At 48.4% G+C, this 70,726-nt stretch overlaps 3 protein-coding genes and 2 pseudogenes across 6 annotated transcripts; all 5 read left to right on the plus strand.

Moving 5' to 3' along the window:
* The first annotated feature begins 2,374 nt into the window (after nt 1-2,374).
* LOC136497633 (G-type lectin S-receptor-like serine/threonine-protein kinase At4g27290) lies at nt 2,375-9,640 on the plus strand. 3 transcript variants are annotated; one of them, XM_066493478.1, is made up of 8 exons: nt 2,375-3,647; nt 3,809-3,916; nt 7,816-7,994; nt 8,073-8,283; nt 8,381-8,618; nt 8,713-8,860; nt 8,943-9,251; nt 9,601-9,640. In XM_066493478.1, the coding sequence occupies exons 1-7, from the start codon at nt 2,375-2,377 to the stop codon at nt 9,243-9,245; spliced, it is 2,460 nt and encodes an 819-aa protein (XP_066349575.1). In that variant the 3' UTR covers nt 9,246-9,251; nt 9,601-9,640. The 3 variants fall into 3 exon arrangements, 2 of the variants coding, with proteins under 2 accessions (XP_066349575.1, XP_066349574.1); XR_010769370.1 differs by lacking the exon at nt 9,601-9,640 and having other exon boundaries at nt 8,757-8,860; nt 8,943-9,082; XM_066493477.1 differs by lacking the exon at nt 9,601-9,640 and having other exon boundaries at nt 8,943-9,531.
* Nucleotides 9,641-14,754: 5,114 nt separating this feature from the next.
* LOC136497634 (receptor-like serine/threonine-protein kinase SD1-8) lies at nt 14,755-17,979 on the plus strand. 2 transcript variants are annotated; one of them, XM_066493479.1, is made up of 7 exons: nt 14,755-16,139; nt 16,252-16,353; nt 16,467-16,648; nt 16,741-16,951; nt 17,066-17,306; nt 17,384-17,531; nt 17,622-17,979. In XM_066493479.1, the coding sequence occupies exons 1-7, from the start codon at nt 14,822-14,824 to the stop codon at nt 17,898-17,900; spliced, it is 2,481 nt and encodes an 826-aa protein (XP_066349576.1). In that variant the 5' UTR covers nt 14,755-14,821; the 3' UTR covers nt 17,901-17,979. The 2 variants fall into 2 exon arrangements, 1 of the variants encoding a protein (XP_066349576.1); XR_010769371.1 differs by having other exon boundaries at nt 14,756-16,139; nt 17,066-17,302; nt 17,622-17,759.
* Nucleotides 17,980-26,543: 8,564 nt separating this feature from the next.
* On the plus strand, nt 26,544-33,751 carry LOC136497637 (G-type lectin S-receptor-like serine/threonine-protein kinase At4g27290; annotated as a pseudogene).
* Nucleotides 33,752-44,859: 11,108 nt separating this feature from the next.
* Nucleotides 44,860-48,344, plus strand: LOC136497636 (G-type lectin S-receptor-like serine/threonine-protein kinase At4g27290; annotated as a pseudogene).
* Nucleotides 48,345-56,728: 8,384 nt separating this feature from the next.
* On the plus strand, nt 56,729-60,322 carry LOC136497635 (receptor-like serine/threonine-protein kinase SD1-8). The gene is made up of 7 exons (XM_066493480.1): nt 56,729-58,089; nt 58,202-58,303; nt 58,417-58,598; nt 58,691-58,901; nt 59,017-59,254; nt 59,336-59,483; nt 59,572-60,322. The coding sequence occupies exons 1-7, from the start codon at nt 56,784-56,786 to the stop codon at nt 59,848-59,850; spliced, it is 2,466 nt and encodes an 821-aa protein (XP_066349577.1). The 5' UTR covers nt 56,729-56,783; the 3' UTR covers nt 59,851-60,322.
* The last annotated feature ends 10,404 nt before the right edge of the window (nt 60,323-70,726 follow it).

Raw genomic sequence — 70,726 nt, forward strand, 5'->3', positions numbered from 1 at the left:
TTCGCCTTTAGTTGCACAAATTTTCAGAAGTAGTCGTGTAGTGTCTCTCCTTGCATTTGCTTGCACTAGAACAGATCTGTGGAAGTTAGCGACTATGCTGTTAGCCCCTTGAAGTTTGCCAATATCTTGTCCCGGAGGTTCTCCCAAGAATAGATTGTGCTTGGTTTGAGCATAGAATACCAAGTCAGCGCGTCGCCTTCGGCTGCAATGACAAATGACTTTGTCAAGACGGCGTCGTCTCCGCCGGCGGAGGCTACTGCTGCCTCATAACTCATAATGAACTGATGGGGGTCTGTCTTTCTGTTGAAATTTGGTAGTGTGATTGGCTTGTACGCTGTTGGTCATGGCGACTGTTGTATGCCTTCAGATAGTGGGGACTTGGGATCGATAGGCCTCCGCATCACCTGAGATGGCATCATCGGCTGGCTGTTCACTGGCATAGGGCCTTGTAGCATGGTTGCAGTTGGTGTTGCTACGGAGGCTGGGATTGCGGAGGTTGACGCTGGATACTGCATGCTGCATACTTAGCATCTCAGCATGTAGGACTGCCAACTGCTGCCTTATTTCTGCTGCTTGTGCTGACGCTTGAATAGCTTGCTGATTAGCTGCGAATGTTGTTGCCATTCTATCCCTCTCTTGTTGCGCTCTTTGCAACTGTGCTTGCAGCTGTTGCAGTTCTTGCTCGGGTGTTGTGGCTGAGTTTGATTGGGCCTCCGGATCTTAAATCTCTAGATCTTGGGGTTCCGGTGGTTGACCCTGGGCATCTGCTCTAGTGTCATCCTCCACTGGCGAGGTTGTGTAGGTGCTACGAATGTTGCGCCTAGGCCTTCCTCGCTGACCCGTGGTCACTGCTGCTCTGGTGGTGGTTTTTCTTTTTCCTGCCATCGTTGGTTTGCCTTGGCCAAACCACGGTGGGCGCCAATGTTGAAAGTGGCGGTCTCAGACAATGTGGAGGAGGTAGAGGCCTCCGCCCCTCAGACAGTATGAGGAGGTAGAGGCCTCCGCCTGCTATGCCGCACCCCCCGGCGGAGGCACGGGAAACAGGCGCGATGGATGGGCGAGTAAGGGAAAGGCACGTAAAGCTATGGTTTCATTAATTCATCCACCAACCAACCCTTTACTGTTACAAGTGTTCCCTATTTATAGGGCTCAACTACCACATTCACAGAGTTTACAGTAGTATCCCTCAACTGCTACAGTACATTCTTGGGATATTCCTCTACTCGCCTTCCGTCTCGGGGGTAATCTTGCCATGCCGCCATCTGGTACTGGGCCGGCATGATCAACCGGCCCATCGGGCCTCAAGACTCGACGATGGGCTTTAGGGCCTCCACCGTGGGTCTCCGCTCTGTCCGGCCTCAGGATCCGACGATGAGCCTTCGAGCCTCCGCCTTTGGGAGTGCCAAAGCCGTAGGCCTCCGGCATTCCAGGATCGCCGATCTCCTGCTTGGGTCTTCGCCCCGACGGGCGGAGACCATGCTGGAGCACCCGCGCAGTCCACGAGCACCCTCATCTGGTTCCCTGCACATACCCAAACAATGTTGGCATTTAATTAGTCTCCTGGCGGAGCGGCCTCCGCCCCATCGGCCAGAGACGCCTGCGAGCCGGCCGGGCGGAGACCGCGTCAGGGCCATCGCCCGCAACCTGCAAGCTCAATCTAACCAATCGTTCTCTTTCCCGGGTTCGGAGATGTGGGAGCACAACCTCCGTTTTGGTAACAGGTCGGAGGTGCCCTCGTAACCTGCTGACTGCGCAGGTCTCCGCCACTCGCGGTGGCCATGTTACAACAATAAATAATAAAATAAATAAATTATTACTAAAGTATCTCTAATGATAAAATTAGTTATAACAAAATAAATAATATTTATATAAAATTTTTGAATAAGACGAATGGTCAAACAAGAAGCCTAGAAGTAAAAAAACAGCATTTTTGATGGTACAGAGGGAGTAGTATTGAGCATCTTGACTATACATCCTCTAGCTTGACATGACCAATGAAAACTGCCTGGTTTTAGATGTTGGCCTCATAAAAGAAATCCATAACATAGTACACCATGAAATTTCTTGAGCTACCACAACAAACATCATCACTGCCTTGTTTAGATTGCAAGTTTTTTCACTCTCTCTTCATCACATCAAATCTTTGGACACATGCATGGAGTATTAAATGTAGATAAAAAATAACTAATTACACAATTTGATTATAAATTACGAGACGAATCTTTTGAGCCTAATTAGACCATGATTGGACAATAATTGTCAAATATAAACGAAAGTGCTACAGTGCCAAATACTGATTCCTAAGCTTAATCTAAACAAGACCCTAGTGGCAACAGCAATGACATGACTTCTGTACCTTCCAGCCCTGACCTCCATGCTCCTTTGCCTCACAACATCCGCCGCCGGCACTGCATCTGACACGCTCAACAACGGTGGCAACGTCACCGATGGTGCAACGCTGGTCTCATCCGGCGGCACCTTCACCCTGGGCTTTTTCTCCCCGGCCGGCGTGCCAGCCAAGAGATACCTTGGCATTTGGTTCACCGCGTCCCCGGATGGCGTCTGTTGGGTGGCCAACCGCGACACCCCCCTCAACAACACCTCGGGCGTACTGGTGGTCGGCAGCACCGGGAGCCTTCGCCTTCTCGATGGCTCTGGCCACGCCGCGTGGTCTTCCAACACGACGACGAGTAGTTCCGCTCCAGCCGTGGTGCAGTTGCTTGACTCCGGCAACCTTGTCGTGCGCGAGCAGAGCAGCGGTGACGTGCTCTGGCAGTCGTTCGATCACCCATCGAACACCTTGCTCGCCGGCATGAGAATCGGCAAGGACCTGAAGACTGGCGCGGAGTGGTCCCTCACGTCGTGGCGTGCATCGAACGACCCGACGACCGGGGAGTGCAGGCGTGTGATGGACACCATGGGGCTCCCGGACATCGTCTCGTGGCAAGGAAACGCCAAGAAGCACCGAACGGGCCCTTGGAACGGCCTATGGTTCAGCGGCGTCCCGGAGATGGCGAGGGTGTCGAACTCGGATCCGTACTCCAACCAGGTCGTCGTCCGCCCCCACGAGATCGCATACATCTTCAACACCTCGGCCTACGCGCCCTTCTCCCGCCTCGTGTTGAATGAGGTCGGCGTGCTGCAGCTACTGGCGTGGGATCCGACCAACCTGGTGTGGGACGTCTTCTCGCAGTCGCCGAAGGACATCTGTGACGACTACGCCAAGTGCGGCGCTTTCGGCCTGTGCAACGTGAACTCGGCGCCCACGCTGTTCTGCAGCTGCGTCGTGGGGTTCAGCCCCGTGAACCCCTCGCAGTGGTCCTTGAGGCAATACGGAGGCGGATGCCGGAGGAACGTGCCGCTGGAATGCCACGGCAACGGGACGACGGACGGGTTTATGGTGGTGCGGGCAGTGAAGCTCCCTGACACGGACAACGCGACGGTGGACATGGGCGCGACGGTTGAGCAGTGCAGGGCGAGGTGCCTCGCCAACTGCTTTTGCATCGCCTACGCCGCCGCCGACATCCGAGGAGACGGTGATGGCAGTGGCTGCGTCATGTGGACGAATTACATTGTTGACATCCGGTACGTAGACAAGGGGCAGGATCGTCTCTACCTGAGGTTGGCCAAGTCTGAATTTGATATAGGTAAGCACCAATTTCGTTTGTATTAAAGAGAAATCCTATATTTTTTTCTAGGTAAATATTCTTGCATAAGAAGAATCATCCAGCCTCCTAAAAGTTTCTGGCTGTGCTACTTCCTATCAGCTGTAAACCTGTTTCATCATCTGTTTGACAAATTTCTGCAGTTAAAAGGAAGAGGAGGGTTGTGGCAAAGATCGTGCTTCCAGTCACAGCATCTCTGCTAGCAGCCATGGCTGCAGGCATGTACCTTGTTTGGATATGCAAGCTTAGAGGTAAACACACTTTGCTACAAGAAAGTCTAGTCTTTAGTTTTTTGGGCGTTTTCTTTTTTCAACAGTTCTTAGAACATGGGTTTGCAAGTCTTAAGTTAGTCCCCCTGGTGGTCTCCGTTTTCAGTGCTTTCTTTCCTTTTTGTAGTTTTATATGCTTCTCCGGGGGACGGCGTGTCGCTTTGTAAATAACCTTGTCCTTTTTATTCTACTAATAAAATCTCGGCAAAGCTTTTGTTGACCCTTCCAAAAAAAAATTCATAGTGCATATATTAGATAATCTCCCTGAGATTAATTGACTAGTGGAGGTCTCTGTTAGAGTAAACTAGGTGAATTCCCCGCGCATTGATGCGGGGATTTGTTGGATAATTATAGAGATAAATTATATAAATTAGAATGATAATGAAAGATACATATAGCACTATTTAGAAACTCACACAGCGAGTTATTAATAGTTGATCACTGGCGGTGGCAGATAGTAGTTTAGTAGTAGTTTTTGACTCAACTGGATAATGATTCCATGAGAACCTTCAGATTCCATTGCAAAGGATGTGAAAGTGCATAGTTATTTTGAAAAATAGTTTAGCTCATCATCCGTATGAGAACAGTTAGCGGCTGACCATATATGGGCCTGTTTGACCGGGCTCCCACGGGCTCCGGCTCCTGCACTGTAGCGTCATGTCGGCCGCCCACGAGCTGGTAGGTGCCAACGGAAGCCAGAGCCGCGGGAGTCAGAAAAACGAGCTTCTCCTTCTCCGGTGGTGTAGGAAAGGAGGAGAGAGAAAAACAGCTTCGGTGAACAGTGTAGCGTCCTGTCGAACGCCCACGAGCCGATAGGTGAACAGTGCGGGAGCCGGAGCCGCCGGAGCCTAGCCAAACGGGGCCATAGATCATGACTTGAAGTTCGAAACCTGGAACAAATCAAAGATTCAATTAAACTCTGTTGGGGATAAAAAATTATAAGATATATTATCATGGAAGAAACCTAGAAAAAGTAATACTAAACAATTATTTGTTCTGATAGGCTTAAAAACAATGAGGATCTCGTTGTCCAATGAAAAGCGAAAGTGGACAATGAATTACGACCTCAACAACTGACGGCAGCAATGGTCGACGGAATAGCAGCCATGGGCCATGGCTGGTCAATCGTGCGGATTGATCTGCAGCGTCTTCTCGTCGCCTCTCTTTCTCAAGTTCTGACGACATGCTGAGCGTGCACTCTGCGTTCCCGTCCTGCCTCCAACTCGCGACGCGGCATGCTCGTCCGCCATGCTCGCACCTTGTGAACCCCAGTAGCCCCGGCGCCGCCCGCCCGCCCGCATTGCACGCTCGGTCTCTCGCGGGAGGTGGGAGAGACCCGTCTATCGCTATGCCTCGAGCCACTAAGCCTGGCCGACCGGTGCCGGGTGGGGCAGGGCACTGACTTGGCATCTCCCAACCCCGCTGCCCACCTGCCGTCTCCGCACAGCGCTGGTTCATGCATTGGATCGCTGGATGAGCACACGGAAGCAAACACCTTGCCGGCTTGCTTGTGTATTATATACCTTGGAAAAGCCAAAGTGACGGGACTTTTCAGATCCAGCAGTGGAGCCAGTTTTGCTGCTGGTCACCCCCTAGTTATAAACACCATTGAAACACTACGGTGAAGGAATAAGCAGCGGGCAGTCTCCAATCGGCAGCGTGTAGAAAGTACTAAATTGCTGATGCTTAGTGGATGAAAACTAAATGGCTGATGCTTAGTGGAAGAAAACACAAACCTTGCATGCATGCTTAGTGGCCAGGGTGGAGGATGATGGATGGCTAGTGGGGTGTGGATGACGTGGCTTAAGGAGATGCTAGAGAAATAAGTTAAGTGGGGTTTTGCTTTATAAGAGTTATATAGATAGGAATAGTACACATTATGTACCCACGTGAGGTGTTAGTCCTATGTACCCTATATAATCAGCACATAAGGCTCAATGCAATACATCCAATATTCCAGCAATTATATTCTCCTTCATGGTATCATTCGCCTAGGTTTCGATCCTAACCCTAGTCACCCCCGCTTCCGCACCGCGCGCCCCCTGGGGAGAGGTCGATCTCCACAGGGGGCAGCGCCCCCCGTTTAGGCGCCCGATCCTATTGATCTGGCTGCCATCGTCGTTGTCGCGCAACAGATCGGGATCTCCCCTACGTCATCGTCGAGCCACCGCCACCTTGTCCCCAGGCTCGTCGCTGGCTGTCGCCGTCACCACCTTCCTGATCTTCATCGCATGGAGGCAGATGGATCTCGCCCCGTCCCGTGCCGCCAAGGTGGTGGCCAGGCCCAGCCACACGCCCCGACCCTGCGCTGTCATGGAGGCAGCCAGATCTGGCGTGTCGCTGCTGTCGGGCGGATCTGCCCATCTCCACCACGTCAATCCGCGTCGGCGCCTTTAACCCCGTGCGTTCGCAACCCGTCGTGTGCCTTGCGCCGCCCGATCGGGTGGCACCGCCGCCGTCGTGTCGTCTCGCTGGGTACACCCGATCCCCTGCTGTTGTATCTTTTTGGTTTGCCCAATCACTGATCGGGATTGAGTCACCCACCGCCCGTCGACCTCACGTGTACTACTCCGGCATCGGCATCGACTGGGCCATCGGCTGCTCTAGCACGCCATCAGCTGCTCCAGCATGCCATTAGCTGGGCCTATCGGCTAGGCCATCGGTTGTGCATCAGCTGTCCTAGCACGGCTGCACGGCCTATTGGCTCGTCATCGACACCATCGCCGAGTACTACGCGCATCTTCTCCAAGCAACAGGGCTGCTGTTATGTCGCCACATCGGGCCGCAGCATCGCCGCCCGTGTGTCCGCTTTGCCGTTGCATCTACATCACCATCACCTGTGCATCGACGACTATGTTGCGCCATCTGTCTGTACAAGGTCTTCGTCCAGCTGATTGGGTCTTCGTTATCGAGCTGCCGCTACCCACGTCATCGCTGAGCCATGCTCGCCGGTTCCACCACTCGCGTCGTCGCTGAGCCCTGCTCGCCGACGCGTCACTACCGCACTGCTTCTTTTTCGTCCTAGCACAACCACGTCGTTAGCGTCACTGTGGTTGGGGCCCTCTCCCTTCTACGCCTGGTATTGGCAACACCGATGTGTGCTTTCGTCCCCGACGCGTTCACTGCTTCTTCGTCGTCCAGCACAACCACGTCGTTAGCGTCACTGTGGTTGGGGCCCTCTCCCTTGTACGTCCGGTATTGGCAACACCGACGCGTGCTTTCGTCCCCGACGCGTTGCTGGGTCTGGCAAACCCAGCTGCGCCTCGGCGCTCAGGCAGCTTGACTGCATCGACTTCGGCATCGACGGTCCGTTCCCACCCCGTCTGCCTCGATTGCGTCGTCGCCCTTCTTCTACGTCCACGACGGCCCTGACTGCGTCGACTTCGGCATCGCCTCCTCCCAATACGACTGCCTCAACGCGTCTCCGTCATCACCATGGCGCCCCTTGTGCGCCTACAACTCCATCGACACTGGCAACCCGACAACGGCTACTGCGCCCTCACGCTCGGCTACCTCGACATCGGCACAAAGGGCTACCGCCTTGCATGAGGAGTCATCGGCTTCTTCTTCAGCCGCAGCATACACGACGCATCCACTGTTATGACTGCGGGGGGATGTTAACTTTATCAGCTTCTTCTCCAGTCTCACCGTCTGCAGCGCTCCCGCTGTGACTGCGGGGGATGTTAGAGTAAATAGGAATAGTACCCCATTGTGTACCCACGTGAGGTGTTAGTCCTATGTACCCTATATAATCAGCCATGATGCCCAATGCAATACATCCAATATTCCACCAATTATATTCTCCTTCACTCTCCCCTAGTCCACTTTTTTTATTGGAGTGCATATGTTAACAGACCACGCTAATACGACTTTCTTGCAAGGCCCATGTGGAAACAATGGTAGTGGGGAGAAAGTAATGCTAGAGAGCACGTCAAATGAACTTGGCGACGAAGAAGATCTCGAGCTTCCATTTCTTAGCTTTAGAGATATTGTCTCTGCAACAAACAACTTTTCTGATGGTAACATGCTTGGACGAGGAGGCTTCGGGAATGTTTATAAGGTAACTATAATGAAATTCCTATACAACACAAGTGTTGTTCGAAATTTTTTATGTTTCCTGACTGATGAAATCATGCAGGGTATGTTGCCTGATAACAAAGTAGTTGCAATCAAAAGACTTGGTAAGGGCTCTAGACAAGGGGCAGAGGAATTCAGAAATGAAGTTGTTCTAATTGCCAAACTGCAACACAGAAACCTTGTCAGACTTCTTGGTTGCTGCATTCATGGAGACGAGAGGCTGCTGATTTACGAGTATTTACCAAACAAAAGCTTGGATTGCTTCATTTTTGGTAGTTAATCTCATATTTTCCAGAAATAAATAAATGTTTGCTATCATTACCATGTAAAATTTGTCTGCTTACTTATATAGTACTACTGTACATATAGATCCTGCAAGTAAAAGAGCCCTCGATTGGCCAACAAGATTCAAGATAATCAAAGGAATTTCTAGAGGACTTCTTTATCTCCAACAGGATTCAAGGTTGACTATAATTCACAGAGATATCAAAACAAGCAACATACTATTGGATGCAGATATGAGCCCAAAGATATCAGATTTCGGTATGGCAAGAATCTTCGGTGGAAACCAACAAGAAGCAAATACTAATCGAGTTGTTGGGACATAGTGAGTAATCCATGCATCATGCTTGACTATGTTTTTTATTTTGTTTTTTCCATTCTTTCAATTTGTTTATACTTAGTGCTAACTTTTTATGTAGTGGTTACATGTCTCCTGAATATGCAATGGATGGCGCCTTTTCAGTCAAGTCAGATACATATAGCTTCGGTGTCATACTCTTGGAGATTATAAGTGGTTTAAAGATCACTTCAACTCAGTTCACCAGCTTCCCTAGCTTATTAACTCAAGTAAGTGTTGTGCTATTCTTGAAATGTCCACAATTCAATAAAAACGTGCTGATATCCTATGAACTTGGTTGAATTGGTTCAGGCATGGAGCTTATGGAAAGATGGTAAAGCAATTGATCTCATAGACTCATCAATTGTTGGGACTTGCTCACCAGTTGAAGCTTTGCGATGTATCCACATAGGACTCTTGTGTGTGCAAGACAATCCAAATAGTAGGCCACTTATGTCATCGGTTGTGTTCATGTTGGAGAACGAAACCACATTACGTTCAGTCCCAAAGCAGCCCATGTACTTCTCCCAATGGTATTTAGAAGCCCAAGGAACAGGAGAAAATACAAATAGCTCCATGAACGACGCGAGTGTGTCAGTGTTGGAGGGACGGTGAATATTGGTGAGTGGTTAGGTTACATTTGTTTATTTATCAGTATATTGGGACAATAGTTTACAGTACAACTGATACGAATAGTATGTCATATTTTTAGAACAGTCATTACATGATTATTAGGACACCCTGCTCCATATTGCATGGAAATGGAACTGTACTTATTTCAACAAAGCTAAGGCTAGCTTTGGTGGCATAATATATTGCACAAGACGACGTACACCTTGTGAAACTATTATCTGTTCTGAGAATACGTTGAGCATGTACATGCTGCAATATGTTTTCGTCTGTTCTGCCACCGGGTCTTGTTTGCCGTGCGAACTTGCATTGTTCTGAATGTCCGGTGACTGATGTACAGGCTGCCATGGTGAACGCACGAGCGTTTTGTACCCGGCGCGGTGACACTGTCACACTGGTTTTGTTTGTCTGACCGTGAGGTTGATTGGTCGAGTGATCGAGTCGAAGGCTCGAAACCTTGAAACTTCATTGTCCAGTGACGCCTTGGCACCGTGCCGCCGTCGACGGAACGGGTTGGCTAGCTGTTGGCGCGATGGCCGCCGGGCGCGATCTGCTTCCGACGTTGTCGGCCTCTCTGTCTGGGCCTTCTCTGTCTCTCTCTTCTCTCTGTATATATGATTTCCTCTGGGCAGCTGGGCTAGGCCGAAAACACTCGGAGGTCCGAACACCGAAGCCCAGCTAAGTGGCAGTCTGGCAGAGTCGACCCGCAGTCTAGAAAGGAAGAGGTGCAAGCCCAACAAACACGATTTTTTTTCTTTCTCGAGCATGCAAAAAGCAACAAAAAAAATCACATCATCATTTTGTATTAAGGTACGAGTACAGTCTTACTAATAGCTACAGTAGAGTGCACCAATGCGCTTTGGCAGAGACCAAGCGCCTTAGGAAGTTTAGCTGGTCATCGTCCTTACAACACGATAACTTCCTAGGAAAAAGAACTCCCGGCTCAAGAAGGCTACTAATTACTCAGAAAACAAGCAGCCGAACTTGCTGCCGCCGCCGTGCCGCGTGCACCTTCTGCTCAGCTTAGTGCTTGACTGTGCGTGCAGAGGGTGAAGTGTCGCGAAAACATCTGGTGTTCCGGTCATTCCAAAATTCCAAAGCTCCCACGAAACCAGCACGAACAAGGTGTGGAAACCGCGTGCGTGGCTGCGTTCCAGTCCAGAGGTCCCGTGGGCCGCGGCCGCTAGCTGCATGCCACCAGTAGTCAAGGATTCACCTTACCTTCATCCCGTTGACGGGTGGCATTGTCTTCCCGTGGACCGACCGATCGCACGTTCCACCAGATCATCTGACATTCTGACTACAGCGAACGAGCATGCAGAATACGATGATGGCCTTCTTTGCTTAATTGTGTCGTCAGGGCCTCATGCACAGGGGAGGGGACAATGCCTCTGCTTGTGATGTGTCCACTGGCCATTGGATTGGCATGCATGCAATCAGAGCTCAAAGAGAAGAGGAGGACGACAACGGGGAGCTACACGTGCACGTTCGCTTCAGGCCTTTCTCCTAGCGTCATACAGATCGAAACGTACTCCCTCGGCAGACAGCACATTGAAGGTTGGAAGATGGAGCATTAACAACTTGGAAAGCGACGGGCCAAAACATGGACGACCTGGTCCAAAGCAATGGAGACCTGTTGGACTTGGACGGCGTCACAGGGTCAGAGGGAGATAACGATGTATCGCCAGCTATATCCGCCACCATCGCTGGATGGACGCCGTAATTTAATTACCTTGGACCACGGCGACAGGGAGTGTCGGGCAAGACCGCAAGAGTATATGCTGTGTTCACAAGCAAGCTCACAGCACCTACTACATATATACAGCTGATTGCTAGGCCTAGTCGGCACCAGACCAGACGACTTGCATGTCGGTCACGGCCGGGAGCCCGGCCGGCGGCGCTGGATGCATGGTAAGGTATGCCAAGAACTGAGGGAGCCAGCACTGCGGATCCGGCGGAGGAATGGAAAGGTGCGTGGCGTGCGTCAGCGCGTGCCTTGTTTGAGAGCTTCCGATCCGCTGAAACATGCAAGTCCTCCCGCCCGCGCCTCTGTTCGGCTAATACATAAGCCACCAACTGAAGCTGTGTAAGAGAAAAATACTGAGCTGATAAACATAACTTCAAGCGAACAGGACCGCGTTTCCGATCGAGACGGGATCACTGTAATGCGTCAACACGCGCGCGCGCACCGCGGTACACAAGGGACTAGACCGTCACGTCGTCACCCGGCCCATGTACCATCACATCATGCATGGCAACTTGCGATTAATAGCTAGCGGAGGCGCAGGGAGCGCACAGGTGAGATTCGATTAATGCTCGGCGTCGGCGGGGCCCAGTCAGCGTCAAGCCCTTGTTCAGCCATGGCGGCTGGGTGCTGGCTGGCCACGGCAACAGGTGATTGTCAACCTACGCTACGACGCGCTGCATGCCTGCGTATACAAGTACTACAATCCGGCCAGGTTTATCTTAACCGAGGCAGTCCTTCGTCTCCTCCTGCTTCTCTAGTAGTACAGCAAGTACGCAACGCAGGTTTGTTTGTATGGATCCCTCTGCTCTGCACCCAAGAACAATGTGTAACCTTTCTCTTCTCCACTACTGCATTGGCAAGATTTTATTTCAGCGCAGGATCGATGCTCTGTGGCTTTGTCTCCGAATATCGATCCAGGTGGAGGTGGCGTCGGTGCTATTAACAGAGACAGTAGCAGTGCATCAACTCAGTTGTAAACTCCAGTGTCGAGCTCATCGTTTTCCTATATACGATGCCTTCACAAGTTTCTTCATATTTACTTTTACATGGAAAATAGACCCTATAGGCCATTAAGTTGGATTTTGATGCTTGATAAACAGCGTGACTATTTGGATTAGTGTTGTTTGCTACTACCTCCATTCTCTTTTATAAGGCGCGGCTGGACATGACACAGTCTCTTAAACTATATTTTGACCATTTATTTATGATATGTTATATTATCTATATTTATAATTTATGATATTTGGATAGTACATTTAATCACCAATCTAACCATATCAAAGTTTATAGTATAATAATTAAAATTGTTAGCTGAATTATTAGTCAAAGATTTTGAAGTTTGACTCTTGATATTTGTGTGCGCCTTATAAAAGAGAATTGAGGTATATATAAGGTATAGTTCAAATGGATATAAAGTGAACTTAGACTGAGGCAACATGATGATCCGGATGATCAACACCTTAAACAATACATTAGAAGACTCATGGAAGGCCTACAAGTGATACTAAAAGCCCAAGAACGTCTGGTGGGACTGGGCTAGGCGTAGGGTGCACCGAAGTAGCAGGAAGGGCTTTGATTCGCTACTCATGCTAACCTGCTGAGTGCTTTGGAAGGAACGCAACGCACGGACATTCACGAATGAAGCCAAGGACGCTCGAGAGCTGTGTTTGGAGATCCGACAGGAGGCCGACTTGTGGTTGAGGGCCGGGTATTCGACCCTGTCATCGCTCACTTCGTTCATGTAATTGGTCACTTGTGTGCTCGCTGCCGGCTAACGCTGGTTTTTCTTTTGCTGCTCGGTTTTATGTTTGTGTTACTCGACGGGGCAACCTTTGGTTACCTTACGTCGACGTTGCAGTTGTTTGTTTGGATGTTCTCTACTTCCTCTTAATGAAATACGTGCTACCGTGCACGTTCGAGAAAAATAAAATAGAAGAAGTCAAATGAACGAATGAAGCCGGTTGCACACTTTCTATGTGCACCAGATTGAGCCAAAGGGGAGGCCGGACTATGCGCGTGCACTGTCCGAGGGGCTACGGCAACAGTAGCACCGGATTATGCAAGGAAAAGAGATGCACCAGATGTTAAGGTGCAGGCCAGTGAAGGAAATAGTGTCCGCCAACTCATCGGATTAGTCTACTGACCGCACCGGATTGCTCACCAAAGCATTCTACTAGAGAGGGTTGCAACGAGGTTGAAATGAAGATCAACGCACCGGATTAGTCCCGTGACCTACCGAATCAAGCACTGAATCATTCAACCTCCAACGGTCAGCAACCACTAGTTTGGCCAACGGCTAGTCAAAGTGGACGCGCTGGATTGCTCTGGTGTCACCACCGGACCTGTCCGGTGAGCGCAAAAGCAGGAATCTACCCTCTCCCAACTGCTAGTTTTGGATTAGGGGTCATATATATGGCAATGTATCAGGTGCAAGCCAACCAACTTATGTAAATTTGGAAAACTATCAATCAGGACCACTAGATGCTGATCCAATAGATGGGGTGAGGGGGCTTAAGCGCAAAAAAAAATGCCAGTGGGTGGGGGGGCTTAAGCGTAAACAAATTCCACCTCTCATCACATCCATTGGATCAGCATCTAGTGGTCCTGATCGGTAGTTTTCAAGTTTACATAGGTTGATTGGTTTACACCTGATACGTTGCCCATATATATTCCCCTTGGCTAGCCGTTTCGTGTGTGTAGAGCTCAAGGAAGTAAAGTGTGAGTTGAGACTCATCTGTAGTTGCACTAGCCACTACAAAGTGCTTAATAGAAAATTAGATTATTAGTATAGGTACTTTGCAAAGTGCTTAAGGTAGTTAGACATCGTATTTGTGCTTGCTCTAGGTTTAGGTCTAACGTTTAGTGATGTTTGCATACCTCTTACCATTAGATGCTTGCACGCACCATTATTGTACTCGGAGATGTTTGTAGTCTTGCGAGATCACACCAACTACGTTTGTGGTGTGACTGTCATCGATGTATTAGAGGGAACGAGGCCCGCAACATTTTATCCGGAAGCTTAATAGTGAAGACGACGGAGAGCCGTCTAGAAGAGGCTATCTTCGAGACACAAATCCATTTTAGCGGTCGTTCACCAGGACGCTCTTGAGCGAACGATGACGGCCCACCCTCATTTCTCCACTCCCTTTCCCTATTGCTGACATCACCTAAAAAAAGCAAAATATTTATTTCAAGTTGCTATAACTTTCGAACGGTGTATCTATTTTTAATTCCGTCTGCAGCACCTACAGACGGAATTAAAAATAGATGCACCATTCAGAAGTTATAGCATTTTAAAATAAATATATTCCCTTTTTTATGACATCAGCACTGACGTAACAGCTTGAGAGTGCGCGCAAGGAGTACCGCGCGCTGCTGCTATCCAAATGAACTAACAGGTGGGATTTTTTCTTTTCCAGAAAAAAGAAATTAATGATATCAGAAAATTATTCGCTCATCACGTTTCGGGTGAGCGTTCGCTCGTTAGTGCGACCGTCTCCGAGACCCACAGGCAACCGGCAGCAGGCAACATCCTAGATGTGGTATTACGTATATTAGATTAATCGTAGAATGTGTTTTTATAATAAATTAGAGTTACACATATTTATATTATTTTCTATAAAGTTAAACTTGAAAATGTTTAAATCATTACAAAGTGACGTGAATTTACTTTTGGATGAAGACGTGTGGAGGGAGTAGATATGTAGTATGCGTTAATTGCGCAAATGCGATGGTGTAACAGTTCCATTTTTCGTATAATATCTAGCAGCCTCCCCAAGCTGATTTCGTGTGCAAGGACAAAGATACATCGCACATGGCGGTTCTCAACCTCGTCGCCCTGATTTTTGCGACGCTACTACTGCTTCTCAGAAGAAGCTCCGGCGCCGGCATTTCGTCGGACACGCTGAACAGCGGGGGCAACATCACCGATGGAGAGACGCTGCTCTCCGCCGGTGGCTCATTCACCCTGGGTTTCTTCTCCCCGTCGACCACGGTGCCAACCAAGAGGTACCTCGGGATCTGGTTTACGGCGTCTGGTACGGACGCCGTCTTGTGGGTGGCCAACCGCGACACCCCGCTAAACAGCTCCTCCGGCGTCCTGGTGATGAGTAGCCGGGTGGGCCTTCGCCTTCTCGACGGCTCTGGCCAGACCGCCTGGTCCTCGAACACGACCGGCGCCTCTGCCTCTTCGGTGGCACAGCTGCTCGAGTCCGGCAACCTCGTCGTGCGCAAGCAGAGCAGCAGCGCCAGCGCCGCCTTCCAGTGGCAGTCGTTCGACCACCCGTCGAACACCTTGCTCGCCGGCATGAGGTTCGGCAAGAACCTGAAGACCGGCCTGGAGTGGTCCCTCACGTCGTGGCGGGCGAAGGACGACCCTGCGACGGGGGCCTACCGTCGGGTCATGGACACAAGGGGCCTGCCGGACATCGTCACATGGCAAGGCAGCGCCAAGAAGTACCGCGCCGGCCCGTGGAACGGTCGCTGGTTCAGCGGCGTGCCGGAGATGGATTCACAGTACAAGTTGTTTTACGTCCAGATGGTGGACGGCCCCGACGAGGTCACCTACGTCCTCAACACCACGGCCGGCACGCCCTTCACCCGCATCGTGCTGGACGAGGTTGGCAAGGTGCAGGTCCTGTTGTGGATCCAGTCCAGACGGGTGTGGAAGGAGTTCCCATGGTTGCCTCGCGACGCCTGCGATGACTACGCGTCGTGCGGCGCGTTCGGCCTGTGCAACGTCGACGCCGCGTCGGCGCCGTCCTGCAGCTGCGCCGTGGGGTTCAGCCCCTTGAACGCGTCGGAGTCGTTCAGGAAGGCAGCCTCCGGTGGGTGCCAGAGGGACGTGCCGCTGGAGTGCGACCGCAACGGGACGGTGACGACGGACCGGTTCACGCCTGTGCACGGCGTGAAGCTCCCTGACACGGACAACGCGACGGTGGACAAGGGCGCGACGCTGGAGCAGTGCAGGGCGAGGTGCCTCGCCAACTGCTCTTGCGTGGCCTACGCCGCCGCTGACATCCGAGGCGGAGGCGGTGGCCATGGCTGCGTCATGTGGAAGGATAACATCGTTGATGTCAGGTACATAGAAAATGGGCAGGATATCTATCTGAGGTTGGCCAAGTCTGAATCAGGTAAGGAAAAACTGAAGCAGTAACCTACTATCTCAGTCAAGATTCTGAGGCAAAATCCATCATCTTATCAGCTACGATTAATACTTCCTGTAATACATTTCTGCCGCTACAGGGAAGAGGGGGCATGTGGCAAAAATCTTGGTTCCGGTGATGGCGTCTGTGCTTGTACTCACGGCCGCTGGCCTGTACCTTGTTTGGATATGCAAGCTTAGAGGTACAATCAGACTATCAGAGAGAGCAACTTCACCACGAAGAGCAATTCAGGCACAATATTTCTGCACTAGTGTAAGGTTTATTAATAACAATTGGAATTGTTTTTCCTGTCAGCCAAACGTCGGAACAAGGATAATTTGAGGAAAGCGATCCTAGGATACTCGACTGCGCCATACGAACTCGGTGATGAAAATGTAGAGCTTCCATTTGTCAGCTTTGAAGACATTGCAGCTGCAACAAACAATTTTTCTGAGGACAATATGCTCGGGCAAGGTGGCTTTGGGAAGGTTTATAAGGTTAGGAAAAGAAATACATCTTTTAAATAAACTGTAGAAATGTGAGAATTATGGCACTGCTTGTTCAATTTAATAATGGTGAAACAATTCAGGGTACGCTGGGACAGAACATAGAAGTTGCAGTCAAAAGGCTCGGTCAAAGTTCAGGACAAGGTGTAGAGGAATTCAGAAATGAAGTTGTTCTGATTGCAAAATTGCAGCACAGGAACCTGGTTAGGCTTCTTGGATGCTGCATCGATGGAGATGAGAAGTTGCTGATTTATGAATACTTACCAAACAGAAGCTTGGATTCCATTATTTTTGGTATGTATGAACTTATATTTTCGAGTATTTTTTTAGAAAAAACATTCTTTTCGCAAAAAGAAAAAAGAAAAGAGAAACATGTGACATGGTTACCTTTGGAACTGCTTAATTTAGATGCTGCAAGTAAGTATCTCCTTGATTGGCCAACACGTTTCAAGATAATCAAAGGAGTATCTAGAGGGCTTCTTTATCTCCACCAGGATTCAAGGTTGACTATAATTCACAGAGATCTTAAAACAAGCAACATACTGTTGGACGCGGATATGAGCCCGAAGATATCAGATTTTGGTATGGCAAGAATCTTTGGTGGAAACCAGAATGAGGCAAATACTAATCGTGTTGTGGGACATAGTGAGTAATCATAGACTTGGCTTTCAAAGTGAATTCTTTTTCCCTATATACTTACTCAGATCGTTTATTTCTTTTGAGCAGTGGTTACATGTCTCCTGAATATGCAATGGATGGCGCGTTTTCTGTCAAGTCAGATACATATAGTTTCGGAGTCATAGCCTTGGAGATTTTAAGTGGCTTGAAGATCAGTTTAACTCACTGCAAGGGCTTCCCTAACCTACTGGCTTATGTAAGTGCGCGCTTATGCTTAATTTTTTTTGTCACAATTCAAACAAAAGCTTTCTAATTTCTTTAAGATTTGATCCCATTGGTTCATCAGGCATGGAGCTTATGGATAAACGACAGAGCGACAGATCTTGTGGACTCATCCCTGGCTAAGAGTTGTTCCTACAGTGAAGCTTTACGGTGTATCCAGATAGGGCTATTGTGTGTGCAAGACAATCCTGACAGTAGACCACTTATATCGTCGGTGGTGACCATGCTTGAGAATGAAACCACACCAGTTCCGGTACCAATACAGCCAATGTATTTCTCATACCGGGGAACAACCCAAGGGACAGACGAAAATACTAGCAGTTCTATGAATAACATGAGCTGATGAGCCTCACAATGGTGTTAGAGGGACGCTAGTTGTTTGTATGTCCGTTTCTGGAACAGAGATGTGCAATAGTGCATTAGTAGCTTATTTGTTTTAGAGAAGTTATATAGTGATATTACATGAAAGATGCAACAGTGCAAATTTAAAAATTAGTAGCAACTATGGTACTTCACTGGAGACTCGTTCGGTAAGGCTTGGATGGCAGAGTAGCTTGATGTTAGGGGCTAATTATTGGGCCTTATGGGCCATCGACTGATGTAGTTCAAGCGGATACATCAGAGTACAAAGGCTATACCAGAATGAATATAGCCCGTGTTACATATTCATCTAGTGCGAATCTCTAATTGCCAGTTTCTTATACAATAGACTGGTTGACCACTTTTTTTTTGTTCTGTTGTACACCAAGTTTTGGCAACTCCAACACTCTATGTTTTTTTAAGAGTTTCTCCGGCCGATGTTCTTTCAGTGGGTACTAGATCTTGTCATCGTCAGCGGTGAGTGGCTTTTGCGGTCTTCAAAACTTATTTGGCAAGGGTGTTTACAGGTGTTCCTTTTTCTTTGCTATTGTCGGGGACCAATACTAGTATACCCGAAGAGGAGGGACTAATGGTCGTCGATGATAGTTCATCCAAGCAGTAAAGGGCGTGACTACAGCTTCGACCGACCCCCAGGTGCGCAAGCTCCGCCTCGCCAGACCTCCGAGGGATGGCTCCGCCTCACCTGACCCTTGGATCTGCGCTCCGTCTCGCCCGACCTCTATGGGCGGGCTACTCCTCGCCCGACCTCTGGGGGCGAGCTCCGCCTCGCCCGACCTCTAGGCCGCGGGTTCCGCCTTGCCAAACCTCTGGGGGCGGGCTTCGCCTCGCCAGACCTTAGAGGGCTGGCTCCACCTCGCCCGCCCCCGAGGGCGCTAATTTCGCTTCGCCCGACCCTTGGGTCTGCGCTCCACCTCGTCCGACCCCAAGGTCAAGGGCTCCACCTCGCCCGACGGAGACCCATACCATCACCAACCACTCTAGGACCAAACGTATGGGCCTGGATCAAAGCTCTGACACCAGGGAAGTGACCGGCATGCCCCGATATGACCCGAGGCCATGACGGGTCATGCCTGGGGGTTCACGTCAGGAACAGCGTCGGGCGAACCAGTGTTGTTCTACCTAACCCCCGTACGAACACTGACCAACACATCGGTTCACCACGACGTCCGCCAGGACGGAGTGGAGCGCCATGACCGACAGACGACGCCTGCGCATGGCGCCAGTGATGGAGAAGACTGCGACGTGGCACCACCTCTGTTGACATCTACAGAGTCGGCGGAGCCCACATGAAGGAGAAGAAGGACCCAACGATCCTAAAGAACTTCCTCTTCGTCTCGTTCTCCTCTCTCCCTCCGTTGTAACCCTGCTTTCCCTTGGCCTATAAAAGGGAAAGCAGGGCGTCCCATAAGGGGCATCGAAACTCATCGCAACACACCAGATCAGACTCAAATCCTGAACCAATCAGAACACACAAGCACATAGTAGAGAGGCGACCAAGCTCTCTTGGCACCCATTCATCATTTCCACCAGAGACTTAGGACATGCCCCTCTCTCGCCTATTTGTAACCCCTACTGTAAATTTTTAGTGCTAGTAACACGAGCAGCAGCGACAAACTGGACATAGGGACATTCTGTCTGAACCAGTATAAACCTCATGTCCTCTAAGCACACCATCCGAGCTAGACGCGTAATATTAAAAATTTACTTGTTGGTGGCAACTCAAAACACCGACAGTTAGCCCGTTGACTCCCGTGGGAGGCCGACGGTATGGCCTGCCTCCGCTGGCTCCCCGGACATGCCCTCCCCTCCATGGAATGGGAAGGGTCCTGACTCCTGCAAGGATGAACTGATACCTGTCAGTACATCCTCGTTCTTCAGGTCATCCCACTCAATGTCGTCGGCTACCTCGTCATCGCCATCATCATCATTATCGTCGCTATCGGTGTCCTCCCCCCGTTCCCACGCCTGCAGCTTCCGCTACCTCTTCCTCTTCCTATCTTCCTTCACCTTCCTTAGTCGCTCGCCCTTAGCGTGATTCGCCGTCCTCACAGACGAATCCCTCGCCAACGACGTCGGATGATCCATGAAGATGAGGTCCCCCAGCTGGTCCCGCCCCTCTCAAGGTTAGTATCAAGAGGTTAGGAAATCAATTGAAGAGAAGGCAAGAGAAGGGAAAAACTTACGAAGACGACATAGCCTGGTTCCGGCCGTATCGGAGGATGTCCTAACACCGAGAAGACAAAGTCGAGGGGGATGCCTACGTTGTCCCGCGAGGGCTCCATTACCTCCTTGATGCGTTGCGTGATCTCAGAGTTGGGGAGTGCCCCCTCGGCGAGCGTCATTTCGTCGAACGACGCCTCGGGCACCATCGCGTATAGTGGGAGTGCGCACGTCATCAACGGTGCCACCCTCCTTGCGTGGTAGGCCCCGATAATGCCCGACCCCTTCAGGCCGCTCTCCTTCAGGATGTGGATGGTGGTGATGTGGTCTCGGATCTTCTTCTTGTCCTTCTCCAGAACACCCCAATTCCTCCACGACTCTAGGACCTCTTCGACCAGGCGCCTGGTGAGCTCCGGTAGAGGGGTGACGGCGTTGTTCTTAAGATAGAACCACTGCGAGTGCCACCCCTTGTTGGACATTGACAGCCGCATCGATGAGTACTCACTGACCCGATTGTTTCGGAGTTGATTGTCGGTGCACCCCATCGGCATGTGCAGCTCCTGCCTGCTGCTCTTCTCCCTCTTCTTCTAGAGGGTGGCGGTGAAGAAGTACCTCCACAGATCGAAGTGGGGGCTGATCCCTAGGAATAAAATGTAATCTATTGTCGTACTACATGTCCAAAAACCAATTGTGGGTTCTAGGACGAAGGAGCGAAAGGTCCTGTATGGAATAAAACATAGTCTCCTGTTACTTCACGAACACATGTATGCTCACAAAAATTTGAACAAGACATATAGATTATTACATGCCCCTCCGCTTTGAGACGTTCTTGGTGGGTCTCCTCGTACGCCGGGTCGAGCAGGTGGAATTGCGCCATCCTAAAAAAAGTCAATGAAATAGAAATTTAATATACAATGAAACATAAACTTAGAAATATACAAGTAATTGACACAATTACAAGCATAAATTGAGACATGCATAATTAATTGAATGAATACGACAAATATAAAATAATAAAAACAACCAATAGTCGCACCTCACTAATATGCCAATGGCAAGTGCGTGAATTATGGCCCAGTCTACCACACTTGCCGCACTCATACTGCTCGGAGTCAGTAAGAAATGGGGCTCCTCTCCCACACCTCGTTCTTCCAAGTATCTGATCCATAACCATCCTGTGCCTCGTCCTCTTCCTTGATCCACGCTTGTCCCAAAGATAAGCTAGATCTACAATGTACTTTGGCCCATCATATGGAGGCCACTCTCTAGGGTCCCGAAAAGGCACAAAGCGGAGGCTCCATGTGTGCACAAACGTGTCGACACTGAACTCATAAAGTATCCTGCTCTCGATATTAAAGTAGCGATGCCTAACTGCTGCCACCAAATGAGAACATAGAAAGTGGTACTGCCTTGGTTTACCATAAGTGCATATGAAATCTTGGAGGATTACCACATGAATCCTCGACTCTTGGACCTTATCGTTGGACATTGTATCGCCCCTATGCTCAACCTGATAAGTCTCTGTGGCGTGGTCAAAACATATAACCTCATGTGTGCCAGCCCTTTCATTTGCCTTCTCTAGGTGTGCCTTTGGTTTCGAAGCCCATATCTCTCCATCACTCCGCAACTTTAATACATGGGCATGTCTATCATTGAACCAAGCAACAAGCTTGTAGAAGGTGAATTGAATGATTGCATTCATGGGCATACCACGTATCTCCAATAGCAACTTATTGAATGACTCCACCATGTTGCTGCACTAAAACTCGTACCTCCATCCACCGGCGTCGTGAGCTCTTGTCCATTTCTCTAAATCCCTCATTAAACCTGTAAGCCATTGTCTACCTTCTGCATTTGATACGGTTCTGACCTGCTCCAACTTTTTTTTGAAAGTACTTGTCCTCAAGCTGTCGAGTAGCCTCCTAGAATAGATCAAAGTTATCCTTCACACCATCCATCCAGAGTAGATTCTCGGCAAGGTGTTGAGTACACCAACGATGGTGCAAAGGTGCATACCCCTCTATCTGCTCTCGCACGATATTAAGTATGCCCTGGTGCCTATCAGATATGACGCCAACCTATCTGCTAGGCCCAACCACATGTATTCAGACTAGCCTTAAAAACCATCCCCAACTATCATTGTTCTCCTTCTCAACCAAAGCAAATGCCAAAGGAACCAACTTGTTGTTCGCATCACAAGATATGGCTATAAGAAGTGTGTCCTGGTATTTACCAATCAAGAACGTACCATTAATGGAGAAGATGGAACGATAGTGCCTAAAGGCCTTGACACAGTGAGGGAAGCAACAGAAAGCATAGAAGAATATCCGCTTCCCATTCTTCCATGCATTTGGTTTTGGGATGTACTCATAATGCATGCCTGGATTCACCGCTTTGATTGCATTGAAAAGTACTAGCAACTGCTCATACTCATCCTCTCAGACCCCATATATCATCTTCCACGCTCGCTGCTTAGCCCTCCAAGCTTTACCATAAGTTATCACATAACCTCCAAATAACGCATCAACGGTCATGATAATTGTCCTAACCTTCATGTTGGGTTCTCCCTTCAATATTCCCATCAACCACTTGGCAATGAAGATAGATGTCAACCGTCGATGCTTTAGTGTCAGCACATGATCATCACAATTATGTGGTCCAACAACTTTTGTGATCTTTCACTTTTCGGTGACCTTTTGCTCACTAGGTTGCCCATCTAGTAGTTCAGACAAAATTTGAAATACAGTTCGTTTAGTCCAAAGTAGCTGCTATATAGTACCTCTCTAATATATACTAACCAACTACACAATAAATAACTATGTCACTAGCTATCTAACTATATTTATCTCACTAACTAAATCAACTAGCTATCTAATAACTATATCTATGTACCTATGTCACTAGCTATCTAACTATATCTATCTCACTGACTAAATCAACTACCTACATCATCAAATTTACTAGAAACTACCAAATAATCAAAGTAGCACTACAATTCAAACTAAGTACATACATTGCATATTAAAAAATTTTACATGTCCAAGTCAATGCAACGATGCGACGCGGACGCGGACGCCGAGACTGGAGCAGGACAGGGACGCAGAGGATGGTATCGACGGCGAGGTCGCGGCACGCTGGGAGCAGGGGCCGTGTCGCGGCCGAGGTCGCCGGAGAGAGCACCTATGCGCGCGACGGACGCGGCAAGCCGAGAGGGGCGGCGCACGGCCGTCACGGCGGTGGTCGGCGCGGGCGCGGGCCAGGAGGGGCGGCGCGATGCGGGCGCAGGAAGACCGACGCTCCGTGATGCGAGGCGGCGCGAGCGGGCTGGGGCCACGGGCGGCCGGCACAGCGAGGGCGGGGGTGGGCGTGGGCCGGGGCCGAGGACAGTGCGGCAGCGCTGGCGGCGCCCTGGCTCGGGAGCGGGAGAGAGAGGAAGAGAGAAAGGAAGAGAGGGCCCATACATAAGATAGTGCTTGACGCCAATAACCACGGTGCTAAGATCTACGTCGCCAAGCTCGGCTCCAAGATCTACGACGTCAAGGTGTCTGCCAAGTCACCGCCACGTCTGCGTCGAGCCCAAAACCTAGGCGCCAAAATCTATAGCGCCGAGACGTGTAAACTCGGTGCCACCAACGATGACACCGAGTTAAAGGTCTAGATTTTAAAATCATATATCCAGGGTATATTTATGAAAAAAAATTCAAAAAAAGGCTAAAAAAAAAATCGACCATGGAGGCTGGGTGCTGGCTGGCCATGGCAACAGGTGATTGTCAACCTACGCTACGACGCGCTGCATGCCTGCGTACACAAGTACTGCAATCCGGCCAGGTTTATCTTAACCCGATGCAGTCTTTCGTCTCCTCCTGCTTCTCTAGTAGTACAGCAAGTACGCAACGCAGGTTTGTTTGTATGGATCCCTCTGCTCTGCACCCAAGAACTAACGCCAGAACAATGTGTAACCTTTCTCTTCTCCACTACTGCATTGGCAAGATTTTATTTCAACGCAGGATCGATGCTCTGTGGCTTTGTCTCCGAATATCGATCCAGGTGGAGGTGGCGTCGGTGCTATTAACAGAGACAGTAGCAGTGCATCAACTCAGTTGTAAACTCCAGTGTCGAGCTCATCGTTTTCCTATATATGATGCCTTCAAAAGTTTCTTCATATTTACTTTTACACGGAAAATAGACCCTATAGGCCATTAAGTTGGATTTTGATGTTTCATAAACAACATGACTATTTGGACTAATGTTGTTGGCTACTACCTCCCTTCTCTTTTATAAGGCGCGGCTGGACATGATACGGTATCTTAAACTATATTTTGACCATTTATTTATGATATGTTATATTATCTATATTTATAATTTATGATATTTGGATAGTACATTTAATCACCAATCTAACCATATCAAAGTTTATGGTATAATAATTAAAATTGTTAGCTGAATTATTGGTCAAAGATTTTGAAGTTTGACTCTTGATATTTGTGTGCGCCTTATAAAAGAGAATGGAGGCATATATAAGGTATAGTTCAAAATGGATATAAAGTGAACTTAGACTGAGGCAACATGGTGATCCGGATGATCAACACCTTAAACAATACATTAGAAGACTTATGGAAGGCCCACAAGTGATACTAAAAGCCCAAGGCATAAAATAGAAGAAGTCAAATGAACGAATGAAGCACGTTGCACACTTTCTATGTGCACCAGATTGCTCCGGTGTTAGCCAAAGGGGAGGACCGGACTACGCGCGTGCACTGTCCGAGGGGCTACGGCAACAGTAGCACCGGATTATGCAAGGAAAAGAGATGCACCAGATGTTAAGGTGCAGGCCAGTGAAGGAAATAGTGTCCGCCAACTCATCGGATTAGTCTACGGACCGCACCGGATTGCTCACCAAAGCATTCTACTAGAGAGGGTTGCAACGAGGTTGAAATGAAGATCAACGCACTGGATTAGTCCAGTGACCTACCGAATCAAGCACTGAATCATTCAACCTCCAACGGTCAGCAACCACTAGTTTGGCCAACGGCTAGTCAAAGTGGACGCGCTGGATTGCTCTGGTGTCACCACCGGACCTATCCGGTGAGCGCAAAAGCAGGAATCTACCCTCCCCCAACTGCTAGTTTTGGATTAGGGGTCATATATATATGGCAACGTATCAGGTGTAAACCAACCAATCTATGTAAATTTGAAAACTATCAATTAGGACCACTAGATGCTGATCTAATGGATGGGGTGATGGGGCTTAAGCGCAAAAAAAAGGCCGGCAGGTGAGGGGCTTAAGCGCAAAAAAATCTCACCTCTCATCCCATCCATTGGATCAGTATCTAGTGGTCCTGATCGGTAGTTTTCATATTTACACAGTTTGATTGGTTTGCACCTGATACGTTGCCCATATATATTCCCCTTGGCCAGCCATTTTGTGTGTGTAGAGCTCAAGGAAGTAAAGTGTAAGTCGAGACTCATCTGTAGTTGCACTAGCCACTACAAAGTGCTTAATAGAAAATTAGATGATTAGTATAGGTACTTTGTAAAGTGCTTAAAGTAGTTAGACATCGTATTTGTGCTTGCTCTAGGTTTAGGTCTAGTGTTTAGTGAGGTTTACATACCTCTTACTACTGGATGCTTGCACGCACCATTATCGTACTTGGAGGTGCTTGTAGTCTTGCGAGATCACACCAACTACATTTATGGTGTGGCTATCACCGATGTATTAGAGGGAACGAGGCCCGCAACATTTTATCCGGAAGCTTAATAGTAAAGACGACGAAGAGCAGGCTATCTCCGAGACACAAATTCATTTTAGCGGTCGTTCACCAGGACGCTCTTGAGCGAACGATGCCGCATGCATGCCGGCCACCCGCCCTCATTTCTCTACTCCCTTTCCCTATTGCTGACATCATCTAAAAAAGCAAAATATTTATTTTAAGTTACTATAACTATTGAACAGTGAATCTATTTTTAATTCCACGCATCGTTCGGACGTTATAGCATTTTAAAATAAATGTTTCTCCTTTTTTGGATGACATCAGCACTGACGTGACAGCTTGAGAGTGCGCGCAAAGAGTACCGCGCGCTGCTGCTATCCAAATGAGCTAACGGTGGGATTTTTTTTTCTTTTCCAGATAAAGAAATTAATGATATCAGAAAATTATTCACCGATCATGTTTCGGGTGAGCGTTCGCTCGTTAGTGCGGCCGTCTCCGAGACCCACTGGCAACCGGCAGCAGGCAACATCCTAGATGTGGCATTACGTATATTAGATTAATCGTAGAATGTGTTTTTATAATAAATTAGAGTTACACATATTTATATTATTTTCTTTAAACTTAAACTTGAAAATGTTTAAATCATCACAAAGTGATGTGAATTTACTTTTGGATGAAGACGTGTGGAGGGAGTAGATATGACGTGACTGGTCTAGTAAGCGTTAATTGCGCAAATGCGATGGTGTAACAGTTCCATTTTTCGTATAATATCTAGCAGCCTCCCCAAGCTGATTTCGTGTGCAAGGACAAAGATACATCGCACATGGCGGTTCTCAACCTCGTCGCCCTGATTTTTGCGACGCTACTACTGCTTCTCAGAAGAAGCTCCGGCGCCGGCATTTCGTCGGACACGCTGAACAGCGGGGGCAACATCACCGATGGAGAGACGCTGCTCTCCGCCGGTGGCTCATTCACCCTGGGTTTCTTCTCCCCGTCGACCACGGTGCCAACCAAGAGGTACCTCGGGATCTGGTTTACGGCGTCTGGTACGGACGCCGTCTTGTGGGTGGCCAACCGCGACACCCCGCTAAACAGCTCCTCCGGCGTCCTGGTGATGAGTAGCCGGGTGGGCCTTTGCCTTCTCGACGGCTCTGGCCAGACCGCCTGGTCCTCGAACACGACCGGCGCCTCTGCCTCTTCGGTGGCACAGCTGCTCGAGTCCGGCAGCCTCGTCGTGCGCGAGCAGAGCAGCAGCCCCAGCGCCGACTTCCAGTGGCAGTCGTTCGACCACCCGTCGAACACCTTGCTCGCCGGCATGAGGTTCGGCAAGAACCTGAAGACCGGCCTGGAGTGGTCCCTCACGTCGTGGCGGGCGAAGGACGACCCTGCGACGGGGGCCTACCGTCGGGTCATGGACACAAGGGGCCTGCCGGACATCGTCACATGGCAAGGCAGCGCCAAGAAGTACCGCGCCGGCCCGTGGAACGGTCGCTGGTTCAGCGGCGTGCCGGAGATGGATTCACAGTACAAGTTGTTCTACATCCAGATGGTGGACGGCCCCGACGAGGTCACCTACGACCTCAGCATCACGGCCGGCACGCCCTTCACCCGCATCGTGCTGGACGAGGTTGGCAGGGTGCAGGTCCTGTTGTGGATCCCGTCCAGCCGGGTGTGGAAGGAGTTCCCATGGTTGCCTCGCGACGCCTGCGATGACTACGCGTCGTGCGGCGCGTTCGGCCTGTGCAACGTCGACGCCGCGTCGGTGCCGTCCTGCAGCTGCGCCGTGGGGTTCAGCCCCGTGAACGCGTCGGAGTGGTCCAGGAAGGCAGCCTCCGGCGGGTGCCAGAGGTACGTGCCGCTGGAGTGCGACCGCAACGGGACGGTGACGACGGACCGGTTCACGCCTGTGCACGGCGTGAAGCTCCCTGACACGGACAACGCGACGGTGGACATGGGCACGACGCTGGAGCAGTGCTGGGCGAGGTGCCTCGCCAACTGCTCTTGCGTGGCCTACGCCGCCGCTGACATCGGAGGCGGAGGCTGCGTCATGTGGAAGGATAACATCGTTGATGTCAGGTACATAGAAAATGGGCAGGATATCTATCTGAGGTTGGCCAAGTCTGAATCAGGTAAGGAAAAACTGAAGCAGTAACCTACTATCTCAGTCAAGATTCTGAGGCAAAATCCATCATCTTATCAGCTACGATTAATACTTCCTGTAATACATTTCTGCCGCTACAGGGAAGAGGGGGCATGTGGCAAAAATCTTGGTTCCGGTGATGGCGTCTGTGCTTGTACTCACGGCCGCTGGCCTGTACCTTGTTTGGATATGCAAGCTTAGAGGTACAATCAGACTATCAGAGAGAGCAACTTCACCACGAAGAGCAATTCAGGCACAATATTTCTGCACTAGTGTAAGGTTTATTAATAACAATTGGAATTGTTTTTCCTGTCAGCCAAACGTCGGAACAAGGATAATTTGAGGAAAGCGATCCTAGGATACTCGACTGCGCCATACGAACTCGGTGATGAAAATGTAGAGCTTCCATTTGTCAGCTTTGAAGACATTGCAGCTGCAACAAACAATTTTTCTGAGGACAATATGCTCGGGCAAGGTGGCTTTGGGAAGGTTTATAAGGTTAGGAAAAGAAATACATCTTTTAAATAAACTGTAGAAATGTGAGAATTATGGCACTGCTTGTTCAATTTAATAATGGTGAAACAATTCAGGGTACGCTGGGACAGAACATAGAAGTTGCAGTCAAAAGGCTCGGTCAAAGTTCAGGACAAGGTGTAGAGGAATTCAGAAATGAAGTTGTTCTGATTGCAAAATTGCAGCACAGGAACCTGGTTAGGCTTCTTGGATGCTGCATCGATGGAGATGAGAAGTTGCTGATTTATGAATACTTACCAAACAGAAGCTTGGATTCCATTATTTTTGGTATGTATGAACTTATATTTTCGAGTATTTTTTTAGAAAAAACATTCTTTTCGCAAAAAGAAAAAAGAAAAGAGAAACATGTGACATGGTTACCTTTGGAACTGCTTAATTTAGATGCTGCAAGTAAGTATCTCCTTGATTGGCCAACACGTTTCAAGATAATCAAAGGAGTATCTAGAGGGCTTCTTTATCTCCACCAGGATTCAAGGTTGACTGTAATTCACAGAGATCTTAAAACAAGCAACATACTGTTGGACGCGGATATGAGCCCGAAGATATAAGATTTTGGTATGGCAAGAATCTTTGGTGGAAACCAGCATGAGGCAAATACTAATCGTGTTGTTGGGACATAGTGAGTAATCATAGACTTGGCTTTCAAAGTGAATTCTTTTTCCCTATATACTTACTCAGATTGTTTATTTCTTTTGAGCAGTGGTTACATGTCTCCTGAATATGCAATGGATGGCGCGTTTTCTGTCAGATACATATAGTTTCGGAGTCATAGTCTTGGAGATTATAAGTGGCTTGAAGATCAGTTTAACTCACTGCAAGGGCTTCCCTAACCTACTGGCTTATGTAAGTGCGCGCTTATGCTTAATTTTTTGTCACAATTCAAACAAAAGCTTTCTAATTTCTTTAAGATTTGATCCCATTGGCTCATCAGGCATGGAGCTTATGGATAAACGACAGAGCGTCAGATCTTGTGGACTCATCCCTGGCTAAGAGTTGTTCCTACAGTGAAGCTTTACGGTGTATCCAGATAGGGCTATTGTGTGTGCAAGACAATCCAGATAGTAGGCCACTTATATCGTCGGTGGTGACCATGCTTGAGAATGAAACCACACCAGTTCCGGTACCAATACAGCCAATGTATTTCTCATACCGGGGAACAACCCAAGGGACAGACGAAAATACTAGCAGTTCTATGAATAACATGAGCTGATGAGCCTCACAATGGTGGACGCTAGTTGTTTGTATGTCCGTTTCTGGAACAGAGATGTGCAATAGTGCATTAGTAGCTTATTTGTTTTAGAGAAGTTATATAGTGATATTACATGAAAGATGCAACAGTGCAAATTTAAAAATTAGTAGCAACTATGGTACTTCACTGGAGACTCGTTGGGTAAGGCTTGGATGGCAGAGTAGCTTGATGTTAGGGGCTAATTATTGGGCCTTATGGGCCATGGACTGATGTAGTTCAAGCGGATACATCAGAGTACAAAGGCTATACCAGAATGAATATAGCCCGTGTTACATGTTCATCCAGTGCGAATCTCTAATTGCCAGTTTCTTGTACAATAGACTGGTTGACCTCTTTTTTTTTTTGTTCTGTTGTACACCAAGTTTTGGCATCTCCAACACTCTTTCTAATGGTAATGGTGACTGATTGTAAACTTATGTTTTTTTAAGAGTTTCTCCGGCCGATATTCTTTCAGTGGGTACTAGATCTTGTCAGTGCCGGCGGTGAGTGGCTTTTGTGATCTTCAAAACTTATTTGGCAAGGGTGTTTACAGGTGTTCCTTTTTCTTTGCTGTCTTTTTAGTGTGATTCTCAAGCTCCGACACACAGTGGATGATCGAAGGAAGAAGACGTCCGAATTGGTTTTGATGGACTTTTAGAGGTCATTTTGTGTCATGTTATCTTTGTTTTCCTTGATTATATATATCATATCGCTACTAGAGCAACTATAGTTTTCCTTAATCAAGGTCTGGATCTAAGTGGATGTCGGCCATTAAGTTTAATGAATACATGAGAAGGTTATTAAATACCTATTATAGTTCTTATTACTGAAAATTGTAACCTATCATATAATGGAATCTTTTAGTTATTTTATTTGTCTAGATATATATATAGGGGCCTCATTTTGTGTTTCGTTCCAGGGCCACAAAATGCTAGGTACGAGCCTGTTTAAAAACGTTAGTGAAATTGTCTGTTTTGTCAGTTTTTGTCAAATTCAGGTACATCTGGTATACCCGAATCTGAACCTGAATTATTAGGTGCCAAAATCTCATCGGGTAGCGTATTCTCCCGTAAAAATCGAATATCAGTTTGTAATACTTGAACTACAATATCCAAATTATTTGGGTTACTCGAATGCCCACCCCTGGGTTGCGCCTTAGGCTTGCCAAGCGACTTAAGGCAACCTGGTGACGTCCATGCTCTCGCGAGGTTCCTCCTGGGAGAGAGTTTGGATAGCTTTCTGTCGAGGAACAATACTAGGGTACCCGAAGAGGAGGAGCTAATGGTCATCAACATTGATTCATCCTAGTAGTCAAGAGCACGACTACAGCTCCAACCGACCCCCTGGTGCGTAGGCTCCGCCTCGCCCAACCCTTGGGGGCGGGCTCCGTCTCACCCAACCCCGAGGCCGCGGGCTTCGCCTCGCTCGTCCCCGAGGCCACAGGCTCCACCTCGCCCGACCCTTGGGGGCGGGCTCCATCTCGCCCGACCCCGAGGCCGCGGGCTCTGCCTCGCCCGACCGCTAGGGGCGGGCTCCGCCTCGCCCAACCCCTCAGGCGCGGCTCCTGACGGAAGCCCATACCGCTGCCAACCACTACAGGCCAGAAAGCACAACCTAAGGTCAAACTTCTGGCATCGTGCAGGGAGCGAGCACATCTCAACATGACCCGTGCCTGCGACATGTCACTCCAGGGAACTCACATCACCAACAGTAACGGACGCGTGGTCACTATGCTGCCTACTCCATGTACGGCCGCTGACCAGCACGCTGGTTCGCCGCGTCGCCCGCCGGGGCGGAATGGGACGTCACGACCCGCTGACAACGCCAGGGCATGGCATCAGCGGCGAACAGGCGCCCCGCGTGGAGCTGTCCCTATCACCATCTGCAGTGTCGATGGGACCCGCACAGAGGAAAAGAAAGGCTCGGCGGTCCTGGAAGCCTTCCTCTCCTTGCCTCTTCTCCCTCTTTCTCTCTGTGTAACCTGCTCTTCTCCTTCATCTATAAAAGGGGAAGCAGAACGTCCCAGGAAGAGGGCGGTTCACCACTCTACACGGCTGTAGACATCAAAACACACGTCCTAACACGCCTTAGGAGCACACGCACATCAGAGACTTGGGACTTGTCCCTCTCTCGCTCGTTTGTCACCCCTACTACAAACTTTCAGTACTAGTAACACGAGCAGCAGCGACGAACTGGACATAGGGACTTTCTGCCCGAACCAGTATAAACCTCGTGTCCTCTAAGCACACCATCCGAGCCAGACGCGCAATACTAGAATTTTATTCGTCAGTGGTAACTCGAAACATCGACAGTTGGCGTGCCAGGTAGGGACTTTTTGTGCGTCTCGACGTCCACATCAGGCCTCGGATGGCTAGTCACGGCGTCAGCTGGGTCCCGGACACGCACGTGCGCTTTGGGAACCTGGACTTCATCGTCACGACGGAGGTTGCAATCAAAAGGCTCAGTCAGGGCTCGGGACAAGGCATAGAGGAATTTAGAAATGAAGTAGTTCTAATTGCCAAATTGCAGCACAGAAACCTTGTTAGGCTCCTTGGTTGTTGCATTCATGGAGATGAGAAGTTGCTAATTTACGAATATTTACCAAACAAAAGCTTGGATTGCTTCATTTTCGGTATGTATAAACTAGTTGTATTTTATACAGAGGAAAAGAAGAAGGTAGTCATAGTTACTACTCTAATTTGCTTGCTTACTTTACTTATAATACCGTATATAGATGCTGCAAGGAAAAAAGTTCTTGATTGGCCAACAAGGTTCAGGATAATCAAAGGAATATCAAGGGGAGTTCTTTATCTGCACGAGGATTCAAGATTGACAATTGTGCACCGAGATCTCAAAACAAGCAACATATTGTTGGATGCAGATATGAACCCTAAGATATCAGATTTTGGTATGGCAAGAATCTTTGGTGGAAACCAGCATGAGGCAAATACTAATCGTGTTGTTGGGACATAGTGAGTAATCATAGACTTGGCTTTCAAAGTGAATTCTTTTTCCCTATATACTTACTCGGATTGTTTATTTCTTTTGAGCAGTGGTTACATGTCTCCTGAATATGCAATGGATGGCGCGTTTTCTGTCAAGTCAGATACATATAGTTTCGGAGTCATAGTCTTGGAGATTATAAGTGGCTTGAAGATCAGTTTAACTCACTGCAAGGGCTTCCCTAACCTACTGGCTTATGTAAGTGCGCGCTTATGCTTAATTTTTTGTCACAATTCAAACAAAAGCTTTCTAATTTCTTTAAGATTTGATCCCATTGGCTCATCAGGCATGGAGCTTATGGATAAACGACAGAGCGACAGATCTTGTGGACTCATCCCTGGCTAAGAGTTGTTCCTACAGTGAAGCTTTACGGTGTATCCAGATAGGGCTATTGTGTGTGCAAGACAATCCAGATAGTAGGCCACTTATATCGTCGGTGGTGACCATGCTTGAGAATGAAACCACACCAGTTCCGGTACCAATACAGCCAATGTATTTCTCATACCGGGGAACAACCCAAGGGACAGACGAAAATACTAGCAGTTCTATGAATAACATGAGCTGATGAGCCTCACAATGGTGTTAGAGGGACGCTAGTTGTTTGTATGTCCGTTTCTGGAACAGAGATGTGCAATAGTGCATTAGTAGCTTATTTGTTTTAGAGAAGTTATATAGTGATATTACATGAAAGATGCAACAGTGCAAATTTAAAAATTAGTAGCAACTATGGTACTTCACTGGAGACTCGTTGGGTAAGGCTTGGATGGCAGAGTAGCTTGATGTTAGGGGCTAATTATTGGGCCTTATGGGCCATGGACTGATGTAGTTCAAGCGGATACATCAGAGTACAAAGGCTATACCAGAATGAATATAGCCCGTGTTACATGTTCATCCAGTGCGAATCTCTAATTGCCAGTTTCTTGTACAATAGACTGGTTGACCTCTTTTTTTTTTGTTCTGTTGTACACCAAGTTTTGGCATCTCCAACACTCTTTCTAATGGTAATGGTGACTGATTGTAAACTTATGTTTTTTTAAGAGTTTCTCCGGCCGATATTCTTTCAGTGGGTACTAGATCTTGTCAGTGCCGGCGGTGAGTGGCTTTTGTGATCTTCAAAACTTATTTGGCAAGGGTGTTTACAGGTGTTCCTTTTTCTTTGCTGTCTTTTTAGTGTGATTCTCAAGCTCCGACACACAGTGGATGATCGAAGGAAGAAGACGTCCGAATTGGTTTTGATGGACTTTTAGAGGTCATTTTGTGTCATGTTATCTTTGTTTTCCTTGATTATATATATCATATCGCTACTAGAGCAACTATAGTTTTCCTTAATCAAGGTCTGGATCTAAGTGGATGTCGGCCATTAAGTTTAATGAATACATGAGAAGGTTATTAAATACCTATTATAGTTCTTATTACTGAAAATTGTAACCTATCATATAATGGAATCTTTTAGTTATTTTATTTGTCTAGATATATATATAGGGGCCTCATTTTGTGTTTCGTTCCAGGGCCACAAAATGCTAGGTACGAGCCTGTTTAAAAACGCTAGTGAAATTGTCTGTTTTGTCAGTTTTTGTCAAATTCAGGTACGTCTGGTATACCCGAATCTGAACCTGAATTATTAGGTGCCAAAATCTCATCGGGTAGCGTATTCTCCCGTAAAAATCGAATATCAGTTTGTAATACTTGAACTACAATATCCAAATTATTTGGGTTACTCGAATGCCCACCCCTGGGTTGCGCCTTAGGCTTGCCAAGCGACTTAAGGCAACCTGGTGACGTCCATGCTCTCGCGAGGTTCCTCCTGGGAGAGAGTTTGGATAGCTTTCTGTCGAGGAACAATACTAGGGTACCCGAAGAGGAGGAGCTAATGGTCATCAACATTGATTCATCCTAGTAGTCAAGAGCACGACTACAAGCTCCAACCGACCCCCTGGTGCGTAGGCTCCGCCTCGCCCAACCCTTGGGGGCGGGCTCCGTCTCACCCAACCCCGAGGCCGCGGGCTTCGCCTCGCCCGTCCCCGAGGCCATAGGCTCCACCTCGCCCGACCCTTGGGGGCGGGCTCCATCTCGCCCGACCCCGAGGCCACGGGCTCTGCCTCGCCCGACCGCTAGGGGCGGGCTCCGCCTCGCCCAACCCCTCAGGCGCGGCTCCTGACGGAAGCCCATACCGCTGCCAACCACTACAGGCCAGAAAGCACAACCTAAGGTCAAACTTCTGGCATCGTGCAGGGAGCGAGCACATCTCAACATGACCCGTGCCTGCGACATGTCACTCCAGGGAACTCACATCACCAATAGTGACGGACGCGTGGTCACTATGCTGCCTACTCCATGTACGGCCGCTGACCAGCACGCTGGTTCGCCGCGTCGCCCGCCGGGGCGGAATGGACGTCACGACCCGCTGACAACGCCAGGGCATGGCATCAGCGGCGAACAGGCGCCCCGCGTGGAGCTGTCCCTATCACCATCTGCAGTGTCGATTGGGACCCGCACAGAGGAAAAGAAAGGCTCGGCGGTCCTGGAAGCCTTCCTCTCCTTGTCTCTTCTCCCTCTTTCTCTCTGTGTAACCTGCTCTTCTCCTTCGTCTATAAAAGGGGAAAGCAGAACGTCCTAGGAAGAGGGCGGTTCACCACTCTACACGGCTGTAGACATCAAAACACACGTCCTAACACGCCTTAGGAGCACACGCACATCAGAGACTTGGGACTTGTCCCTCTCTCGCTCGTTTGTCACCCCTACTACAAACTTTCAGTACTAGTAACACGAGCAGCAGCGACGAACTGGACATAGGGACTTTCTGCCCGAACCAGTATAAACCTCGTGTCCTCTAAGCACACCATCCGAGCCAGACGCGCAATACTAGAATTTTATTCGACAGTGGTAACTCGAAACATCGACAGTTGGCGTGCCAGGTAGGGACTTTTTTGTGCGTCTCCACGTCCACATCAGGCCTCGGATGCTAGTCACGGCGTCAGCTGGGTCCCGGACACGCACGTGCGCTTTGGGAACCTGGACTTCATCGTCACGACGGAGGTTGCAATCAAAGGCTCAGTCAGGGCTCGGGACAAGGCATAGAGGAATTTAGAAATGAAGTAGTTCTAATTGCCAAATTGCAGCACAGAAACCTTGTTAGGCTCCTTGGTTGTTGCATTCATGGAGATGAGAAGTTGCTAATTTACGAATATTTACCAAACAAAAGCTTGGATTGCTTCATTTTCGGTATGTATAAACTAGTTGTATTTTATACAGAGGAAAAGAAGAAGGTAGTCATAGTTACTACTCTAATTTGCTTGCTTACTTTACTTATAATACCGTATATAGATGCTGCAAGGAAAAAAGTTCTTGATTGGCCAACAAGGTTCAGGATAATCAAAGGAATATCAAGGGGAGTTCTTGATCTGCACGAGGATTCAAGATTGACAATTGTGCACCGAGATCTCAAAACAAGCAACATATTGTTGGATGCAGATATGAACCCTAAGATATCAGATTTTGGTATGGCAAGAATCTTGGAGGGAACCAACAAGAAGCAAATACTAACACAGTTGTTGGGACATAGTAAGTAATCATCCATGCCTCTATGTTTTCTCATTTTCCTATACCTATCCAATTTTTTTACATACATACTGCTATTATTTTTAAGCAGTGGTTACATGTCTCCTGAATATGCAATGGATGGAGCTTTTTCTGTCATGTCTGATACATATAGCCTTGGTGTTATACTGTTGGAGATCATAAGTGGTCTGAAGATCACTTCGACTCACTCCACGAGCTTTCGTAACCTATTAGCTTATGTAAGTATAATGGCATTCTTCAATTTTACAAATTCAAACAAAACATGCCGATATTCTATGAATTTTCTTGAATTGGTCCAGGCATGGAGCTTATGGAATGATGGCAAGGCAATGGATTTGGTGGACTTATCCCTTGTCGAGAGTTGTTTACCGAATGAAGCTTTGAGGTGCATCCGCATAGGACTCGTGTGTGTGCAAGACAATCCAAATAGTAGGCCACTTATGTCAACGGTTGTGTTCATGTTGGAGAATGAAACCACATTGCTTTCAACCCCAAAACAGCCCCTATACATCTCACAATGGGTATTTAGAAGCCCAAGGAACAGGAGAAAATACAGACAGTTCCATGATGGATAGCATAAGTGTCTCAGTGTTGGAAGGACGGGAATGGTAAGTGATTAGATTACATCTGTTTCATTGGAGTCAATTGCATCGTTGTGATGACAAGAAAGAATGTATCATCTTTGCTTGCCGCACATTAGAGTCCGCGGCAATGGCCTTCTTCGCCTTACATGGGTGGCCTTATGTCTTTTGGCGGCTTATAAACTAAGTTTTATTTGGCGTGTGACACTCTTTCATTTTAATTAGCTTTTGTGTCCTGTAATATTTTTGGTCTGATTCCCCAATTGTGGGGATGAAGCAGGATCCCGGCGAGCAGCTCCTCAGCTCGGCCCTTTCTTCTCCTCGCGCGCCGGCGAGGCAGCAACACTGCTCAGCGGCGAGGTAAGCCAAAATGGCTCTTCCTCTTCTCCCTTTCCCCTTCTTTCTTCTGGGATTAACCCGATTTGGGGATGGGGTCAAAATTAGGGTTAGAGTTTTGGGATGGGCACTGTTTTTCTTCCCCAGAGGAACTCTATTGATTTTAGGGTTCGGCATCACGTGCCGAGCCCTCCTTGTCTTCTTTCTTTCACCCAATTAGGGTTAGGGTTACACCGAACCCTCTGTTCTTTTTAGATCCAAAGGGATCTAATTCGATTCTTTTCTTTTTTTAGTCTGTTTCTTCTTGGTTCTTTGTCGATTGGGGATTAGGGTTGCGTACTGTTCTTCTTCCCCGAGCTGTTTGCGCGGGTTAGGGTTCGACTCACTAGAGTCACTATTCTTCTTTCCCAGCGAGTTCTTCTTGGGCTTGAGCTCGGATTCGGGTTCTTCTTGAAGCCGAGTCCTTCTTCTTCTTACTCCTTTCCTCATATCCGAACTGGGTGAGTTCTTTTCTTGCCGTGCGCCGGTGAGGATGGCGGTGCGGCACCTTTCCCCGTGTGGTCGTGGTGGTGACCGGGAGTTCAGTGACGTCCACCACCCCCCGGTCTCTTTTCTGTTTTCTTTTACCCGGTTAGGGTTAGGGTTTAACTCCGAAACGGATCGAACCCTTGTTGATTTCTTTTCAATGCTTTACTACATACTAGATCTATACACTGGTAACCTTGGCTCTGATACCATTGTTAGATCACAGCAGTGCCTCTTAAACCGTAGATCAGGGTAAGCATCTTACTTAGAGTTCCTCTAGATCGCCCTGGCGCAGTTGCGCCGCAGCCTCGTGGACGCCGGTGTCGAAGGAGCTCGGCGCGGTGGAGAGGAGGCGAGGTCCAATGGCCCGGTAGTGACACTGCAGGGGCGATGCAGAGGTGACGGCGGAGTCGGTGGAGCTTTCCGTCGCTAGCAGCACTCACTTTAGATCGGATTATGTTTCTCTGTGGGTGGTTACAGCGGCTCCGGTCAACCTCGTTGTCCGAGCCCTGGTCCCCACACCTCTCTTTATAGTGCTGTGCGACAGGGGTCCATCAACCATATTAGGGTTAGGCGGCCCCGATCAGAGCGCAGATCCAAGGGCCTGTTGGTGGAGATCAACTAACAGCGAAAACATCTGGTGTTCCGGTCATTCCAAGGTTCCAAAGCTCCCACGAAACCAGCACGAACAAGGTGTGGAAACCGCGTGCGTGGCTGCGTTCCAGTCCAGAGGTCCCGCGGCCGCTAGCTGCATGCCACCAGTAGTCAAGGATTCACCTTACCTTCGTCCCGTTGACGGGTGGCATTGTCTTCCCGTGGACCGACCGATCGCACGTTCCACCAGATCATCTGACATTCTGACTATAGCGAACGAGCATGCAGAATACAATGATGGCCTTCTTTGCTTAATTGTGTCGTCAGGGCCTCATGCACAGGGGAGGGGACAGTGCCTCTGCTTGTGATGTGTCCACTGGCCATTGGATTGGCATGCATGCAATCAGAGCTCAAAGAGAAGAGGAGGACGACAACGGGGAGCTACACGTGCACGTTCGCTTCAGGCCTTTCTCCTAGCGTCATACAGATCGAAACGTACTCCCTCGGCAGAAAGCACATTGAAGGTTGGAAGATGGAGCATTAACAACTTGGAAAGCGACGGGCCAAAACATGGACGACCTGGTCCAAAGCAATGGAGACCTGTTGGACTTGGACGGCGTCACAGGGTCAGAGGGAGATAACGATGTATCGCCAGCTATATCCGCCACCATCGCTGGATGGACGCCGTAATTTAATTACCTTGGACCACGGCGACAGGGAGTGTCGGGCAAGACCGCAAGAGTATATGCTGTGTTCACAAGCAAGCTCACAGCACCTACTACATATATACAGCTGATTGCTAGGCCTACTCGGCACCAGACCAGACGACTTGCATGTCGGTCACGGCCGGGAGCCCGGCCGGCGGCGCTGGATGCATGGTAAGGTATGCCAAGAACTGAGGGAGCCAGCACTGCGGATCCGGCGGAGGAATGGAAAGGTGCGTGGCGTGCGTCAGCGCGTGCCTTGTTTGAGAGCTTCCGATCCGCTGAAACATGCAAGTCCTCTCGCCCCGGTTCTGTTCGGCTGATACATAAGCCACCGACTCAAGCTGTTTTACTAAGCTGATAAACCGACTGATAAGCGTTTCCGATCGAGACGGGATCACTGTAATGCGTCTAACACGCGCGCGCGCGCACCGCGGTACACAAGGGACTAGACCGTCACGTCGTCACCCGGCCCATGTACCATCACATCATGCATGACAACTTGCGATTAATAGCTAGCGGAGGCGCGGGGAGCGCACAGGTGAGATTCGGGCCTTGTTTAGATTCTAAGTTTTTTCACTCTCTCTTTATCACATCAAATCTTTGGACATATGCATAAGTATTAAATGTGGATAAAAAAATAACTAATTACACAGTTTGATTGTAAATTACGAGACGAATCTTTTAAGCCTAGTTAGACCATAATTGGACAATAATTGTCAAATACAAACGAAAGTACTACGATACCAAATGCTGATTCCTAACCCTCATCTAAACAAGGCCTCGATTAATGCTCAGCGTCGGCGGGGCCCAGTCAGCGTCAAGCCCTTGTTCAGCCATGGCGGCTGGGTGCTGGCTGGCCACGGCAACAGGTGATTGTCAACCGATGCAGTCTTTCGTCTCCTCCTGCTTCTCTAGTAGTACAGCAAGTACGCAACGCAGGTTTGTTTGTATGGATCCCTCTGCTATGCACCCAAGAACAATGTGTAACCTTTCTCTTCTCCACTACTGCATTGGCAAGATTTTATTTCAGCGCAGGATCGATGCTCTGTGGCTTTGTCTCCGAATATCGATCCAGGTGGAGGTGGCGTCGGTGCTATTAACAGAGACAGTAGCAGTGCATCAACTCAGTTGTAAACTCCAGTGTCGAGCTCATCGTTTTCCTATATACGATGCCTTCACAAGTTTCTTCATATTTACTTTTACATGGAAAATAGACCCTATAGGCCATTAAGTTGGATTTTGATGCTTGATAAACAACGTGACTATTTAGATTAGTGTTGTTTGCTACTACCTCCATTCTCTTTTATAAGGCGCCGCTGGACATGACACAGTCTCTTAAACTATATTTTGACCATTTATTTATGATATGTTATATTATCTATATTTATAATTTATGATATTTGGATAGTACATTTAATCACCAATCTAACCATATCAAAGTTTATAGTATAATAATTAAAATTGTTAGCTGAATTATTAGTCAAAGATTTTGAAGTTTGACTCTTGATATTTGTGTGCGCCTTATAAAAGAGAATTGAGGTATATATAAGGTATAGTTCAAATGGATATAAAGTGAACTTAGACTGAGGCAACATGATGATCCGGATGATCAACACCTTAAACAATACATTAGAAGACTCATGGAAGGCCTACAAGTGATACTAAAAGCCCAAGAACGTCTGGTGGGACTGGGCTAGGCGTAGGGTGCACCGAAGTAGCAGGAAGGGCTTTGATTCGCTACTCATGCTAACCTGCTGGGTGCTTTGGAAGGAACGCAACGCACGGACGTTCACGAATGAAGCCAAGGACGCTCGAGAGCTGTGTTTGGAGATCCGACAGGAGGCCGACTTGTGGTTGAGGGCCGGGTATTCGACCCTGTCGTCGCTCACTTCGTTCATGTAATTGGTCACTTGTGTGCTCGCTGCCGGCTAACGCTGGTTTTTCTTTTGCTGCTCGGTTTTATGTTTGTGTTACTCGACGGGGCAACCTTTGGTTACCTTACGTCGACGTTGCAGTTGTTTGTTTGGATGTTCTCTACTTCCTCTTAATGAAATACGTGCTGTCGGTGTTTTGGAACCGGGGGTCCCTCAACCAACGAGTGAATTTGTACTGCGTGTCCCTAATCCCGGATGGTGATGCAAAGAGACACAAGGTTTATACTGGTTCGGGCAGTCGAGGCCCTACGTCCAGTCTGAGAGATTGATCTTGTATTCCTTGCACCGGAGTGCTCGTGGTAGGGGGTTACAAGCTGAGTGAGAGAGGGAGCTAGCCCCAGGTCTCGGCGAGGGTGGTGCGAACTGCTTGGGACGTTGCTCCCAAGCAGCGTGGAAATGCGTGATTCTATCGGTGTGTTTGTCCTTCTGCCCCCCCAGAAATGGCCCTGGCTACCTCCTTTTATAGTTACAAGGAGGAAGCGAGAGGTACATGAGAAGGCTACTATTTGCTGACGTATTCCGCTCCCTGAAGCAGTATGGCGTCGTGGGAGTTCCAGTCGATGTCTAGTCGGTATGGTCTTCAAGGCTGACGACATGCTGCGTTCTTGTACTTTTGTTGACTTGGTGAAATGCCGAGGCCTGGTGGCTGCTGTAGTAGGCTGTGTCGAGACCTATCGCGCTGAGGCCGAGACCCACTGTGCTGAGGCCTGCTGTGCCGAGGCCTTTAGCGGGTGGCAATGTGAGGTCTGGGCGGCCATCGCCGATAGTTGATTTGGGCGGAACAGTGCCGAACATGCGTCTACAGGATACGGTGCCCTGTATCGTTAGTAAGGGATGGTAAAAAGGCGATTTGACCGTTGTCCTGTCGCGGCATACTGCCGATCGTGACCTTCGTAGTGAGGGCAGCTGGGTGCATTAATTGGATGCGATAGCCTGCCAGAGTGACTTTTGAGGTGGAGGTGACGAGATTGCGGGACGAGTCCAGCCTCGGGCGAGGCGGAGCATGGCCAGTTCGCCCGAGGCCCTACCGGGAGTCTCGGGCGAGGCGGAATCCGAGGCTCATCGGGGGTCTCGAGCGGGGCGGAGCGGTCGGTTCGCTGGCCCCGAGGTCACAGGAACCCGGTTCTGACTCCCCACGTCGTGTCCGTCCTTGGTGCAGGAGTTTAGGCAGCACAGTAGCCGGTAACCCTTGCACAGTCCCGTCGTGGATGGCAGGGTGCTGACGTGACGGACGTCTGGTCTGCCACGTCGCTGCACTGCGCCGTCGTGTGATTTGTCGGAGTGGTTGAGCGCCTCGATGGGACGTGCGGAAGTGACATGCTGGTCGTACTCGGTCTTGTGCGTCGTGGGGCTCCAGTACGGCTTGAGGCAGGACATGGCGGGCGACGTGCGGGTTGCCGTGTAATGACGTCGTAGGCGGCAGCGGCTATGCCGAGGCCGAGCCATCGCGGGGGGCTCGGTGGTCATGGACCCTCAGGCTGCCGAGCCCGTGAAGCAAACTGTCGAGGTCCTTGGGGGGAGTTATTGGCCTTGGGTACTGATTCCGAGGCTACAGTAGCCCAGATGTGGCTCCCCACGCTGCATCGTCCTCGGTGCAGGAGTTGGCAGCATAGTGAGGCATGGGCGTCACGGTGGTTAGTACAGTGGCGGGTAACCCCTGCCCAGTCCTGCCTCCTGTCCCATCGGCCATTCTGCTGTACTGTGCCGGGCGTGCGGCTGTTGTCAGGGGCAGCAGTTGGCTGAGTTGTCGTGACACGACGTTTTGCCAGAGGGACGGGAGAAGGAAGAGGTGGCGGAGTGCTGCCGAGTCCGCCTTGCGCGAGACAGAGGGTCGGTGGCCCGGCCGAGGCCTTTGACGGGGAATCGGCCGAGGCCCGTGGTGAGGGGCCTCGGGCGAAGCGGAGGGTCGGCCGAGGCTCGCGGCGATGGGGCCTCGGGCGAGTCGGACAATTGGCCGAGGCCGGCAGCGTTTAGCTGGTTTCGATCTTTACGAAGTCTAAGCAGTCGTTTTTTGGATCTTGTTTAGGGTACCCCTTCTCGCGGTATCTGACACGTGCTACCATGCACGTTCGAGAAAAATAAAATAGAAGAAGTCAAATGAACGAATGAAGCCGGTTGCACACTTTCTATGTGCACCAGATTGAGCCAAAGGGGAGGCCGGACTATGCGCGTGCACTGTCCGAGGGGCTACGGCAACAGTAGCACCGGATTATGCAAGGAAAAGAGATGCACCAGATGTTAAGGTGCAGGCCAGTGAAGGAAATAGTGTCCGCCAACTCATCGGATTAGTCTACTGACCGCACCGGATTGCTCACCAAAGCATTCTACTAGAGAGGGTTGCAACGAGGTTGAAATGAAGATCAACGCACCGGATTAGTCCCGTGACCTACCGAATCAAGCACTGAATCATTCAACCTCCAACGGTCAGCAACCACTAGTTTGGCCAACGGCTAGTCAAAGTGGACGCGCTGGATTGCTCTGGTGTCACCACCGGACCTGTCCGGTGAGCGCAAAAGCAGGAATCTACCCTCTCCCAACTGCTAGTTTTGGATTAGGGGTCATATATATGGCAATGTATCAGGTGCAAGCCAACCAACTTATGTAAATTTGGAAAACTATCAATCAGGACCACTAGATGCTGATCCAATAGATGGGGTGAGGGGGCTTAAGCGCAAAAAAAATGCCAGTGGGTGGGGGGCTTAAGCGTAAACAAATTCCACCTCTCATCACATCCATTGGATCAGCATCTAGTGGTCCTGATCGGTAGTTTTCAAGTTTACATAGGTTGATTGGTTTATACCTGATACGTTGCCCATATATATTCCCCTTGGCTAGCCGTTTCGTGTGTGTAGAGCTCAAGGAAGTAAAGTGTGAGTTGAGACTCATCTGTAGTTGCACTAGCCACTACAAAGTGCTTAATAGAAAATTAGATTATTAGTATAGGTACTTTGCAAAGTGCTTAAGGTAGTTAGACATCGTATTTGTGCTTGCTCTAGGTTTAGGTCTAACGTTTAGTGATGTTTGCATACCTCTTACCATTAGATGCTTGCACGCACCATTATTGTACTCGGAGATGTTTGTAGTCTTGCGAGATCACACCAACTACGTTTGTGGTGTGACTGTCATCGATGTATTAGAGGGAACGAGGCCCGCAACATTTTATCCGGAAGCTTAATAGTGAAGACGACGGAGAGCCGTCTAGAAGAGGCTATCTTCGAGACACAAATCCATTTTAGCGGTCGTTCACCAGGACGCTCTTGAGCGAACGATGACGGCCCACCCTCATTTCTCCACTCCCTTTCCCTATTGCTGACATCACCTAAAAAAAGCAAAATATTTATTTCAAGTTGTTATAACTTTTGAATGGTGTATCTATTTTTAATTCCGTCTGCAGCACCTACAGACGGAATTAAAAATAGATGCACCATTCAGAAGTTATAGCATTTTAAAATAAATATATTCCCTTTTTTATGACATCAGCACTGACGTGACAGCTTGAGAGTGCGCGCAAGGAGTACCGCGCGCTGCTGCTATCCAAATGAACTAACAGGTGGGATTTTTTCTTTTCCAGAAAAAAGAAATTAATGATATCAGAAAATTATTCGCTCATCACGTTTCGGGTGAGCGTTCGCTCGTTAGTGCGACCGTCTCCGAGACCCACAGGCAACCGGCAGCAGGCAACATCCTAGATGTGGTATTACGTATATTAGATTAATCGTAGAATGTGTTTTTATAATAAATTAGAGTTACACATATTTATATTATTTTCTATAAAGTTAAACTTGAAAATGTTTAAATCATTACAAAGTGACGTGAATTTACTTTTGGATGAAGACGTGTGGAGGGAGTAGATATGACGTGACTGGTCTAGTATGCGTTAATTGCGCAAATGCGATGGTGTAACAGTTCCATTTTTCGTATAATATCTAGCAGCCTCCCCAAGCTGATTTCGTGTGCAAGGACAAAGATACATCGCACATGGCGGTTCTCAACCTCGTCGCCCTGATTTTTGCGACGCTACTACTGCTTCTCAGAAGAAGCTCCGGCGCCGGCATTTCGTCGGACACGCTGAACAGCGGGGGCAACATCACCGATGGAGAGACGCTGCTCTCCGCCGGTGGCTCATTCACCCTGGGTTTCTTCTCCCCGTCGACCACGGTGCCAACCAAGAGGTACCTCGGGATCTGGTTTACGGCGTCTGGTACGGACGCCGTCTTGTGGGTGGCCAACCGCGACACCCCGCTAAACAGCTCCTCCGGCGTCCTGGTGATGAGTAGCCGGGTGGGCCTTCGCCTTCTCGACGGCTCTGGCCAGACCGCCTGGTCCTCGAACACGACCGGCGCCTCTGCCTCTTCGGTGGCACAGCTGCTCGAGTCCGGCAACCTCGTCGTGCGCAAGCAGAGCAGCAGCGCCAGCGCCGCCTTCCAGTGGCAGTCGTTCGACCACCCGTCGAACACCTTGCTCGCCGGCATGAGGTTCGGCAAGAACCTGAAGACCGGCCTGGAGTGGTCCCTCACGTCGTGGCGGGCGAAGGACGACCCTGCGACGGGGGCCTACCGTCGGGTCATGGACACAAGGGGCCTGCCGGACATCGTCACATGGCAAGGCAGCGCCAAGAAGTACCGCGCCGGCCCGTGGAACGGTCGCTGGTTCAGCGGCGTGCCGGAGATGGATTCACAGTACAAGTTGTTTTACGTCCAGATGGTGGACGGCCCCGACGAGGTCACCTACGTCCTCAACACCACGGCCGGCACGCCCTTCACCCGCATCGTGCTGGACGAGGTTGGCAAGGTGCAGGTCCTGTTGTGGATCCAGTCCAGACGGGTGTGGAAGGAGTTCCCATGGTTGCCTCGCGACGCCTGCGATGACTACGCGTCGTGCGGCGCGTTCGGCCTGTGCAACGTCGACGCCGCGTCGGCGCCGTCCTGCAGCTGCGCCGTGGGGTTCAGCCCCTTGAACGCGTCGGAGTCGTTCAGGAAGGCAGCCTCCGGCGGGTGCCAGAGGGACGTGCCGCTGGAGTGCGACCGCAACGGGACGGTGACGACGGACCGGTTCACGCCTGTGCACGGCGTGAAGCTCCCTGACACGGACAACGCGACGGTGGACAAGGGCGCGACGCTGGAGCAGTGCAGGGCGAGGTGCCTCGCCAACTGCTCTTGCGTGGCCTACGCCGCCGCTGACATCCGAGGCGGAGGCGGTGGCCATGGCTGCGTCATGTGGAAGGATAACATCGTTGATGTCAGGTACATAGAAAATGGGCAGGATATCTATCTGAGGTTGGCCAAGTCTGAATCAGGTAAGGAAAAACTGAAGCAGTAACCTACTATCTCAGTCAAGATTCTGAGGCAAAATCCATCATCTTATCAGCTACGATTAATACTTCCTGTAATACATTTCTGCCGCTACAGGGAAGAGGGGGCATGTGGCAAAAATCTTGGTTCCGGTGATGGCGTCTGTGCTTGTACTCACGGCCGCTGGCCTGTACCTTGTTTGGATATGCAAGCTTAGAGGTACAATCAGACTATCAGAGAGAGCAACTTCACCACGAAGAGCAATTCAGGCACAATATTTCTGCACTAGTGTAAGGTTTATTAATAACAATTGGAATTGTTTTTCCTGTCAGCCAAACGTCGGAACAAGGATAATTTGAGGAAAGCGATCCTAGGATACTCGACTGCGCCATACGAACTCGGTGATGAAAATGTAGAGCTTCCATTTGTCAGCTTTGAAGACATTGCAGCTGCAACAAACAATTTTTCTGAGGACAATATGCTCGGGCAAGGTGGCTTTGGGAAGGTTTATAAGGTTAGGAAAAGAAATACATCTTTTAAATAAACTGTAGAAATGTGAGAATTATGGCACTGCTTGTTCAATTTAATAATGGTGAAACAATTCAGGGTACGCTGGGACAGAACATAGAAGTTGCAGTCAAAAGGCTCGGTCAAAGTTCAGGACAAGGTGTAGAGGAATTCAGAAATGAAGTTGTTCTGATTGCAAAATTGCAGCACAGGAACCTGGTTAGGCTTCTTGGATGCTGCATCGATGGAGATGAGAAGTTGCTGATTTATGAATACTTACCAAACAGAAGCTTGGATTCCATTATTTTTGGTATGTATGAACTTATATTTTCGAGTATTTTTTTAGAAAAAACATTCTTTTCGCAAAAAGAAAAAAGAAAAGAGAAACATGTGACATGGTTACCTTTGGAACTGCTTAATTTAGATGCTGCAAGTAAGTATCTCCTTGATTGGCCAACACGTTTCAAGATAATCAAAGGAGTATCTAGAGGGCTTCTTTATCTCCACCAGGATTCAAGGTTGACTATAATTCACAGAGATCTTAAAACAAGCAACATACTGTTGGACGCGGATATGAGCCCGAAGATATCAGATTTTGGTATGGCAAGAATCTTTGGTGGAAACCAGCATGAGGCAAATACTAATCGTGTTGTGGGACATAGTGAGTAATCATAGACTTGGCTTTCAAAGTGAATTCTTTTTCCCTATATACTTACTCAGATCGTTTATTTCTTTTGAGCAGTGGTTACATGTCTCCTGAATATGCAATGGATGGCGCGTTTTCTGTCAAGTCAGATACATATAGTTTCGGAGTCATAGTCTTGGAGATTTTAAGTGGCTTGAAGATCAGTTTAACTCACTGCAAGGGCTTCCCTAACCTACTGGCTTATGTAAGTGCGCGCTTATGCTTAATTTTTTTGTCACAATTCAAACAAAAGCTTTCTAATTTCTTTAAGATTTGATCCCATTGGTTCATCAGGCATGGAGCTTATGGATAAACGACAGAGCGAAAGATCTTGTGGACTCATCCCTGGCTAAGAGTTGTTCCTACAGTGAAGCTTTACGGTGTATCCAGATAGGGCTATTGTGTGTGCAAGACAATCCTGACAGTAGACCACTTATATCGTCGGTGGTGACCATGCTTGAGAATGAAACCACACCAGTTCCGGTACCAATACAGCCAATGTATTTCTCATACCGGGGAACAACCCAAGGGACAGACGAAAATACTAGCAGTTCTTTGAATAACATGAGCCTCACAACGGTGTTAGAGGGACGCTAGTTGTTTGTATGTCCGTTTCTGGAACAGAGATGTGCAATAGTGCATTAGTAGCTTATTTGTTTTAGAGAAGTTATATAGTGATATTACATGAAAGATGCAACAGTGCAAATTTAAAAATTAGTAGCAACTATGGTACTTCACTGGAGACTCGTTCGGTAAGGCTTGGATGGCAGAGTAGCTTGATGTTAGGGGCTAATTATTGGGCCTTATGGGCCATCGACTGATGTAGTTCAAGCGGATACATCAGAGTACAAAGGCTATACCAGAATGAATATAGCCCGTGTTACATATTCATCTAGTGCGAATCTCTAATTGCCAGTTTTTTATACAATAGACTGGTTGACCACTTTTTTTTGTTCTGTTGTACACCAAGTTTTGGCAACTCCAACACTCTGTTTTTTTAAGAGTTTCTCCGGCCGATGTTCTTTCAGTGGGTACTAGATCTTGTCATCGTCAGCGGTGAGTGGCTTTTGCGGTCTTCAAAACTTATTTGGCAAGGGTGTTTACAGGTGTTTCTTTTTCTTTGCTATTGTCGGGGACCAATACTAGTATACCCGAAGAGGAGGGACTAATGGTCGTCGATGATAGTTCATCCAAGCAGTAAAGGGCGTGACTACAGCTCCGACCGACCCCCAGGTGCGCAAGCTCCGCCTCGCCAGACCTCCGAGGGATGGCTCCGCCTCACCTGACCCTTGGATCTGCGCTCCGTCTCGCCCGACCTCTATGGGCGGGCTACTCCTCGCCCGACCTCTGGGGGCGAGCTCCGCCTCGCCCGACCTCTAGGCCGCGGGTTCCGCCTTGCCAAACCTCTGGGGGCGGGCTTCGCCTCGCCAGACCTCAGAGGGCTGGCTCCACCTCGCCCGCCCCCGAGGGTGCTAATTTCGCTTCGCCCGACCCTTGGGTCTGCGCTCCACCTCGTCCGACCCCAAGGTCAAGGGCTCCACCTCGCCCGACGGAGACCCATACCATCGCCAACCACTCTAGGACCAAGCGTATGGGCCTGGATCAAAGCTCTGACACCAGGGAAGTGACCGGCATGCCCCGATATGACCCGAGGCCATGACGGGTCATGCCTGGGGGTTCACGTCAGGAACAGCGTCGGGCGAACCAGTGTTGTTCTACCTAACCCCCGTACGAACACTGACCAACACATCGGTTCACCACGACGTCCGCCAGGACGGAGTGGAGCGCCATGACCGACAGACGACGCCTGCGCATGGCGCCAGTGATGGAGAAGACTGCGACGTGGCGCCACCTCTGCTGACATCTACAGAGTCGGCGGAGCCCACATGAAGGAGAAGAAGGACCCAACGATCCTAAAGAACTTCCTCTTCGTCTCGTTCTCCTCTCTCCCTCCGTTGTAACCCTGCTTTCCCTTGGCCTATAAAAGGGAAAGCAGGGCGTCCCATAAGGGGCATCGAAACTCATCGCAACACACCAGATCAGACTCAAATCCTGAACCAATCAGAACACACAAGCACATAGTAGAGAGGCGACCAAGCTCTCTTGGCACCCATTCATCCTTTCCACTAGAGACTTAGGACATGCCCCTCTCTCGCCTGTTTGTAACCCCTACTGTAAATTTTTAGTGCTAGTAACACGAGCAGCAGCGACAAACTGGACATAGGGACATTCTGTCTGAACCAGTATAAACCTCATGTCCTCTAAGCACACCATCCGAGCCAGACGCGTAATATTAAAAATTTACTTGTTGGTGGCAACTCGAAACACCGACAGTTAGCCCATTGACTCCCGTGGGAGGCTGACGGTATGGCCTGCCTCCGCTGGCTCCCCGGACATGCCCTCCCCTCCATGGAATGGGAAGGGTCCTGACTCCTGCAAGGATGAACTGATACCTGACAGTACATCCTCGTTCTTCAGGTCATCCCACTCAATGTCGTCGGCTACCTCGTCATCGCCATCATCATCGTCGTCGTCGCTATCGATGTCCTCCCCCCGTTCCCACGCTTGCAGCTTCCGCTACCTCTTCCTCTTCCTATCTTCCTTCACCTTCCTCAGCCGCTCGCCCTTAGCGTGATTCGTCGTCCTCACAGACGAATCCCTCGCCAACGACGTCGGATGATCCATGAAGATGAGGTCCCCCAGCTGGTCCCGCCCCTCTCAAGGTTAGTATCAAGAGGTCAGGAAATCAATTGAAGAGAAGGCAAGAGAAGGGAAAAACTTACGAAGACGACATAGCCTGGTTCCGGCCGTATCGGAGGATGTCCCGACACCGAGAAGACAAAGTCGAGGGGGATGCCTACGTCGTCCCGCGAGGGCTCCATTACCTCCTTGATGCGTTGTGTGATCTCAGAGTTGGGGAGTGCCCCCTCGGCGAGCGTCGTTTCATCGAACGACGCCTCGGGCGCCATCGCGTACAGTGGGAGTGCACACGTCATCAACGGTGCCACCCTCCTTGCGTGGTAGGCCCCGATAATGCCCGACCCCTTCAGGCCGCTCTCCTTCAGGATGTGGACGGTGGTGATGTGGTCTCGGATCTTCTTCTTGTCCTTCTCCAGAACACCCCAATTCCTCCACGACTCTAGGACCTCTTCGACCATGCGCCTGGTGAGCTCCGGTAGAGGGGTGACGGCGTTGTTCTTAAGATAGAACCACTGCGAGTGCCACCCCTTGTTGGACATTGACAGCCGCATCGATGAGTACTCACCGACCCGATTGTTTCGGAGTTGATTGTCGGTGCACCCCATCGGCATGTGCAGCTCCTGCCTGCTGCTCTTCTCCCTCTTCTTCTAGAGGGTGACGGTGAAGAAGTACCTCCACAGATCGAAGTGGGGGCTGATCCCTAGGAATAAAATGTAATCTATTGTCGTACTACATGTCCAAAAACCAATTGTGGGTTCTAGGACGAAGGAGCGAAAGGTCCTGCATGGAATAAAACATAGTCTCCTGTTACTTCACGAACACATGTATGCTCACAAAAATTTGAACAAGACGTATAGATTATTACATGCCCCTCCGCTTTGAGACGTTCTTGGTGGGTCTCCTCGTACGCCGGGTCGAGCAGGTGGAATTGCGCCATCCTAAAAAAAGTCAATGAAATAGAAATTTAATATACAATGAAACATAAACTTAGAAATATACAAGTAATTGACACAATTACAAGCATAAATGGAGACATGCATAATTAATTGAATGAATACGACAAATATGAAATAATAAAAACAACCAATAGTCGCACCTCACTAATATGCCAATGGCAAGTGCGTGAATTATGGCCCAGTCTACCACACTTGCCGCACTCGTACTGCTCGGAGTCAGTAAGAAATGGGGCTCCTCTCCCACACCTCGTTCTTCCAAGTATCTGATCCATGACCATCCTATGCCTCGTCCTCTTCCTTGATCCACGCTTGTCCCAAAGATAAGCTAGATCTACAATGTACTTTGGCCCATCATATGGAGGCCACTCTCTAGGGTCTCGAAAAGGCACAAAGCGGAGGCTCCATATGTGCACAAACGTGTCGACACTGAACTCATAAAGTATCCTGCTCTCGATATTAAAGTAGCGATGCCTAACTGCTGCCACCAAATGAGAACATAGAAAGTGGTACTGCCTTGGTTTACCATAAGTGCATATGAAATCTTGGAGGATTACCACATGAATCCTCGACTCTTGGACCTTATCGTTGGACATTGTATCGCCCCTATACTCAACCTGATAAGTCTCTGTGGCGTGGTCAAAACATATAACCTCATGTGTGCCAGCCCTTTCATTTGCCTTCTCTAGGTGTGCCTTTGGTTTCGAAGCCCATATCTCTCCATCACTCCGCAACTTTAATACATGGGCATGTCTATCATTGAACCAAGCAACAAGCTTGTAGAAGGTGAATTGAATGATTGCATTCATGGGCATACCACGTATCTCCAATAGCAACTTATTGAATGACTCCACCATGTTGCTGCACTAAAACTCGTACCTCCATCCACCGGCGTCGTGAGCTCTTGTCCATTTCTCTAAATCCCTCATTAAACCTGTAAGCCATTGTCTACCTTCTGCATTTGATACGGTTCTGACCTGCTTTAACTTTTTTTTGAAAGTACTTGTCCTCAAGCTGTCGAGTAGCCTCCTGGAATAGATCAAAGTTATCCTTCACACCATCCATCCAGAGTAGATTCTCGGCAAGGTGTTGAGTACACCAACGATGGTGCAAAGGTGCATACCCCTCTATCTGCTCTCGCACGATATTAAGTATGCCCTAGTGCCTATCAGATATGACGCCAACCTATCTGCTAGGCCCAACCACATGTATTTAGACTAGCCTTAAAAACTATCCCCAACTATCATTGTTCTCCTTCTAAACCAAAGCAAATGCCAAAGGAACCAACTTGTTGTTCGCATCACAAGATATGGCTATAAGAAGTGTGTCCTGGTATTTACCAATCAAGAACGTATCATTAATGGAGAAGATGGAACGATAGTGCCTAAAGGCCTTGACATAGTGAGGGAAGCAACAAAAAGCATAGAAGAATATCCGCTTCCCATTCTTCCATGCATTTGGTTTTGGGATGTACTCATAATGCATGCCTGGATTCACCGCTTTGATTGCATTGAAAAGTACTAGCAACTGCTCATACTCATCCTCTCAGACCCCATATATCATCTTCCACGCTCGCTGCTTAGCCCTCCAAGCTTTACCATAAGTTATCACATAACCTCCAAATAACGCATCAACGGTCATGATAATTGTCCTAACCTTCATGTTGGGTTCTCCCTTCAATATTCCCATCAACCACTTGGCAATGAAGATAGATGTCAACCGTCGATGCTTTAGTGTCAGCACATGATCATCACAATTATGTGGTCCAACAACTTTTGTGATCTTTCACTTTTCGGTGACCTTTTGCTCACTAGGTTGTCCATCTAGTAGTTCAAACAAAATTTGAAATACAGTTCGTTTAGTCCAAAGTAGCTGCTATATAGTACCTCTCTAATATATACTAACCAACTACACAATAAATAACTATGTCACTAGCTATCTAACTATATTTATCTCACTAACTAAATCAACTAGCTATCTAATAACTATATCTATGTACCTATGTCACTAGCTATCTAACTATATCTATCTCACTGACTAAATCAACTACCTACATCATCAAATTTACTAGAAACTACCAAATAATCAAAGTAGCACTACAATTCAAACTAAGTACATACATTGCATATTAAAAAATTTTACATGTCCAAGTCAATGCAACGATGCGACGCGGACGCGGACGCCGAGACTGGAGCAGGACAGGGACGCAGAGGATGGTATCGACGGCGAGGTCGCGGCACGCTGGGAGCAGGGGCCGTGTCGCGGCCGAGGTCGCCGGAGGGAGCACCTATGCGCGCGACGGACGCGGCAAGCCGAGAGGGGCGGCGCACGGCCGTCACGGCGGTGGTCGGCGCGGGCGCGGGCTAGGAGGGGCGGCGCGATGCGGGCGCAGGAAGACCGACGCTCCGTGATGCGAGGCGGCGCGAGCGGGCTGGGGCCACGGGCGGCCCGCACGACGAGAGCGGGCTGGGGCCACGGGCGGCCGGCACAGCGAGGGCGGGGGTGGGCGTGGGCCGGGGCCGAGGACAGTGCGGTAGCGCTGGCGGCGCCCTGGCTCGGGAGCGGGAGAGAGAGGAAGAGAGAAAGGAAGAGAGGGCCCATACATAAGATAGTGCTTGACGCCAATAACCACGGTGCTAAGATCTACGTCGCCAAGCTCGGCTCCAAGATCTACGACGTCAAGGTGTCTGCCAAGTCACCGCCACGTCTGCGTCGAGCCCAAAACCTAGGCGCCAAAATCTATAGCGCCGAGACGTGTAAACTCGGTGCCACCAACGATGACACCGAGTTAAAGGTCTAGATTTTAAAATCATATATCCCGGGTATATTTATGAAAAAAAAAATTCAAAAAAAGGCTAAAAAAAATAATCGACCATGGAGGCTGGGTGCTGGCTGGCCATGGCAACAGGTGATTGTCAACCTACGCTACGACGCGCTGCATGCCTGCGTACACAAGTACTGCAATCCGGCCAGGTTTATCTTAACCCGATGCAGTCTTTCGTCTCCTCCTGCTTCTCTAGTAGTACAGCAAGTACGCAACGCAGGTTTGTTTGTATGGATCCCTCTGCTCTGCACCCAAGAACTAACGCCAGAACAATGTGTAACCTTTCTCTTCTCCACTACTGCATTGGCAAGATTTTATTTCAACGCAGGATCGATGCTCTGTGGCTTTGTCTCCGAATATCGATCCAGGTGGAGGTGGCGTCGGTGCTATTAACAGAGACAGTAGCAGTGCATCAACTCAGTTGTAAACTCCAGTGTCGAGCTCATCGTTTTCCTATATATGATGCCTTCAAAAGTTTCTTCATATTTACTTTTACACGGAAAATAGACCCTATAGGCCATTAAGTTGGATTTTGATGTTTCATAAACAACATGACTATTTGGACTAATGTTGTTGGCTACTACCTCCATTCTCTTTTATAAGGCGCGGCTGGACATGATACGGTCTCTTAAACTATATTTTGACCATTTATTTATGATATGTTATATTATCTATATTTATAATTTATGATATTTGGATAGTACATTTAATCACCAATCTAACCATATCAAAGTTTATAGTATAATAATTAAAATTGTTAGCTGAATTATTGGTCAAAGATTTTGAAGTTTGACTCTTGATATTTGTGTGCGCCTTATAAAAGAGAATGGAGGCATATATAAGGTATAGTTCAAAATGGATATAAAGTGAACTTAGACTGAGGCAACATGGTGATCCGGATGATCAACACCTTAAACAATACATTAGAAGACTTATGGAAGGCCCACAAGTGATACTAAAAGCCCAAGGCATAAAATAGAAGAAGTCAAATGAACGAATGAAGCACGTTGCACACTTTCTATGTGCACCAGATTGCTCCGGTGTTAGCCAAAGGGGAGGACCGGACTACGCGCGTGCACTGTCCGAGGGGCTACGGCAACAGTAGCACCGGATTATGCAAGGAAAAGAGATGCACCAGATGTTAAGGTGCAGGCCAGTGAAGGAAATAGTGTCCGCCAACTCATCGGATTAGTCTACGGACCGCACCGGATTGCTCACCAAAGCATTCTACTAGAGAGGGTTGCAACGAGGTTGAAATGAAGATCAACGCACTGGATTAGTCCAGTGACCTACCGAATCAAGCACTGAATCATTCAACCTCCAACGGTCAGCAACCACTAGTTTGGCCAACGGCTAGTCAAAGTGGACGCGCTGGATTGCTCTGGTGTCACCACCGGACCTATCCGGTGAGCGCAAAAGCAGGAATCTACCCTCCCCCAACTGCTAGTTTTGGATTAGAGGTCATATATATGGCAACGTATCAGGTGTAAACCAACCAATCTATGTAAATTTGAAAACTATCAATTAGGACCACTAGATGCTGATCTAATGGATGGGGTGATGGGGCTTAAGCGCAAAAAAAAGGCCGGCAGGTGAGGGGCTTAAGCGCAAAAAATCTCACCTCTCATCCCATCCATTGGATCAGTATCTAGTGGTCCTGATCGGTAGTTTTCATATTTACACAGTTTGATTGGTTTGCACCTGATACGTTGCCCATATATATTCCCCTTGGCCAGCCATTTTGTGTGTGTAGAGCTCAAGGAAGTAAAGTGTGAGTCGAGACTCATCTGTAGTTGCACTAGCCACTACAAAGTGCTTAATAGAAAATTAGATGATTAGTATAGGTACTTTGCAAAGTGCTTAAGGTAGTTAGACATCGTATTTGTGCTTGCTCTAGGTTTAGGTCTAACGTTTAGTGATGTTTGCATACCTCTTACCATTAGATGCTTGCACGCACCATTATTGTACTCGGAGATGTTTGTAGTCTTGCGAGATCACACCAACTACGTTTGTGGTGTGACTGTCATCGATGTATTAGAGGGAACGAGGCCCGCAACATTTTATCCGGAAGCTTAATAGTGAAGACGACGGAGAGCAGGCTATCTCCGAGACACAAATTCATTTTAGCGGTCGTTCACCAGGACGCTCTTGAGCGAACGATGCCGCATGCATGCCGGCCACCCGCCCTCATTTCTCCACTCCCTTTCCCTATTGCTGACATCATCTAAAAAAAGCAAAATATTTATTTTAAGTTACTATAACTATTGAACAGTGAATCTATTTTTAATTCCACGCATCGCTCGGACGTTATAGCATTTTAAAATAAATGTTTCTCCTTTTTTGGATGACATCAGCACTGACGTGACAGCTTGAGAGTGCGCGCAAAGAGTACCGCGCGCTGCTGCTATCCAAATGAGCTAACGGTGGGATTTTTTTTTCTTTTCCAGATAAAGAAATTAATGATATCAGAAAATTATTCACCGATCATGTTTCGGGTGAGCGTTCGCTCGTTAGTGCGGCCGTCTCCGAGACCCACTGGCAACCGGCAGCAGGCAACATCCTAGATGTGGCATTACGTATATTAGATTAATCGTAGAATGTGTTTTTATAATAAATTAGAGTTACACATATTTATATTATTTTCTTTAAACTTAAACTTGAAAATGTTTAAATCATCACAAAGTGATGTGAATTTACTTTTGGATGAAGACGTGTGGAGGGAGTAGATATGACGTGACTGGTCTAGTAAGCGTTAATTGCGCAAATGCGATGGTGTAACAGTTCCATTTTTCGTATAATATCTAGCAGCCTCCCCAAGCTGATTTCGTGTGCAAGGACAAAGATACATCGCACATGGCGGTTCTCAACCTCGTCGCCCTGATTTTTGCGACGCTACTACTGCTTCTCAGAAGAAGCTCCGGCGCCGGCATTTCGTCGGACACGCTGAACAGCGGGGGCAACATCACCGATGGAGAGACGCTGCTCTCCGCCGGTGGCTCATTCACCCTGGGTTTCTTCTCCCCGTCGACCACGGTGCCAACCAAGAGGTACCTCGGGATCTGGTTTACGGCGTCTGGTACGGACGCCGTCTTGTGGGTGGCCAACCGCGACACCCCGCTAAACAGCTCCTCCGGCGTCCTGGTGATGAGTAGCCGGGTGGGCCTTTGCCTTCTCGACGGCTCTGGCCAGACCGCCTGGTCCTCGAACACGACCGGCGCCTCTGCCTCTTCGGTGGCACAGCTGCTCGAGTCCGGCAACCTCGTCGTGCGCGAGCAGAGCAGCAGCCCCAGCGCCGACTTCCAGTGGCAGTCGTTCGACCACCCGTCGAACACCTTGCTCGCCGGCATGAGGTTCGGCAAGAACCTGAAGACCGGCCTGGAGTGGTCCCTCACGTCGTGGCGGGCGAAGGACGACCCTGCGACGGGGGCCTACCGTCGGGTCATGGACACAAGGGGCCTGCCGGACATCGTCACATGGCAAGGCAGCGCCAAGAAGTACCGCGCCGGCCCGTGGAACGGTCGCTGGTTCAGCGGCGTGCCGGAGATGGATTCACAGTACAAGTTGTTCTACATCCAGATGGTGGACGGCCCCGACGAGGTCACCTACGACCTCAGCATCACGGCCGGCACGCCCTTCACCCGCATCGTGCTGGACGAGGTTGGCAAGGTGCAGGTCCTGTTGTGGATCCCGTCCAGCCGGGTGTGGAAGGAGTTCCCATGGTTGCCTCGCGACGCCTGCGATGACTACGCGTCGTGCGGCGCGTTCGGCCTGTGCAACGTCGACGCCGCGTCGGTGCCGTCCTGCAGCTGCGCCGTGGGGTTCAGCCCCGTGAACGCGTCGGAGTGGTCCAGGAAGGCAGCCTCCGGCGGGTGCCAGAGGGACGTGCCGCTGGAGTGCGACCGCAACGGGACGGTGACGACGGACCGGTTCACGCCTGTGCACGGCGTGAAGCTCCCTGACACGGACAACGCGACGGTGGACATGGGCACGACGCTGGAGCAGTGCAGGGCGAGGTGCCTCGCCAACTGCTCTTGCGTGGCCTACGCCGCCGCTGACATCGGAGGCGGAGGCTGCGTCATGTGGAAGGATAACATAGTTGATGTCAGGTACATAGAAAATGGGCAGGATCTCTATCTGAGGTTGGCCAAGTCTGAATCAGGTAAGGAAAAACTGAAGCAGTAACCTACTATCTCAGTCAAGATTCTGAGGCAAAATCCATCATCTTATCAGCTACGATTAATACTTCCTGTAATACATTTCTGCCGCTACAGGGAAGAGGGGGCATGTGGCAAAAATCTTGGTTCCGGTGATGGCGTCTGTGCTTGTACTCACGGCCGCTGGCCTGTACCTTGTTTGGATATGCAAGCTTAGAGGTACAATCAGACTATCAGAGAGAGCAACTTCACCACGAAGAGCAATTCAGGCACAATATTTCTGCACTAGTGTAAGGTTTATTAATAACAATTGGAATTGTTTTTCCTGTCAGCCAAACGTCGGAACAAGGATAATTTGAGGAAAGCGATCCTAGGATACTTGACTGCGCCATACGAACTCGGTGATGAAAATGTAGAGCTTCCATTTGTCAGCTTTGAAGACATTGCAGCTGCAACAAACAATTTTTCTGAGGACAATATGCTCGGGCAAGGTGGCTTTGGGAAGGTTTATAAGGTTAGGAAAAGAAATACATCTTTTAAATAAACTGTAGAAATGTGAGAATTATGGCACTGCTTGTTCAATTTAATAATGGTGAAACAATTCAGGGTACGCTGGGACAGAACATAGAAGTTGCAGTCAAAAGGCTCGGTCAAAGTTCAGGACAAGGTGTAGAGGAATTCAGAAATGAAGTTGTTCTGATTGCAAAATTGCAGCACAGGAACCTGGTTAGGCTTCTTGGATGCTGCATCGATGGAGATGAGAAGTTGCTGATTTATGAATACTTACCAAACAGAAGCTTGGATTCCATTATTTTTGGTATGTATGAACTTATATTTTCGAGTATTTTTTTTAGAAAAAACATTCTTTTCGCAAAAAGAAAAAAGAAAAGAGAAACATGTGACATGGTTACCTTTGGAACTGCTTAATTTAGATGCTGCAAGTAAGTATCTCCTTGATTGGCCAACACGTTTCAAGATAATCAAAGGAGTATCTAGAGGGCTTCTTTATCTCCACCAGGATTCAAGGTTGACTGTAATTCACAGAGATCTTAAAACAAGCAACATACTGTTGGACGCGGATATGAGCCCGAAGATATCAGATTTTGGTATGGCAAGAATCTTTGGTGGAAACCAGCATGAGGCAAATACTAATCGTGTTGTTGGGACATAGTGAGTAATCATAGACTTGGCTTTCAAAGTGAATTCTTTTTCCCTATATACTTACTCAGATTGTTTATTTCTTTTGAGCAGTGGTTACATGTCTCCTGAATATGCAATGGATGGCGCGTTTTCTGTCAAGTCAGATACATATAGTTTCGGAGTCATAGTCTTGGAGATTATAAGTGGCTTGAAGATCAGTTTAACTCACTGCAAGGGCTTCCCTAACCTACTGGCTTATGTAAGTGCGCGCTTATGCTTAATTTTTTGTCACAATTCAAACAAAAGCTTTCTAATTTCTTTAAGATTTGATCCCATTGGCTCATCAGGCATGGAGCTTATGGATAAACGACAGAGCGACAGATCTTGTGGACTCATCCCTGGCTAAGAGTTGTTCCTACAGTGAAGCTTTACGGTGTATCCAGATAGGGCTATTGTGTGTGCAAGACAATCCAGATAGTAGGCCACTTATATCGTCGGTGGTGCCCATGCTTGAGAATGAAACCACACCAGTTCCGGTACCAATACAGCCAATGTATTTCTCATACCGGGGAACAACCCAAGGGACAGACGAAAATACTAGCAGTTCTATGAATAACATGAGCTGATGAGCCTCACAATGGTGTTAGAGGGACGCTAGTTGTTTGTATGTCCGTTTCTGGAACAGAGATGTGCAATAGTGCATTAGTAGCTTATTTGTTTTAGAGAAGTTATATAGTGATATTACATGAAAGATGCAACAGTGCAAATTTAAAAATTAGTAGCAACTATGGTACTTCACTGGAGACTCGTTGGGTAAGGCTTGGATGGCAGAGTAGCTTGATGTTAGGGGCTAATTATTGGGCCTTATGGGCCATGGACTGATGTAGTTCAAGCGGATACATCAGAGTACAAAGGCTATACCAGAATGAATATAGCCCGTGTTACATGTTCATCCAGTGCGAATCTCTAATTGCCAGTTTCTTGTACAATAGACTGGTTGACCTCTTTTTTTTTTGTTCTGTTGTACACCAAGTTTTGGCATCTCCAACACTCTTTCTAATGGTAATGGTGACTGATTGTAAACTTATGTTTTTTTAAGAGTTTCTCCGGCCGATATTCTTTCAGTGGGTACTAGATCTTGTCAGTGCCGGCGGTGAGTGGCTTTTGTGATCTTCAAAACTTATTTGGCAAGGGTGTTTACAGGTGTTCCTTTTTCTTTGCTGTCTTTTTAGTGTGATTCTCAAGCTCCGACACACAGTGGATGATCGAAGGAAGAAGACGTCCGAATTGGTTTTGATGGACTTTTAGAGGTCATTTTGTGTCATGTTATCTTTGTTTTCCTTGATTATATATATCATATCGCTACTAGAGCAACTATAGTTTTCCTTAATCAAGGTCTGGATCTAAGTGGATGTCGGCCATTAAGTTTAATGAATACATGAGAAGGTTATTAAATACCTATTATAGTTCTTATTACTGAAAATTGTAACCTATCATATAATGGAATCTTTTAGTTATTTTATTTGTCTAGATATATATATAGGGGCCTCATTTTGTGTTTCGTTCCAGGGCCACAAAATGCTAGGTACGAGCCTGTTTAAAAACGCTAGTGAAATTGTCTGTTTTGTCAGTTTTTGTCAAATTCAGGTACATCTGGTATACCCGAATCTGAACCTGAATTATTAGGTGCCAAAATCTCATCGGGTAGCGTATTCTCCCGTAAAAATCGAATATCAGTTTGTAATACTTGAACTACAATATCCAAATTATTTGGGTTACTCGAATGCCCACCCCTGGGTTGCGCCTTAGGCTTGCCAAGCGACTTAAGGCAACCTGGTGACGTCCATGCTCTCGCGAGGTTCCTCCTGGGAGAGAGTTTGGATAGCTTTCTGTCGAGGAACAATACTAGGGTACCCGAAGAGGAGGAGCTAATGGTCATCAACATTGATTCATCCTAGTAGTCAAGAGCATGACTACAGCTCCAACCGACCCCCTGGTGCGTAGGCTCCGCCTCGCCCAACCCTTGGGGGCGGGCTCCGTCTCACCCAACCCCGAGGCCGCGGGCTTCGCCTCGCCCGTCCCCGAGGCCACAGGCTCCACCTCGCCCGACCCTTGGGGGCGGGCTCCATCTCGCCCGACCCCGAGGCCGCGGGCTCTGCCTCGCCCGACCGCTAGGGGCGGGCTCCGCCTCGCCCAACCCCTCAGGCGCGGCTCCTGACGGAAGCCCATACCGCTGCCAACCACTACAGGCCAGAAAGCACAACCTAAGGTCAAACTTCTGGCATCGTGCAGGGAGCGAGCACATCTCAACATGACCCGTGCCTGCGACATGTCACTCCAGGGAACTCACATCACCAACAGTGACGGACGCGTGGTCACTATGCTGCCTACTCCATGTACGGCCGCTGACCAGCACACTGGTTCGCCGCGTCGCCCGCCGGGGCGGAATGGGACGTCACGACCTGCTGACAACGCCAGGGCATGGCATCAGCGGCGAACAGGCGCCCCGCGTGGAGCTGTCCCTATCACCATCTGCAGTGTCGATGGGACCCGCACAGAGGAAAAGAAAGGCTCGGCGGTCCTGGAAGCCTTCCTCTCCTTGTCTCTTCTCCCTCTTTCTCTCTGTGTAACCTGCTCTTCTCCTTCGTCTATAAAAGGGGAAGCAGAACGTCCCAGGAAGAGGGCGGTTCACCACTCTACACGGCTGTAGACATCAAAACACACGTCCTAACATGCCTTAGGAGCACACGCACATCAGAGACTTGGGACTTGTCCCTCTCTCGCTCGTTTGTCGCCCCTACTACAAACTTTCAGTACTAGTAACACGAGCAGCAGCGACGAACTGGACATAGGGACTTTCTGCCCGAACCAGTATAAACCTCGTGTCCTCTAAGCACACCATCCGAGCCAGACGCGCAATACTAGAATTTTATTCGACAGTGGTAACTCGAAACATCGACAGTTGGCGTGCCAGGTAGGGACTTTTTGTGCGTCTCGACGTCCACATCAGGCCTCGGATGGCTAGTCACGGCGTCAGCTGGGTCCCGGACACGCACGTGCGCTTTGGGAACCTGGACTTCATCGTCACGACGGAGGTTGCAATCAAAAGGCCCAGTCAGGGCTCGGGACAAGGCATAGAGGAATTTAGAAATGAAGTAGTTCTAATTGCCAAATTGCAGCACAGAAACCTTGTTAGGCTCCTTGGTTGTTGCATTCATGGAGATGAGAAGTTGCTAATTTACGAATATTTACCAAACAAAAGCTTGGATTGCTTCATTTTCGGTATGTATAAACTAGTTGTATTTTATACAGAGGAAAAGAAGAAGGTAGTCATAGTTACTACTCTAATTTGCTTGCTTACTTTACTTATAATACCGTATATAGATGCTGCAAGGAAAAACGTTCTTGATTGGCCAACAAGGTTCAGGATAATCAAAGGAATATCAAGGGGAGTTCTTTATCTGCACGAGGATTCAAGATTGACAATTGTGCACCGAGATCTCAAACAAGCAACATATTGTTGGATGCAGATATGAACCCTAAGATATCAGATTTTGGTATGGCAAGAATCTTTGGAGGGAACCAACAAGAAGCAAATACTAACACAGTTGTTGGGACATAGTAAGTAATCATCCATGCCTCTATGTTTTCTCATTTTCCTATACCTATCCAATTTTTTTACATACATACTGCTAATTATTTTTAAGCAGTGGTTACATGTCTCCTGAATATGCAATGGATGGAGCTTTTTCTGTCATGTCTGATACATATAGCCTTGGTGTTATACTGTTGGAGATCATAAGTGGTCTGAAGATCACTTCGACTCACTCCACGAGCTTTCGTAACCTATTAGCTTATGTAAGTATAATGGCATTCTTCAAATTTTACAAATTCAAACAAAACATGCCGATATTCTATGAATTTTTCTTGAATTGGTCCAGGCATGGAGCTTATGGAATGATGGCAAGGCAATGGATTTGGTGGACTTATCCCTTGTCGAGAGTTGTTTACCGAATGAAGCTTTGAGGTGCATCCGCATAGGACTCGTGTGTGTGCAAGACAATCCAAATAGTAGGCCACTTATGTCAACGGTTGTGTTCATGTTGGAGAATGAAACCACATTGCTTTCAACCCCAAAACAGCCCCTATACATCTCACAATGGTATTTAGAAGCCCAAGGAACAGGAGAAAATACAGACAGTTCCATGATGGATAGCATAAGTGTCTCAGTGTTGGAAGGACGGGAATGGTAAGTGATTAGATTACATCTGTTTCATTGGAGTCAATTGCATCGTTGTGATGACAAGAAAGAATGTATCATCTTTGCTTGCCGCACATTAGAGTCCGCGGCAATGGCCTTCTTCGCCTTACATGGGTGGCCTTATGTCTTTTGGCGGCTTATAAACTAAGTTTTATTTGGCGTGTGACACTCTTTCATTTTAAGCTTTTGTGTCCTGTAATATTTTTGGTCTGATTCCCCAATTGTGGGGATGAAGCAGGATGTTCTTCCATTATCTAAAAAAATAGTGTATTGGGACAAGAGATGGAGTACAACTAGGACTAGGTTACTCACTTCGTCTCCAAATAAATAAATTTCTAGAGTTATCCTAAGTCAAATTGTTTTAAGTTTGTTCGAATTTATAGGAAAGAACACTAAAATTTATGGTACAAATTAATATAATTGTAAGATTATTTGAAATATATTTTCATAATGTGTTCATTCGGTGTCATAAATATTATTGTATTTTTCTATAAGTTTAGACAAATTTGAAAAAATTGACTTAAGACACTTTAAGAATTGATTTATTTAGGGAATGAAGGAGTATATATTTTTAGAACAGTCATTACATGGTTTTAGGACACCTTAGCTCGTTATTGTATGGAATAATGGAAATGGCACAAGACGACGCCTTGTGAAACTGTTGTGTGCCACCGCCGGGTCTCCGAGGCTGGCCCCTTGGTCTCTCGCTCTGGGCCGCTGGGCTAGGCCGAAAACACTCGAAGAGGGTCCAATAAGTCCAACAGACTCGTCTTTTTTTTCCCCCCTTCTCGAATACGCAGAACGACAAATCTTGCTGGCGCCGGCGCACGCGGCACGCCTACTGCTCAGCTTCATGCAATCGTGCTTGATCGTGTAAAGGGTCTGTGCTGTCGCAAAAGCATCTGGCGTTCAGGTCGGCCGCTGCCACCAGTAGTCAAGGATGCACACTAGCTTCATTCCCCGGCCGGTTGGCGGCGGCGGCATTGCATTGTCTTCCCGATGACCGATAGCACGTTACACTTACACCAGATTTAGTGCCTATAGTGAACGAGCAGAACATGATGATGGGCCTCATGCACAGGGGAGGGGACAATGCCTCTGCTTGTGTTGTGTCCACTGGCCATTGGATTGGCATGCAATCACAGCTCAAAGCGAAGAGGAGGACGACAACGGGGAGCTACAGCCAGGCCTCTGCTTGGGTTGTTGTGGCGCAGCTGTTTGACTCCAGACTCCGGCAACCTGGTCGTGCGCAAGCAGGGCAGCGGCGACGTGCTGTGGCGGGTGTCGTTCGATCACCCGTCGAACACCTTGCTCGCCGGCATGAGACTCGGCAAAGACCCACAGACTGGAGCGGAGTGGTCACTGCACTGGGTTCTCCTTTGCCGTGTGAACTTGTTTCGAGAGTCACTATCGGAGACGGTTTTTTTTTTTTTTTTTTTTTTTTTGTCGAGTGTCCCAAACTTTACCGAGTGCGTTTTATCAGACGCTCGGCAAAGAGGCTATTTGCCGAGTGCCGAGTACTCGGCAAACAATAACACTCGGCAAAGACCAGGTTTGCTGAGTGTCGGACACTCGGCAAACCAGAACACTCGGTAAAGGGCCGCTGTCGTTAACAGCCGGCAGCCACCGTTAACCCTCTCCTGACACTCGGCAAAGCGGTGATTTGCCAAGTGCCATTTTTTTGACACTCGGCAAACCATATTTTTTTTCCACTTTTGACCTCCAAGCTTTTTTTCTAGTCCTCATACAATACCGAGTACATCATGTTCCAATGTGGCACATTTCTCGGACTTTTTCTACATTTCTTTAATTTATTTTATTTAATTGAATTTTCTTGGATAATTGAAATTATAACCGCTAGTCATTCGAATAATAAAAAAATGAATGAAAAAATGATATCCATGTTATTTAGTATAATGTGAAGCCGTATCCAGGAAGACCACTAATTTCGAACATCTTGTTCACAAAACATGACCACGAACTTGCGGTCGAATTGTTTTTAAATTTTATAAAAAGCAAACGAAGTCCGAAAATCAAAAAACTTATCAAGATGTCATAATATCATATGTGGAGGCTGTGATAAAAATTTGAGAAGGTTTCACGCAAGTTGTCATGTACGATGCTTGTAAACCAAAGAATCTCCGAAGAAGTTTCATAATTTCGTAAAGAGACCGACGAGGTGGTAAGCATTGTACGTGACAAACTTGCGTGAAACCTCCTCAATTTTTTATCATAGCCTCCACATATGATATTCATGACATCTCGATAAGTTTCAAGATTTTCGGTCTTCGTTTGCTTTTTATAGAATTTAAAAACAACTCGACCGTAAGTTCGTGGTCATGTTTCGTGAACAAGATGTTCAAAATTGGTGGTCTGTTCCTGGATACGGCCTCATATTATACTAAATAACATGAATATTATTTTCTCATTCATTTTTTTCATTATTCGAATGACTAGCAGTTATAATTTGAATTATCCAAGAAAATTCAATTAAATAAAATAAATTAAAGAAATATAGAAAAAGTCCGAGAAATGTGCCACATTGGAACATGGAGTACCAGGTATTGTATGAGGACTACAGTATAAGTTTGAGGGCAGGAAGAAAAAAAATAAAAACGATTTACCGAGTGTCTGCATTTGGTGCTCGGCAAAGAAGCCTGTTTGCTGAGTGCCAGGACGGCTCGCACTCGGCAAAGAATTTAAAAAAAATTAAAAAAAAAATCTCTTTGCCGAGTGCCAGGCCGGGTGGCACTCGGCAAAGAATTTTAAAAAATTAAAAAAAATACTTTGCCTAGTACCAGATCGGGGGCACTCGGCAAAGAATTTTTTTTAAAAAAAAAACCCTCTTTGCTGAGTGCCAGGCCAGTGGCACTCGGCAGAGAATTAAAAAAATTAAAAAAAAACTTTGCCGAGTGCCAGATCGGGGGCACTCGGCAAAGGGGGTATTTAACCCCGCCGGCCAAGCCGGCCCACACACACCGCACACACGCACGCAGGTAGCTGACCACGCCAGCGCCGTCGCCGCCGCCCACGCCCGCGCCGCCGGAGGAGGAGAAAGAGAGGAGGAGGAGAGGAGGAAGGAGGAAGAGAAGGAGGAGGAAGGAGGAAGGAGGAAGAAGGAGAAGGCGCCCCGGCCACCGTTGCCACGTCCCCGGCGCTTCCCCAGTCGTCGCCTTGTTCATCGGCGCCCTGGCCCCTTCACCACCACCGCCCTACGACGCCCACTAGGTATGCCCTACCGTCGTCGTCGTCGTCGTGGTAGTATTACTTGTAGTTGCGGTAGTAGTAGTGGTAGAGTAGCAGTGGTGGTAGTCGTAGGAGTGGTTTGTGACATTGTTATATATATATGTGGTTGGATATAATCTTGTGCATGTCGGCCATCGTGCCGTTCATATATATGTGCATGTCGGCCATCGTGCCATTGGTTTACTTGCAGGTTTTGGAAACCTCACTGTGCAGGAGAGGTGCTGCCGAAATTTTGTATTGACAGTTTTATGTTTCTTTTTTTTCAGAGAAGAGCCCGTCGGAGCGGAGCCGGAGTACCTCGGTGACTCTGATCGCCTTCCTCGTTGTTGCGGATCTGTCTGCACCGCTTCGCCTCGCCACGGCCCCGCTAGCCTGACTCCACCGCCACCCTAGGTATAACCCATCTTTCCGTATTATGATCGTAGATCACGTAACCCAGTTAGGCGTCTCCCGTTCGAAAGAGATATGGTCGGAAATATGCAGATATTTCCATATCTAAAACCGTATCTGTTTCGAATTGTTCACGTTTTTTGGACAGCCCGCGGATGCGTAGGTGGGGTTAGTTTCCATGGTCTGCTCCGATCCGAGACAGAGTTTCGGCATCATCTTCCTGTTGTTCTCCGGATACACACTCTCTTGGTGCCGCTACGGGTGTAGTTCCGCCACCTTCGCTATTCGCTCCACCTCCACCTCCACCTCCTCACTATTCTACTCCTGTGAGTATAAATGTTTTAGTTTGTATGTTCATGCTTACGGTCAAACCTAGTGGAGTATAAAAGTGTTATTCATGTATGGTATATATTTATCTTGTCTCACACATGCAATCTCTTCTCCTTTATGCAGAATCAATCGACGGCATCGAACGATCCTCATGCTTCAGCGAATCCTTCACCAAATCAGTCTCATTGGCCATCTTGGTGATGATACTTGTGGTTGTTAATGTTACTTTTATTTATAATTGTGGTTGTAGATGATGGAGCACTTGGATTACTTGTGAACTTATTTGTGATATATTGTGAGACGTGATGTTTGTGATATATATGTGGTGTTGGTGATATATATGTGTTGTTGATGATATATATGTGATGTTGATGATGTTTGTTATATATATCTTCTGTTTGTTTGGATGGGATGTAAAAAACAAATAAAAAAGGCTGTTTTCAGTCACTTTGCCAAGTGCAACGGCCATGACACTCGACAAAGTGACTACCTGGGAACATGCTTTGCCTAGTGCAAAGGCCATTGTACTCGGCAAACATCACAGATTTGCCGAGTGCCACGGGCCAGGCACTCGGCAAAGGTCGCCTGTTTGCCGAGTGTCTTGCCGGTGGCACTCGAGTCAACGGCACTCGGCAAAGCGGCGACCTTTGCCGAGTGCTTGACCTCGACACTCGGCAAAGCCGCCGTCACGGTGGCGCTCGCCGTCACGGCGACTTTTTTTTGCCGAGTGTCAGATTAGCACATTGGCAAAGGCTTTGCCGAGTGCCCGATAAAGTGCACTCGACAAAGAGGTCTTTGCCAATAAACTGTTTATCGAGCGCCCTTTGCCGAGTGCTCGACAAAGGCTTTGCCGAGTGTATATCGACCTGAGGCACTCGGTAAAGAAGTTGAATCCGGTAGTGAGTCACGCTAATTTGGTGATTGAGGATTGCCACGGTAAAATTAAAACACACCCTATCAGTAATTTTCGAATGTTTATACCGCCTGACACTGAACAAGGAGAGGTCAAAGTCAAAGCCATGAAACTTTATTTTCGTCGGCTATTAGCTTTGAACCGTCGACGGAACAGGTTTAGCTTTTGGCCCGACGTTGGGCACGTAGGCGTCTTGTGGGACAGACGACCACAGGCGTGTGCTTGTCAGCCGGGGCCGTAACGTGCTGGGATATCAGCACGGCATATCGCGGTGTTCCTCTGGTTGGCTAGGCCACCGAAGAGACACACAGTATAATTGGGCTATAGATGGCCTAACGCCTCACTCAAAAAAGCACAACCCAGGTCTGGTCTGGTACTAAGCTCATTGTGCCTATGCCTACGCCTGCTATGACACGGTCATAGTCCCATGTCTAGGCCGTGTTCTCGGCCCACACTGACGACACGGCAATAATGACACTGCTACAGTGTCGTTTTGTTTTTATTTGGTAATAATTGTCCAATCGTTGACTAATTAGGCTCAAAACGTTCGTCTCGTAAAGTACAACCAAACCGTGCAATTAGTTTTTGATTTCGTCAATATTTAGTACTCCATGCATGTACCGCAAGTTTGATGTGACGGGGAATCTTCTTTTTGCATAGTGTGAAAGTTGGGAATTTGGTGAAACTAAACAGGGCCATAATGGCAGAGTTGCGTTATCCGCTTGGAAGCTGGCTCCTGCACCTGCGGACCAGCCCGCACTACGGGAAACAGGGCCTTTGCCAAGTGCAACTTTCTTTACCGAGGGCTAAAAGTCGAGCACTCGGCAAAGAGCTATTTTATCGAGTGCCGCACTCGGTAATGATAGACACTCGGCAAAGAAGGCTTTGCCGAGTGTCAGGCACTCGGTTAAGCCAGACACTCGGCAAAGGCCCTTTTTGTTGAGTGTTAGGCACTCGGCAAACCCTGGCACTCGGCAAAAAGCGGCGTCAGGTAACAGCCGCCGCTTACCGTCCAGGTTTGCCGAGTGCCAGCGGGTAGGCACTCGGCAAACACTTCTTTGCCGAGTGCCAGACCCTGACACTCGGCAAAGAATAACGGCGAACTATTTTTTTCCCACTTTTGAACTTCAAATTTTTTTTTGAGTCCTCCTACAGTACATGGGACTCCATGTTAAAATTTGGTACATTTTTATGGCTTTTTACTATATTTAGTTAATTTATTTCATTTAATTGATTTTTTTCAGAAAATGCAAATTTGAACTACACGTGCATCGAATAATGGAATTTAATGATTCAAAAAATGATATTCATGGTATTGAGTGTAGTGTGAGGCCGTATCCAGGAACGGACCCGAAATTTCGAACATCTTGTTCACGAAACATCTGATATCACATGTGGGGATGTCTTAGTTTGTAAGCATCGTACGTGATAACGTATATCAAACCTTCTCAAATTTTTATCACATCCTCCACATACGATATCATGACATCTCGACAAGTTTCATGATTTTCGGACTTCGTTTGCATTTTATAGAATTTAAAAACAATTCGTACGCAAGTTCGTGGTCATGTTTCGTGAACAAGATGTTCGAAATTTCGGGTCCGTTCCTGGATACGGCCTCACATTACACTCAATACCATGAATATTATTTTTTGAATCATTAAATTCTATTATTCGATGCACGTGCAGTTCAAATTTGCATTTTTCGAAAAAATCAATTAAATAAAATAAATTAACTAAAATAGCAAACAGTTCGGGAAATGTACCAAATTTCGACATGGAGTACCAAGTACTGTAAGAGGACTACAAAAAAAGTTTGGAGGTCAAAATACAAATTTTTTTTTGATTTGCCGAGTGTCATCTTTTGACACTCGGCAAACATGCTCTTTGCCGAGTGCCAGCTGCCAGGCACTCGGCAAAGAGCGTGCCAAATTTTTTTAAAAATGTTTGCCGAGTGCCTCTCCGCCCGGCACTCGGTAAAGTGGTATTTTTTAAAAAAAATACGATGCAGTGCAGTTTAGGGTTTAGATTTCAAAAAAAGGAAAACACGTTTGCCGAGTGCCCCGATCTGGCACTCGGCAAACCGGCAGCCCTAGTCCTTTGCCGAGTGCCAGATCAGGGCACTTGGCAAATGGCACATCCACACTTAGACAAACCGGCCACCCAACCGTTACCTCCCTCCATCCCACACACGCACACACGTGCGCCGCCACTCCGCCGCCCGCGCACGGCGGTGCGTCCCCGCCGGCGTGCCCCCACCTCCTTCGCCCGCCTCGCCCCGCCGACGCGCCCCCACCGGCGTGCCCCCACCGCCTTCGCCCGCCGGCCCGCCCACACCGGCGTGCCTCCGCCGGCCGCCCCG

Source organism: Miscanthus floridulus, chromosome 12, assembly GCF_019320115.1.
Source record: "Miscanthus floridulus cultivar M001 chromosome 12, ASM1932011v1, whole genome shotgun sequence".
Taxonomy (NCBI): domain Eukaryota; kingdom Viridiplantae; phylum Streptophyta; class Magnoliopsida; order Poales; family Poaceae; genus Miscanthus; species Miscanthus floridulus.

Excerpts from the sequence above, each read along its gene's own strand:
- LOC136497633 (XM_066493478.1), top strand. The coding sequence starts at position 2,375 with ATGCTCCTTTGCCTCACAACATCCGCCGCCGGCACTGCATCTGACACG. Across the intron at positions 3,648-3,808 it reads CAAGTCTGAATTTGATATAG|TTAAAAGGAAGAGGAGGGTT; the intron begins GTAAGCACCAAT and ends AAATTTCTGCAG. Across the intron at positions 8,619-8,712 it reads AATCGAGTTGTTGGGACATA|TGGTTACATGTCTCCTGAAT; the intron begins GTGAGTAATCCA and ends CTTTTTATGTAG.
- LOC136497634 (XM_066493479.1), top strand. The coding sequence starts at position 14,822 with ATGGCGGTTCTCAACCTCGTCGCCCTGATTTTTGCGACGCTACTACTG. Across the intron at positions 16,952-17,065 it reads CTTGGATTCCATTATTTTTG|ATGCTGCAAGTAAGTATCTC; the intron begins GTATGTATGAAC and ends TGCTTAATTTAG. Across the intron at positions 17,532-17,621 it reads TCCCTAACCTACTGGCTTAT|GCATGGAGCTTATGGATAAA; the intron begins GTAAGTGCGCGC and ends TTGGTTCATCAG.
- LOC136497635 (XM_066493480.1), top strand. The coding sequence starts at position 56,784 with ATGGCGGTTCTCAACCTCGTCGCCCTGATTTTTGCGACGCTACTACTG. Across the intron at positions 58,902-59,016 it reads CTTGGATTCCATTATTTTTG|ATGCTGCAAGTAAGTATCTC; the intron begins GTATGTATGAAC and ends TGCTTAATTTAG. Across the intron at positions 59,484-59,571 it reads TCCCTAACCTACTGGCTTAT|GCATGGAGCTTATGGATAAA; the intron begins GTAAGTGCGCGC and ends TTGGCTCATCAG.